Source organism: Pinus tabuliformis, chromosome X (assembly GCF_031772625.1).
Source record: "Pinus tabuliformis cultivar Carrire ecotype Pingquan chromosome X, CPIR1, whole genome shotgun sequence".
Taxonomy (NCBI): Eukaryota; Viridiplantae; Streptophyta; class Pinopsida; order Pinales; family Pinaceae; genus Pinus; species Pinus tabuliformis.
The window spans coordinates 601660896-601732984 of NC_142308.1; positions in this window are offsets into that span (position 1 = coordinate 601660896).

A 72089-nucleotide genomic window follows, 5' to 3' on the forward strand; every position below is an offset into this window, starting at 1 on the left:
TTGTCAATGAGGATTGCGTGGTTCAGCCAAGGGAAATACGAGTTTGGATCAGCCATTCATCATCTATTCTCATGCAGGATTGCGCAGTGGAGGCAGGCAAACAGTGGAGGAGATTTGAGGCATCAGATCTGAGCTAGTTTGTGTGTAACATGTGGAGATAGTACTGAGTACTTGTGAGGAGTATTGTACTATGTATTGTTACATGTTCTCAATCATTATAATATACAGATAGTGTGGGGTTTTCAGCGGTATGTTTTCCCCGGGTTACACACTGTGTTAATGTGTGCATGCGATTGATGTTTCATTGTTTTTAGTGCTGCTAAATTGATGATCAACGTAGAGGAGGTTATGTATTATGCATGTATTCCGCAATAGTGTATAATCGGGATAATCTCTGTGAATAAGTGTCAAATTATTCAAAATTTCTACACATTGGATGGGATTGACACCACTGTTTGATGGAGGGTTGAGGCCAAGAGGCCTATCATGGAATTGGCCCCTGATTGGTTAGAGGAGGAGGTAGTAGGCGCAACTGCAAGGAAGGAGACGGAGGAGGAGGTGACACCACCTACCATGGTCGCTAGTAGAGGACGTGGTCTACCTCCTCCAGCTCCTAGTACTTAAGCTTCTAGGGGTGATGGTATTTATTTGGGCAAATTTGTTATAAAGCTCTTTTGTATGCAGATGACCTTATTCTGATTGCTAAATTGGCTCTTGGTTTGCAAGAGCACTTACTATCCCTTGAGCATTTTTGTAGAAGTGTGGGGATGCAAGTCAATATCAGCAAAACAAAAGTAGTGGTTTTCTCTAAGAAAAGAAAACATAACCAGCATAAGTTCTACTTTGAAGGCAACATTCTAGAAGAATTTGCGGATTACAAATACCTCGGAATTGACTTCAACAAAAATTTAAGCTGGAATCATTGTAGAAAGAAAATAACTTTAGGGGGTTGGGAAGCATTTTATGTTTTTCATAATAGGTGTAGAGTGGTAGAGTTATGGGACTGGGAAACCACTCAAACTCTTTTTGGGCTTTTAGTGATTCTGGTGATTCTCTATGGTTGTGAACTATGGGCCAGCAGTACATCCGACATGCAGTGAAGACAAATTGAGAAAATTCAGAAGCGTTTGATTGCAAACAAATTTAAGATTAAAAGCGCAGTTCATTATGCTATCTTGTTAAGTGAAACAGGGACTACTCCTATTGAAGCAATTGCTATGGTGCAAGTCATAAGGTATTTAAAAAAATTGAGCAAATGGAAGAGGGTAGATGGCCTAAGGTTGTCTTTAATGATAGATTGTGCAAGAGCAAAAAAACTTGGATGCAGCAAAATAACAAATGGTTTAGTAAATGGGGTATTTGCTTGAACGCGTGTCCCATAAACAGCAAAGAGATAAAAGCTTTTGTTATGGAAAAGTTCCATAAGCGTACTTGGGATAAGGAGCTAGGAAGAAAGAAAAGGTATTATATTGAAGTGTTTAATCCCACTCATAGTCATCAACCAAAAGCATACATAGAGGCCAATATCTCTTGGAGAGCCAAAATTCTTGTTGCTCAGTTAAGGACTAATTCTCATCAACTCCATTGTGAAACAAGGCGCTGGAAAAGGCCAAAGGAAGTGTGGGAGGAAAGAGTATGCATTTTTTGTTCTTCCGGCAAAGTGGAAACAGAAAAACATTTCATTTAGAATGCGAAGTCTTCAAAGACAACAGGGAAAGTTAAGTAGATATGCTGACAGCTAGCTCTTGGGATAATCTATTTAGCGAAGGGTTTGTTGAGAAACTGGGAGCATTATTTTGAAACTTCATAGAAAAATGGCCGAATACATCAAGCAGCTGAAGAAGCAATCTGTCCCATAGGCTATCTTTAGCCTCGTGAACGTTAAAATAATTTCTTTCTTTCTTGCACAAGTTTAAATAAGATGAAATGCATAAATCATATTAATTTGGATTTATCTTAATTTTCGATATATTAAGAGTCAAGAAGGATATTTATTTTATTTTATTTTTATTTTATTTCTTTTACTTTTTTTAAGGTTTGGATTTCATGAAATTTGATATTTCTTGGTGCTTGATAGATCTAGAGTTAAGATGGATTTAGATCAATGTTGTGAAAATCGTGATTTTGTCACCGAATCTTTGGTCGATTTTATTGGCGTGATTTAATTGTTGTTATCGCCAAAAAATCGTTGGGCCACCCAAAAGTGACTTATCAAAGTTTTTAACTTGGTTTTTCATTTCATTTTGCAATAAGAGGACAAGTGAGAGAGCTAAAGAGAAGGAGAACGATTCTACAAGGTAAAAAGAGGAGAAAATTGAGGTTATTGAGGATCCCAAGCAAAATAAATGGATTTTGGGCTGAGTTTCTTTGGCAGGTCACATATTCCAAGTATGGGCATCAGATTTTGCCCTATTTTTTTGTCATCAAATTCCCCCCTTTTTTTTGTTTTCTTCTTGTTTTGCCTTGGGTTTGAGCTACCCATCTTTTTTTTCATGATTTTTGCTTGGGTTTGAGTGTGTTTTTTTTGCCATTATTGTTTCATTGAGTGGAGAGGGTTTTTATTGTCAAAAATTGAAAATGTTAATTGCTAATTTATTTTTTTTTTAATTCTTCTTGTGTCCTAGGTTCAATCTTACATTAAGAGTTCAACAAACATGCCAAGACATTTGGACCTATGTGGGAATTTGGTGAACCCGATGGGGGGTTTGATAGATCAAATTTGAGTTGCAAATTGTGTGGGAAGCATATGACAGGGGGAGTATTCCGATTGAAATTCCACCTTGCACAAATTTCGAGACATGAAGTAGGACTTTGCCCAGATGCAACTCCATAAATCATCCGTAGAGCCCTCAAATCATTATAAGATATGGACTCAGCCAAACTGAACAAGGAAGTTGTGAAGACTCAAATGGCAAGGGGTGGAGTGGCTACAGGTGACCATGAGAGTGGTTCTTCTTCAATATCAACTTCTACAATCAACCCCATAGTTGCCTCATCATTTTTTGTTCCTAGAACCACACCTAGTGCACAACCATCTATCAGGTTGACTCGTCAAAAAATAATAAGGAAGAAGCTAACAAGTTGGTGGGTAGGTGTTTTCTATGGAGTGACATTCCCTTCAGCATTGCCAGGAACAATCCATTTTACCAGCCCATGTTTGATGATATTGCTATTGTTTACCCGGGGTAAAAAGCCCCATTACTATGATGACTTGAGAGGGAATATTCTTCAAAATGAAAAGGTTGACTGCACTACGAGATTGGAGCAAGTTAGGGCATCTTGGGCACAGACAGGATGCACTATGATATCAGATGGTTGGATTGGTCAAAAGGGTAGAACCTTTATTAGCTTCTCAGTTAATTGTCATCGAGAGACAACGTTTATGAAATATGTTGATGCATCTGCACATATCAAAGATGCACGATTATTATGTCATTTGTTGGATGTGTTCATTCAAGAGGTAGGTCCACAACATGGTGTACAGGTCATAGTGGAAAATGCTACAAATTTTGTTTTGGATGGCAGGATGTGTGTGGAGAGGCATCCTAACCTATCGTGGACACCTTGTTTTGCACATTGTATTGACTTGATGTTGGAGGACATTGGAAGATTTCCTTTTGCCAGGGATATTATTGAATCATCAAAAAAAATTGCAAAAGTTATATATAATCATGCATTGGTGCTTCATTTGATGAGAACATTCACTAATATCAAGGAGTTGGTGTGCCCTGCCATTACATGGTTTGCCACTAGCTTCATATCTCTTCAATCTCTCTTGAATCCTATGTTGGATGTGAAGAGATTGTTTCGTTCAGAGGAGTGGTGTGCTTTATCATTTAGTCGTAAACCAAAGGGGTAGGCCATGTGCATTCTAGTCTCATACCAAGAAATCTTTTGGGCAGGAGTGTAGGAGGTGTGTACCATTACAAAACCTTTGGTAAAGGTTATTTGATTAGTTAATGGAGACAAGCCCGCAATGGGCTACTTATATAAGACCATGGATAAGGCCAAAGAATCCATTCACAACTATTATGTTGATAAGGCAAATGAGGAATATGAGAAACAAAAACTCATATGGAGAGTGATATATGAGCGATGGAACAATGCACTCCATCGCCTCATTCATGTTGCAGGGATATACGTGAGCCCCACATTTTCTTACTCCTTTGGTTTCATATTTGATGTTGAGGTCATGGATGGGTTCTTTACTTGTGTTCAGAAATGGTGTCATCTCCAGCGAAACGTGTAGAAATTTTGAAAGAAATGGAGATATACATGATGGTGGGTGACACATTTTGCTTTGACATGGTTATCCAGGATAGGACAACCAAAATGTCAGGTAAGCTTTAGTTTGTTTCAAATTTCGTTGTCTTTTCATACTTTGCGTCAACTTTCAAATTTCAATTTTTTTCTTATGTTTCACTTATTTGTTGTAGATGTGTGGTGGAGAAGTTATGGTCGTAGAGTACTTAATCTCCAAAAGCTTGACATTCGAGTACTCAACCAAACATGTAGCTCCTTCAGATGCAAGCGCAACTAGAGTGTATTTGAAAAAATACACACCAAGAAGTGCATCAGGTTAAAAAAAATCAAATTAATTTTTTGAATTCATTAAATAATAAAAATATATATTTTTTATTTTTTATAATTATTAATTTATAATTTATGACCCTCATACAAGTTGGAGTCCCAATGCCTTAATAACATGGTATACGTCTACTACAATCTCTGATTCTGGGTGAGGCAAATTCAGAAGGCATCTGACGTGATGGTTATCTCATTGTGTTGAAAATGCAACAAGATGATGGAGCTTAGTGAAAAGGAGTCGCCTTCACTAAGTGGACCCGCAGGCTATTTTTGGCGCAAAGTCTATTTTTAGACTATGTCTATTTTTAGACATATGGATCATGGTCTATGAGTTGCAGGATGCTATTTGTGGATGATTGGTCATGTTGGTAAAAATAGATGGACTTCTATTTTTAGACATATGGGCGGAGTCTATTTTTAGACTGCCAGGCTAAAAATAGAACAGTGGAATATTATTAGCTCTTAATAATATTTGGACTATAAACATTATCTTATCCTCTTGGAGCACTTCAGTTCGAGCTACAGATGTGGCACATGCAACTGCCAGAAGGAAATACGCTTTTCTTATGGGTTAGTTGAGCTATTGCATGATGGACTTCAGTTAGAACTCAAGTGATTGAGTTTGGTGGAGTTGATTGAGGAGTTGATGGAGTTGTGTTCAGTTTGACTTGGTTGAACTAGTTGTATTTAGTCTAACTGCAGAATACACTAGTGATGAGTGATGTGAATTAATTATTAATTAATTCACTAATTATTAACTCATAAAGCAACTAAAGAATACATCAATTAACTCAGTGCATGGACAGTTCAGTGGAGACAGGTGTTAGAAGTTGAGATTGCTATTAGTTGTGACTATAGTTGTGCATGAGATCTTGCACAATCAATGGATTGAGTATTGTCAATGAGGATTGCGTGGTTCAGCCAAGGGAAATACGAGTTTGGATCAGCCATTCATCATCTATTCTCATGCAGGATTGCGCAGTGGAGGCAGGCAAACAGTGGAGGAGATTTGAGGCATCAGATCTGAGCTAGTTTGTGTGTAACATGTGGAGATAGTACTGAGTACTTGTGAGGAGTATTGTACTATGTATTGTTACATGTTCTCAATCATTATAATATACAGATAGTGTGGGGTTTTCAGCGGTATGTTTTCCCCGGGTTACACACTGTGTTAATGTGTGCATGCGATTGATGTTTCATTGTTTTTAGTGCTGCTAAATTGATGATCAACGTAGAGGAGGTTATGTATTATGCATGTATTCCGCAATAGTGTATAATCGGGATAATCTCTGTGAATAAGTGTCAAATTATTCAAAATTTCTACACATTGGATGGGATTGACACCACTGTTTGATGGAGGGTTGAGGCCAAGAGGCCTATCATGGAATTGGCCCCTGATTGGTTAGAGGAGGAGGTAGTAGGCGCAACTGCAAGGAAGGAGACGGAGGAGGAGGTGACACCACCTACCATGGTCGCTAGTAGAGGACGTGGTCTACCTCCTCCAGCTCCTAGTACTTAAGCTTCTAGGGGTGATGGTATTTATTTGGGCAAATTTGTTATAAAGCTCTTTTGTATGCAGATGACCTTATTCTGATTGCTAAATTGGCTCTTGGTTTGCAAGAGCACTTACTATCCCTTGAGCATTTTTGTAGAAGTGTGGGGATGCAAGTCAATATCAGCAAAACAAAAGTAGTGGTTTTCTCTAAGAAAAGAAAACATAACCAGCATAAGTTCTACTTTGAAGGCAACATTCTAGAAGAATTTGCGGATTACAAATACCTCGGAATTGACTTCAACAAAAATTTAAGCTGGAATCATTGTAGAAAGAAAATAACTTTAGGGGGTTGGGAAGCATTTTATGTTTTTCATAATAGGTGTAGAGTGGTAGAGTTATGGGACTGGGAAACCACTCAAACTCTTTTTGGGCTTTTAGTGATTCTGGTGATTCTCTATGGTTGTGAACTATGGGCCAGCAGTACATCCGACATGCAGTGAAGACAAATTGAGAAAATTCAGAAGCGTTTGATTGCAAACAAATTTAAGATTAAAAGCGCAGTTCATTATGCTATCTTGTTAAGTGAAACAGGGACTACTCCTATTGAAGCAATTGCTATGGTGCAAGTCATAAGGTATTTAAAAAAATTGAGCAAATGGAAGAGGGTAGATGGCCTAAGGTTGTCTTTAATGATAGATTGTGCAAGAGCAAAAAAACTTGGATGCAGCAAAATAACAAATGGTTTAGTAAATGGGGTATTTGCTTGAACGCGTGTCCCATAAACAGCAAAGAGATAAAAGCTTTTGTTATGGAAAAGTTCCATAAGCGTACTTGGGATAAGGAGCTAGGAAGAAAGAAAAGGTATTATATTGAAGTGTTTAATCCCACTCATAGTCATCAACCAAAAGCATACATAGAGGCCAATATCTCTTGGAGAGCCAAAATTCTTGTTGCTCAGTTAAGGACTAATTCTCATCAACTCCATTGTGAAACAAGGCGCTGGAAAAGGCCAAAGGAAGTGTGGGAGGAAAGAGTATGCATTTTTTGTTCTTCCGGCAAAGTGGAAACAGAAAAACATTTCATTTAGAATGCGAAGTCTTCAAAGACAACAGGGAAAGTTAAGTAGATATGCTGACAGCTAGCTCTTGGGATAATCTATTTAGCGAAGGGTTTGTTGAGAAACTGGGAGCATTATTTTGAAACTTCATAGAAAAATGGCCGAATACATCAAGCAGCTGAAGAAGCAATCTGTCCCATAGGCTATCTTTAGCCTCGTGAACGTTAAAATAATTTCTTTCTTTCTTGCACAAGTTTAAATAAGATGAAATGCATAAATCATATTAATTTGGATTTATCTTAATTTTCGATATATTAAGAGTCAAGAAGGATATTTATTTTATTTTTATTTTTATTTTATTTCTTTTACTTTTTTTAAGGTTTGGATTTCATGAAATTTGATATTTCTTGGTGCTTGATAGATCTAGAGTTAAGATGGATTTAGATCAATGTTGTGAAAATCGTGATTTTGTCACCGAATCTTTGGTCGATTTTATTGGCGTGATTTAATTGTTGTTATCGCCAAAAAATCGTTGGGCCACCCAAAAGTGACTTATCAAAGTTTTTAACTTGGTTTTTCATTTCATTTTGCAATAAGAGGACAAGTGAGAGAGCTAAAGAGAAGGAGAACGATTCTACAAGGTAAAAAGAGGAGAAAATTGAGGTTATTGAGGATCCCAAGCAAAATAAATGGATTTTGGGCTGAGTTTCTTTGGCAGGTCACATATTCCAAGTATGGGCATCAGATTTTGCCCTATTTTTTTGTCATCAAATTCCCCCCTATTTTTTTGTTTTCTTCTTGTTTTGCCTTGGGTTTGAGCTACCCATCTTTTTTTTCATGACTTTTGCTTGGGTTTGAGTGTGTTTTTTTTGCCATTATTGTTTCATTGAGTGGAGAGGGTTTTTAATTATCAAAAATTGAAAATGTTAATTGCTAATTTTATTTTTTTTAATTCTTCTTGTGTCCCAGGTTCTATCTTACATTAAGAGTTCAACAAACGTGCCAAGACATTTGGACCTATGTGGGAATTTGGTGAACCCGATGGGGAGTTTAATAGATCAAATTTGAGTTGCAAATTGTGTGGGAAGCATATGACAGGAGGGGTATTTCGATTGAAATTCCACCTTGCACAAATTTCGAGACATGAAGTAGGAGTTTGCCCAGATGCAACTCCGTAAATCATCCGTAGAGCCCTCAAATCATTATAAGATATGGACTCAGACAAACTGAACAAGGAAGTTTGAAGACTCAAATAGCAAGGGATGGAGTGGCTACAGGTGACCATGAGAGTGGTTCTTATTCAATGACAACTTCTACAATCAACCCCATAGTTACCTCATCATTTTTTGTTTCTGGAACTACACCTAGTGCACAACCATCTATCAGGTTGACTCGTCAAAAAATAATAAGGAAGAAGCTAACAAGTTGGTGGCTAGGTGTTTTCTATGGAGTGGCATTCCCTTCAGCATTGCCAGGAACAATCCATTTTACCAGTCCATGTTTGATGATATTGCTATTGTTTACCCGGGGTAAAAAGCCCCATTACTATGATGACTTGAGAGGGAATATTCTTCAAAATGAAAAGGTTGACTGCACTACGAGATTGGAGCAAGTTAGGGCATCTTGGGCACAGACAGGATGCACTATGATATCAGATGGTTGGATTGGTCAAAAGGGTAGAACCTTTATTAGCTTCTCAGTTAATTGTCATCGAGAGACAACGTTTATGAAATATGTTGATGCATCTGCACATATCAAAGATGCACGATTATTATGTCATTTGTTGGATGTGTTCATTCAAGAGGTAGGTCCACAACATGGTGTACAGGTCATAGTGGAAAATGCTACAAATTTTGTTTTGGATGGCAGGATGTGTGTGGAGAGGCATCCTAACCTATCGTGGACACCTTGTTTTGCACATTGTATTGACTTGATGTTGGAGGACATTGGAAGATTTCCTTTTGCCAGGGATATTATTGAATCATCAAAAAAAATTGCAAAAGTTATATATAATCATGCATTGGTGCTTCATTTGATGAGAACATTCACTAATATCAAGGAGTTGGTGTGCCCTGCCATTACATGGTTTGCCACTAGCTTCATATCTCTTCAATCTCTCTTGAATCCTATGTTGGATGTGAAGAGATTGTTTCGTTCAGAGGAGTGGTGTGCTTTATCATTTAGTCGTAAACCAAAGGGGTAGGCCATGTGCATTCTAGTCTCATACCAAGAAATCTTTTGGGCAGGAGTGTAGGAGGTGTGTACCATTACAAAACCTTTGGTAAAGGTTATTTGATTAGTTAATGGAGACAAGCCCGCAATGGGCTACTTATATAAGACCATGGATAAGGCCAAAGAATCCATTCACAACTATTATGTTGATAAGGCAAATGAGGAATATGAGAAACAAAAACTCATATGGAGAGTGATATATGAGCGATGGAACAATGCACTCCATCGCCTCATTCATGTTGCAGGGATATACGTGAGCCCCAATTTCTTACTTTTCTTACTCCTTTGGTTTCATATTTGATGTTGAGGTCATGGATGGGTTCTTTACTTGTGTTCAGAAATGGTGTCATCTCCAGCGAAACGTGTAGAAATTTTGAAAGAAATGGAGATATACATGATGGTGGGTGACACATTTTGCTTTGACATGGTTATCCAGGATAGGACAACCAAAATGTCAGGTAAGCTTTAGTTTGTTTCAAATTTCGTTGTCTTTTCATACTTTGCGTCAACTTTCAAATTTCAATTTTTTTCTTATGTTTCACTTATTTGTTGTAGATGTGTGGTGGAGAAGTTATGGTCGTAGAGTACTTAATCTCCAAAAGCTTGACATTCGAGTACTCAACCAAACATGTAGCTCCTTCAGATGCAAGCGCAACTAGAGTGTATTTGAAAAAATACACACCAAGAAGTGCATCAGGTTAAAAAAAATCAAATTAATTTTTTGAATTCATTAAATAATAAAAATATATATTTTATTATTTTTATAATTATTAATTTATAATTTATGACCCTCATACAAGTTGGAGTCCCAATGCCTTAATAACATGGTATACGTCTACTACAATCTCTGATTCTGGGTGAGGCAAATTCAGAAGGCATCTGACGTGATGGTTATCTCATTGTGTTGAAAATGCAACAAGATGATGGAGCTTAGTGAAAAGGAGTCGCCTTCACTAAGTGGACCCGCAGGCTATTTTTGGCGCAAAGTCTATTTTTAGACTATGTCTATTTTTAGACATATGGATCATGGTCTATGAGTTGCAGGATGCTATTTGTGGATGATTGGTCATGTTGGTAAAAATAGATGGACTTCTATTTTTAGACATATGGGCGGAGTCTATTTTTAGACTGCCAGGCTAAAAATAGAACAGTGGAATATTATTAGCTCTTAATAATATTTGGACTATAAACATTATCTTATCCTCTTGGAGCACTTCAGTTCGAGCTACAGATGTGGCACATGCAACTGCCAGAAGGAAATACGCTTTTCTTATGGGTTAGTTGAGCTATTGCATGATGGACTTCAGTTAGAACTCAAGTGATTGAGTTTGGTGGAGTTGATTGAGGAGTTGATGGAGTTGTGTTCAGTTTGACTTGGTTGAACTAGTTGTATTTAGTCTAACTGCAGAATACACTAGTGATGAGTGATGTGAATTAATTATTAATTAATTCACTAATTATTAACTCATAAAGCAACTAAAGAATACATCAATTAACTCAGTGCATGGACAGTTCAGTGGAGACAGGTGTTAGAAGTTGAGATTGCTATTAGTTGTGACTATAGTTGTGCATGAGATCTTGCACAATCAATGGATTGAGTATTGTCAATGAGGATTGCGTGGTTCAGCCAAGGGAAATACGAGTTTGGATCAGCCATTCATCATCTATTCTCATGCAGGATTGCGCAGTGGAGGCAGGCAAACAGTGGAGGAGATTTGAGGCATCAGATCTGAGCTAGTTTGTGTGTAACATGTGGAGATAGTACTGAGTACTTGTGAGGAGTATTGTACTATGTATTGTTACATGTTCTCAATCATTATAATATACAGATAGTGTGGGGTTTTCAGCGGTATGTTTTCCCCGGGTTACACACTGTGTTAATGTGTGCATGCGATTGATGTTTCATTGTTTTTAGTGCTGCTAAATTGATGATCAACGTAGAGGAGGTTATGTATTATGCATGTATTCCGCAATAGTGTATAATCGGGATAATCTCTGTGAATAAGTGTCAAATTATTCAAAATTTCTACACATTGGATGGGATTGACACCACTGTTTGATGGAGCGTTGAGGCCAAGAGGCCTATCATGGAATTGGCCCCTGATTGGTTAGAGGAGGAGGTAGTAGGCGCAACTGCAAGGAAGGAGAAGGAGGAGGAGGTGACACCACCTACCATGGTCGCTAGTAGAGGACGTGGTCTACCTCCTCCAGCTCCTAGTACTTAAGCTTCTAGGGGTGATGGTATTTATTTGGGCAAATTTGTTATAAAGCTCTTTTGTATGCAGATGACCTTATTCTGATTGCTAAATTGGCTCTTGGTTTGCAAGAGCACTTACTATCCCTTGAGCATTTTTGTAGAAGTGTGGGGATGCAAGTCAATATCAGCAAAACAAAAGTAGTGGTTTTCTCTAAGAAAAGAAAACATAACCAGCATAAGTTCTACTTTGAAGGCAACATTCTAGAAGAATTTGCGGATTACAAATACCTCGGAATTGACTTCAACAAAAATTTAAGCTGGAATCATTGTAGAAAGAAAATAACTTTAGGGGGTTGGGAAGCATTTTATGTTTTTCATAATAGGTGTAGAGTGGTAGAGTTATGGGACTGGGAAACCACTCAAACTCTTTTTGGGCTTTTAGTGATTCTGGTGATTCTCTATGGTTGTGAACTATGGGCCAGCAGTACATCCGACATGCAGTGAAGACAAATTGAGAAAATTCAGAAGCGTTTGATTGCAAACAAATTTAAGATTAAAAGCGCAGTTCATTATGCTATCTTGTTAAGTGAAACAGGGACTACTCCTATTGAAGCAATTGCTATGGTGCAAGTCATAAGGTATTTAAAAAAATTGAGCAAATGGAAGAGGGTAGATGGCCTAAGGTTGTCTTTAATGATAGATTGTGCAAGAGCAAAAAAACTTGGATGCAGCAAAATAACAAATGGTTTAGTAAATGGGGTATTTGCTTGAACGCGTGTCCCATAAACAGCAAAGAGATAAAAGCTTTTGTTATGGAAAAGTTCCATAAGCGTACTTGGGATAAGGAGCTAGGAAGAAAGAAAAGGTATTATATTGAAGTGTTTAATCCCACTCATAGTCATCAACCAAAAGCATACATAGAGGCCAATATCTCTTGGAGAGCCAAAATTCTTGTTGCTCAGTTAAGGACTAATTCTCATCAACTCCATTGTGAAACAAGGCGCTGGAAAAGGCCAAAGGAAGTGTGGGAGGAAAGAGTATGCATTTTTTGTTCTTCCGGCAAAGTGGAAACAGAAAAACATTTCATTTAGAATGCGAAGTCTTCAAAGACAACAGGGAAAGTTAAGTAGATATGCTGACAGCTAGCTCTTGGGATAATCTATTTAGCGAAGGGTTTGTTGAGAAACTGGGAGCATTATTTTGAAACTTCATAGAAAAATGGCCGAATACATCAAGCAGCTGAAGAAGCAATCTGTCCCATAGGCTATCTTTAGCCTCGTGAACGTTAAAATAATTTCTTTCTTTCTTGCACAAGTTTAAATAAGATGAAATGCATAAATCATATTAATTTGGATTTATCTTAATTTTCGATATATTAAGAGTCAAGAAGGATATTTATTTTATTTTTATTTTTATTTTATTTCTTTTACTTTTTTTAAGGTTTGGATTTCATGAAATTTGATATTTCTTGGTGCTTGATAGATCTAGAGTTAAGATGGATTTAGATCAATGTTGTGAAAATCGTGATTTTGTCACCGAATCTTTGGTCGATTTTATTGGCGTGATTTAATTGTTGTTATCGCCAAAAAATCGTTGGGCCACCCAAAAGTGACTTATCAAAGTTTTTAACTTGGTTTTTCATTTCATTTTGCAATAAGAGGACAAGTGAGAGAGCTAAAGAGAAGGAGAACGATTCTACAAGGTAAAAAGAGGAGAAAATTGAGGTTATTGAGGATCCCAAGCAAAATAAATGGATTTTGGGCTGAGTTTCTTTGGCAGGTCACATATTCCAAGTATGGGCATCAGATTTTGCCCTATTTTTTTGTCATCAAATTCCCCCCTATTTTTTTGTTTTCTTCTTGTTTTGCCTTGGGTTTGAGCTACCCATCTTTTTTTTCATGACTTTTGCTTGGGTTTGAGTGTGTTTTTTTTGCCATTATTGTTTCATTGAGTGGAGAGGGTTTTTAATTATCAAAAATTGAAAATGTTAATTGCTAATTTTATTTTTTTTAATTCTTCTTGTGTCCCAGGTTCTATCTTACATTAAGAGTTCAACAAACGTGCCAAGACATTTGGACCTATGTGGGAATTTGGTGAACCCGATGGGGAGTTTAATAGATCAAATTTGAGTTGCAAATTGTGTGGGAAGCATATGACAGGAGGGGTATTTCGATTGAAATTCCACCTTGCACAAATTTCGAGACATGAAGTAGGAGTTTGCCCAGATGCAACTCCGTAAATCATCCGTAGAGCCCTCAAATCATTATAAGATATGGACTCAGACAAACTGAACAAGGAAGTTTGAAGACTCAAATAGCAAGGGATGGAGTGGCTACAGGTGACCATGAGAGTGGTTCTTATTCAATGACAACTTCTACAATCAACCCCATAGTTACCTCATCATTTTTTGTTTCTGGAACTACACCTAGTGCACAACCATCTATCAGGTTGACTCGTCAAAAAATAATAAGGAAGAAGCTAACAAGTTGGTGGCTAGGTGTTTTCTATGGAGTGGCATTCCCTTCAGCATTGCCAGGAACAATCCATTTTACCAGTCCATGTTTGATGATATTGCTATTGTTTACCCGGGGTAAAAAGCCCCATTACTATGATGACTTGAGAGGGAATATTCTTCAAAATGAAAAGGTTGACTGCACTACGAGATTGGAGCAAGTTAGGGCATCTTGGGCACAGACAGGATGCACTATGATATCAGATGGTTGGATTGGTCAAAAGGGTAGAACCTTTATTAGCTTCTCAGTTAATTGTCATCGAGAGACAACGTTTATGAAATATGTTGATGCATCTGCACATATCAAAGATGCACGATTATTATGTCATTTGTTGGATGTGTTCATTCAAGAGGTAGGTCCACAACATGGTGTACAGGTCATAGTGGAAAATGCTACAAATTTTGTTTTGGATGGCAGGATGTGTGTGGAGAGGCATCCTAACCTATCGTGGACACCTTGTTTTGCACATTGTATTGACTTGATGTTGGAGGACATTGGAAGATTTCCTTTTGCCAGGGATATTATTGAATCATCAAAAAAAATTGCAAAAGTTATATATAATCATGCATTGGTGCTTCATTTGATGAGAACATTCACTAATATCAAGGAGTTGGTGTGCCCTGCCATTACATGGTTTGCCACTAGCTTCATATCTCTTCAATCTCTCTTGAATCCTATGTTGGATGTGAAGAGATTGTTTCGTTCAGAGGAGTGGTGTGCTTTATCATTTAGTCGTAAACCAAAGGGGTAGGCCATGTGCATTCTAGTCTCATACCAAGAAATCTTTTGGGCAGGAGTGTAGGAGGTGTGTACCATTACAAAACCTTTGGTAAAGGTTATTTGATTAGTTAATGGAGACAAGCCCGCAATGGGCTACTTATATAAGACCATGGATAAGGCCAAAGAATCCATTCACAACTATTATGTTGATAAGGCAAATGAGGAATATGAGAAACAAAAACTCATATGGAGAGTGATATATGAGCGATGGAACAATGCACTCCATCGCCTCATTCATGTTGCAGGGATATACGTGAGCCCCACATTTTCTTACTCCTTTGGTTTCATATTTGATGTTGAGGTCATGGATGGGTTCTTTACTTGTGTTCAGAAATGGTGTCATCTCCAGCGAAACGTGTAGAAATTTTGAAAGAAATGGAGATATACATGATGGTGGGTGACACATTTTGCTTTGACATGGTTATCCAGGATAGGACAACCAAAATGTCAGGTAAGCTTTAGTTTGTTTCAAATTTCGTTGTCTTTTCATACTTTGCGTCAACTTTCAAATTTCAATTTTTTTCTTATGTTTCACTTATTTGTTGTAGATGTGTGGTGGAGAAGTTATGGTCGTAGAGTACTTAATCTCCAAAAGCTTGACATTCGAGTACTCAACCAAACATGTAGCTCCTTCAGATGCAAGCGCAACTAGAGTGTATTTGAAAAAATACACACCAAGAAGTGCATCAGGTTAAAAAAAATCAAATTAATTTTTTGAATTCATTAAATAATAAAAATATATATTTTATTATTTTTATAATTATTAATTTATAATTTATGACCCTCATACAAGTTGGAGTCCCAATGCCTTAATAACATGGTATACGTCTACTACAATCTCTGATTCTGGGTGAGGCAAATTCAGAAGGCATCTGACGTGATGGTTATCTCATTGTGTTGAAAATGCAACAAGATGATGGAGCTTAGTGAAAAGGAGTCGCCTTCACTAAGTGGACCCGCAGGCTATTTTTGGCGCAAAGTCTATTTTTAGACTATGTCTATTTTTAGACATATGGATCATGGTCTATGAGTTGCAGGATGCTATTTGTGGATGATTGGTCATGTTGGTAAAAATAGATGGACTTCTATTTTTAGACATATGGGCGGAGTCTATTTTTAGACTGCCAGGCTAAAAATAGAACAGTGGAATATTATTAGCTCTTAATAATATTTGGACTATAAACATTATCTTATCCTCTTGGAGCACTTCAGTTCGAGCTACAGATGTGGCACATGCAACTGCCAGAAGGAAATACGCTTTTCTTATGGGTTAGTTGAGCTATTGCATGATGGACTTCAGTTAGAACTCAAGTGATTGAGTTTGGTGGAGTTGATTGAGGAGTTGATGGAGTTGTGTTCAGTTTGACTTGGTTGAACTAGTTGTATTTAGTCTAACTGCAGAATACACTAGTGATGAGTGATGTGAATTAATTATTAATTAATTCACTAATTATTAACTCATAAAGCAACTAAAGAATACATCAATTAACTCAGTGCATGGACAGTTCAGTGGAGACAGGTGTTAGAAGTTGAGATTGCTATTAGTTGTGACTATAGTTGTGCATGAGATCTTGCACAATCAATGGATTGAGTATTGTCAATGAGGATTGCGTGGTTCAGCCAAGGGAAATACGAGTTTGGATCAGCCATTCATCATCTATTCTCATGCAGGATTGCGCAGTGGAGGCAGGCAAACAGTGGAGGAGATTTGAGGCATCAGATCTGAGCTAGTTTGTGTGTAACATGTGGAGATAGTACTGAGTACTTGTGAGGAGTATTGTACTATGTATTGTTACATGTTCTCAATCATTATAATATACAGATAGTGTGGGGTTTTCAGCGGTATGTTTTCCCCGGGTTACACACTGTGTTAATGTGTGCATGCGATTGATGTTTCATTGTTTTTAGTGCTGCTAAATTGATGATCAACGTAGAGGAGGTTATGTATTATGCATGTATTCCGCAATAGTGTATAATCGGGATAATCTCTGTGAATAAGTGTCAAATTATTCAAAATTTCTACACATTGGATGGGATTGACACCACTGTTTGATGGAGCGTTGAGGCCAAGAGGCCTATCATGGAATTGGCCCCTGATTGGTTAGAGGAGGAGGTAGTAGGCGCAACTGCAAGGAAGGAGAAGGAGGAGGAGGTGACACCACCTACCATGGTCGCTAGTAGAGGACGTGGTCTACCTCCTCCAGCTCCTAGTACTTAAGCTTCTAGGGGTGATGGTATTTATTTGGGCAAATTTGTTATAAAGCTCTTTTGTATGCAGATGACCTTATTCTGATTGCTAAATTGGCTCTTGGTTTGCAAGAGCACTTACTATCCCTTGAGCATTTTTGTAGAAGTGTGGGGATGCAAGTCAATATCAGCAAAACAAAAGTAGTGGTTTTCTCTAAGAAAAGAAAACATAACCAGCATAAGTTCTACTTTGAAGGCAACATTCTAGAAGAATTTGCGGATTACAAATACCTCGGAATTGACTTCAACAAAAATTTAAGCTGGAATCATTGTAGAAAGAAAATAACTTTAGGGGGTTGGGAAGCATTTTATGTTTTTCATAATAGGTGTAGAGTGGTAGAGTTATGGGACTGGGAAACCACTCAAACTCTTTTTGGGCTTTTAGTGATTCTGGTGATTCTCTATGGTTGTGAACTATGGGCCAGCAGTACATCCGACATGCAGTGAAGACAAATTGAGAAAATTCAGAAGCGTTTGATTGCAAACAAATTTAAGATTAAAAGCGCAGTTCATTATGCTATCTTGTTAAGTGAAACAGGGACTACTCCTATTGAAGCAATTGCTATGGTGCAAGTCATAAGGTATTTAAAAAAATTGAGCAAATGGAAGAGGGTAGATGGCCTAAGGTTGTCTTTAATGATAGATTGTGCAAGAGCAAAAAAACTTGGATGCAGCAAAATAACAAATGGTTTAGTAAATGGGGTATTTGCTTGAACGCGTGTCCCATAAACAGCAAAGAGATAAAAGCTTTTGTTATGGAAAAGTTCCATAAGCGTACTTGGGATAAGGAGCTAGGAAGAAAGAAAAGGTATTATATTGAAGTGTTTAATCCCACTCATAGTCATCAACCAAAAGCATACATAGAGGCCAATATCTCTTGGAGAGCCAAAATTCTTGTTGCTCAGTTAAGGACTAATTCTCATCAACTCCATTGTGAAACAAGGCGCTGGAAAAGGCCAAAGGAAGTGTGGGAGGAAAGAGTATGCATTTTTTGTTCTTCCGGCAAAGTGGAAACAGAAAAACATTTCATTTAGAATGCGAAGTCTTCAAAGACAACAGGGAAAGTTAAGTAGATATGCTGACAGCTAGCTCTTGGGATAATCTATTTAGCGAAGGGTTTGTTGAGAAACTGGGAGCATTATTTTGAAACTTCATAGAAAAATGGCCGAATACATCAAGCAGCTGAAGAAGCAATCTGTCCCATAGGCTATCTTTAGCCTCGTGAACGTTAAAATAATTTCTTTCTTTCTTGCACAAGTTTAAATAAGATGAAATGCATAAATCATATTAATTTGGATTTATCTTAATTTTCGATATATTAAGAGTCAAGAAGGATATTTATTTTATTTTTATTTTTATTTTATTTCTTTTACTTTTTTTAAGGTTTGGATTTCATGAAATTTGATATTTCTTGGTGCTTGATAGATCTAGAGTTAAGATGGATTTAGATCAATGTTGTGAAAATCGTGATTTTGTCACCGAATCTTTGGTCGATTTTATTGGCGTGATTTAATTGTTGTTATCGCCAAAAAATCGTTGGGCCACCCAAAAGTGACTTATCAAAGTTTTTAACTTGGTTTTTCATTTCATTTTGCAATAAGAGGACAAGTGAGAGAGCTAAAGAGAAGGAGAACGATTCTACAAGGTAAAAAGAGGAGAAAATTGAGGTTATTGAGGATCCCAAGCAAAATAAATGGATTTTGGGCTGAGTTTCTTTGGCAGGTCACATATTCCAAGTATGGGCATCAGATTTTGCCCTATTTTTTTGTCATCAAATTCCCCCCTATTTTTTTGTTTTCTTCTTGTTTTGCCTTGGGTTTGAGCTACCCATCTTTTTTTTCATGACTTTTGCTTGGGTTTGAGTGTGTTTTTTTTGCCATTATTGTTTCATTGAGTGGAGAGGGTTTTTAATTATCAAAAATTGAAAATGTTAATTGCTAATTTTATTTTTTTTAATTCTTCTTGTGTCCCAGGTTCTATCTTACATTAAGAGTTCAACAAACGTGCCAAGACATTTGGACCTATGTGGGAATTTGGTGAACCCGATGGGGAGTTTAATAGATCAAATTTGAGTTGCAAATTGTGTGGGAAGCATATGACAGGAGGGGTATTTCGATTGAAATTCCACCTTGCACAAATTTCGAGACATGAAGTAGGAGTTTGCCCAGATGCAACTCCGTAAATCATCCGTAGAGCCCTCAAATCATTATAAGATATGGACTCAGACAAACTGAACAAGGAAGTTTGAAGACTCAAATAGCAAGGGATGGAGTGGCTACAGGTGACCATGAGAGTGGTTCTTATTCAATGACAACTTCTACAATCAACCCCATAGTTACCTCATCATTTTTTGTTTCTGGAACTACACCTAGTGCACAACCATCTATCAGGTTGACTCGTCAAAAAATAATAAGGAAGAAGCTAACAAGTTGGTGGCTAGGTGTTTTCTATGGAGTGGCATTCCCTTCAGCATTGCCAGGAACAATCCATTTTACCAGTCCATGTTTGATGATATTGCTATTGTTTACCCGGGGTAAAAAGCCCCATTACTATGATGACTTGAGAGGGAATATTCTTCAAAATGAAAAGGTTGACTGCACTACGAGATTGGAGCAAGTTAGGGCATCTTGGGCACAGACAGGATGCACTATGATATCAGATGGTTGGATTGGTCAAAAGGGTAGAACCTTTATTAGCTTCTCAGTTAATTGTCATCGAGAGACAACGTTTATGAAATATGTTGATGCATCTGCACATATCAAAGATGCACGATTATTATGTCATTTGTTGGATGTGTTCATTCAAGAGGTAGGTCCACAACATGGTGTACAGGTCATAGTGGAAAATGCTACAAATTTTGTTTTGGATGGCAGGATGTGTGTGGAGAGGCATCCTAACCTATCGTGGACACCTTGTTTTGCACATTGTATTGACTTGATGTTGGAGGACATTGGAAGATTTCCTTTTGCCAGGGATATTATTGAATCATCAAAAAAAATTGCAAAAGTTATATATAATCATGCATTGGTGCTTCATTTGATGAGAACATTCACTAATATCAAGGAGTTGGTGTGCCCTGCCATTACATGGTTTGCCACTAGCTTCATATCTCTTCAATCTCTCTTGAATCCTATGTTGGATGTGAAGAGATTGTTTCGTTCAGAGGAGTGGTGTGCTTTATCATTTAGTCGTAAACCAAAGGGGTAGGCCATGTGCATTCTAGTCTCATACCAAGAAATCTTTTGGGCAGGAGTGTAGGAGGTGTGTACCATTACAAAACCTTTGGTAAAGGTTATTTGATTAGTTAATGGAGACAAGCCCGCAATGGGCTACTTATATAAGACCATGGATAAGGCCAAAGAATCCATTCACAACTATTATGTTGATAAGGCAAATGAGGAATATGAGAAACAAAAACTCATATGGAGAGTGATATATGAGCGATGGAACAATGCACTCCATCGCCTCATTCATGTTGCAGGGATATACGTGAGCCCCACATTTTCTTACTCCTTTGGTTTCATATTTGATGTTGAGGTCATGGATGGGTTCTTTACTTGTGTTCAGAAATGGTGTCATCTCCAGCGAAACGTGTAGAAATTTTGAAAGAAATGGAGATATACATGATGGTGGGTGACACATTTTGCTTTGACATGGTTATCCAGGATAGGACAACCAAAATGTCAGGTAAGCTTTAGTTTGTTTCAAATTTCGTTGTCTTTTCATACTTTGCGTCAACTTTCAAATTTCAATTTTTTTCTTATGTTTCACTTATTTGTTGTAGATGTGTGGTGGAGAAGTTATGGTCGTAGAGTACTTAATCTCCAAAAGCTTGACATTCGAGTACTCAACCAAACATGTAGCTCCTTCAGATGCAAGCGCAACTAGAGTGTATTTGAAAAAATACACACCAAGAAGTGCATCAGGTTAAAAAAAATCAAATTAATTTTTTGAATTCATTAAATAATAAAAATATATATTTTATTATTTTTATAATTATTAATTTATAATTTATGACCCTCATACAAGTTGGAGTCCCAATGCCTTAATAACATGGTATACGTCTACTACAATCTCTGATTCTGGGTGAGGCAAATTCAGAAGGCATCTGACGTGATGGTTATCTCATTGTGTTGAAAATGCAACAAGATGATGGAGCTTAGTGAAAAGGAGTCGCCTTCACTAAGTGGACCCGCAGGCTATTTTTGGCGCAAAGTCTATTTTTAGACTATGTCTATTTTTAGACATATGGATCATGGTCTATGAGTTGCAGGATGCTATTTGTGGATGATTGGTCATGTTGGTAAAAATAGATGGACTTCTATTTTTAGACATATGGGCGGAGTCTATTTTTAGACTGCCAGGCTAAAAATAGAACAGTGGAATATTATTAGCTCTTAATAATATTTGGACTATAAACATTATCTTATCCTCTTGGAGCACTTCAGTTCGAGCTACAGATGTGGCACATGCAACTGCCAGAAGGAAATACGCTTTTCTTATGGGTTAGTTGAGCTATTGCATGATGGACTTCAGTTAGAACTCAAGTGATTGAGTTTGGTGGAGTTGATTGAGGAGTTGATGGAGTTGTGTTCAGTTTGACTTGGTTGAACTAGTTGTATTTAGTCTAACTGCAGAATACACTAGTGATGAGTGATGTGAATTAATTATTAATTAATTCACTAATTATTAACTCATAAAGCAACTAAAGAATACATCAATTAACTCAGTGCATGGACAGTTCAGTGGAGACAGGTGTTAGAAGTTGAGATTGCTATTAGTTGTGACTATAGTTGTGCATGAGATCTTGCACAATCAATGGATTGAGTATTGTCAATGAGGATTGCGTGGTTCAGCCAAGGGAAATACGAGTTTGGATCAGCCATTCATCATCTATTCTCATGCAGGATTGCGCAGTGGAGGCAGGCAAACAGTGGAGGAGATTTGAGGCATCAGATCTGAGCTAGTTTGTGTGTAACATGTGGAGATAGTACTGAGTACTTGTGAGGAGTATTGTACTATGTATTGTTACATGTTCTCAATCATTATAATATACAGATAGTGTGGGGTTTTCAGCGGTATGTTTTCCCCGGGTTACACACTGTGTTAATGTGTGCATGCGATTGATGTTTCATTGTTTTTAGTGCTGCTAAATTGATGATCAACGTAGAGGAGGTTATGTATTATGCATGTATTCCGCAATAGTGTATAATCGGGATAATCTCTGTGAATAAGTGTCAAATTATTCAAAATTTCTACACATTGGATGGGATTGACACCACTGTTTGATGGAGCGTTGAGGCCAAGAGGCCTATCATGGAATTGGCCCCTGATTGGTTAGAGGAGGAGGTAGTAGGCGCAACTGCAAGGAAGGAGAAGGAGGAGGAGGTGACACCACCTACCATGGTCGCTAGTAGAGGACGTGGTCTACCTCCTCCAGCTCCTAGTACTTAAGCTTCTAGGGGTGATGGTATTTATTTGGGCAAATTTGTTATAAAGCTCTTTTGTATGCAGATGACCTTATTCTGATTGCTAAATTGGCTCTTGGTTTGCAAGAGCACTTACTATCCCTTGAGCATTTTTGTAGAAGTGTGGGGATGCAAGTCAATATCAGCAAAACAAAAGTAGTGGTTTTCTCTAAGAAAAGAAAACATAACCAGCATAAGTTCTACTTTGAAGGCAACATTCTAGAAGAATTTGCGGATTACAAATACCTCGGAATTGACTTCAACAAAAATTTAAGCTGGAATCATTGTAGAAAGAAAATAACTTTAGGGGGTTGGGAAGCATTTTATGTTTTTCATAATAGGTGTAGAGTGGTAGAGTTATGGGACTGGGAAACCACTCAAACTCTTTTTGGGCTTTTAGTGATTCTGGTGATTCTCTATGGTTGTGAACTATGGGCCAGCAGTACATCCGACATGCAGTGAAGACAAATTGAGAAAATTCAGAAGCGTTTGATTGCAAACAAATTTAAGATTAAAAGCGCAGTTCATTATGCTATCTTGTTAAGTGAAACAGGGACTACTCCTATTGAAGCAATTGCTATGGTGCAAGTCATAAGGTATTTAAAAAAATTGAGCAAATGGAAGAGGGTAGATGGCCTAAGGTTGTCTTTAATGATAGATTGTGCAAGAGCAAAAAAACTTGGATGCAGCAAAATAACAAATGGTTTAGTAAATGGGGTATTTGCTTGAACGCGTGTCCCATAAACAGCAAAGAGATAAAAGCTTTTGTTATGGAAAAGTTCCATAAGCGTACTTGGGATAAGGAGCTAGGAAGAAAGAAAAGGTATTATATTGAAGTGTTTAATCCCACTCATAGTCATCAACCAAAAGCATACATAGAGGCCAATATCTCTTGGAGAGCCAAAATTCTTGTTGCTCAGTTAAGGACTAATTCTCATCAACTCCATTGTGAAACAAGGCGCTGGAAAAGGCCAAAGGAAGTGTGGGAGGAAAGAGTATGCATTTTTTGTTCTTCCGGCAAAGTGGAAACAGAAAAACATTTCATTTAGAATGCGAAGTCTTCAAAGACAACAGGGAAAGTTAAGTAGATATGCTGACAGCTAGCTCTTGGGATAATCTATTTAGCGAAGGGTTTGTTGAGAAACTGGGAGCATTATTTTGAAACTTCATAGAAAAATGGCCGAATACATCAAGCAGCTGAAGAAGCAATCTGTCCCATAGGCTATCTTTAGCCTCGTGAACGTTAAAATAATTTCTTTCTTTCTTGCACAAGTTTAAATAAGATGAAATGCATAAATCATATTAATTTGGATTTATCTTAATTTTCGATATATTAAGAGTCAAGAAGGATATTTATTTTATTTTTATTTTTATTTTATTTCTTTTACTTTTTTTAAGGTTTGGATTTCATGAAATTTGATATTTCTTGGTGCTTGATAGATCTAGAGTTAAGATGGATTTAGATCAATGTTGTGAAAATCGTGATTTTGTCACCGAATCTTTGGTCGATTTTATTGGCGTGATTTAATTGTTGTTATCGCCAAAAAATCGTTGGGCCACCCAAAAGTGACTTATCAAAGTTTTTAACTTGGTTTTTCATTTCATTTTGCAATAAGAGGACAAGTGAGAGAGCTAAAGAGAAGGAGAACGATTCTACAAGGTAAAAAGAGGAGAAAATTGAGGTTATTGAGGATCCCAAGCAAAATAAATGGATTTTGGGCTGAGTTTCTTTGGCAGGTCACATATTCCAAGTATGGGCATCAGATTTTGCCCTATTTTTTTGTCATCAAATTCCCCCCTATTTTTTTGTTTTCTTCTTGTTTTGCCTTGGGTTTGAGCTACCCATCTTTTTTTTCATGACTTTTGCTTGGGTTTGAGTGTGTTTTTTTTGCCATTATTGTTTCATTGAGTGGAGAGGGTTTTTAATTATCAAAAATTGAAAATGTTAATTGCTAATTTTATTTTTTTTAATTCTTCTTGTGTCCCAGGTTCTATCTTACATTAAGAGTTCAACAAACGTGCCAAGACATTTGGACCTATGTGGGAATTTGGTGAACCCGATGGGGAGTTTAATAGATCAAATTTGAGTTGCAAATTGTGTGGGAAGCATATGACAGGAGGGGTATTTCGATTGAAATTCCACCTTGCACAAATTTCGAGACATGAAGTAGGAGTTTGCCCAGATGCAACTCCGTAAATCATCCGTAGAGCCCTCAAATCATTATAAGATATGGACTCAGACAAACTGAACAAGGAAGTTTGAAGACTCAAATAGCAAGGGATGGAGTGGCTACAGGTGACCATGAGAGTGGTTCTTATTCAATGACAACTTCTACAATCAACCCCATAGTTACCTCATCATTTTTTGTTTCTGGAACTACACCTAGTGCACAACCATCTATCAGGTTGACTCGTCAAAAAATAATAAGGAAGAAGCTAACAAGTTGGTGGCTAGGTGTTTTCTATGGAGTGGCATTCCCTTCAGCATTGCCAGGAACAATCCATTTTACCAGTCCATGTTTGATGATATTGCTATTGTTTACCCGGGGTAAAAAGCCCCATTACTATGATGACTTGAGAGGGAATATTCTTCAAAATGAAAAGGTTGACTGCACTACGAGATTGGAGCAAGTTAGGGCATCTTGGGCACAGACAGGATGCACTATGATATCAGATGGTTGGATTGGTCAAAAGGGTAGAACCTTTATTAGCTTCTCAGTTAATTGTCATCGAGAGACAACGTTTATGAAATATGTTGATGCATCTGCACATATCAAAGATGCACGATTATTATGTCATTTGTTGGATGTGTTCATTCAAGAGGTAGGTCCACAACATGGTGTACAGGTCATAGTGGAAAATGCTACAAATTTTGTTTTGGATGGCAGGATGTGTGTGGAGAGGCATCCTAACCTATCGTGGACACCTTGTTTTGCACATTGTATTGACTTGATGTTGGAGGACATTGGAAGATTTCCTTTTGCCAGGGATATTATTGAATCATCAAAAAAAATTGCAAAAGTTATATATAATCATGCATTGGTGCTTCATTTGATGAGAACATTCACTAATATCAAGGAGTTGGTGTGCCCTGCCATTACATGGTTTGCCACTAGCTTCATATCTCTTCAATCTCTCTTGAATCCTATGTTGGATGTGAAGAGATTGTTTCGTTCAGAGGAGTGGTGTGCTTTATCATTTAGTCGTAAACCAAAGGGGTAGGCCATGTGCATTCTAGTCTCATACCAAGAAATCTTTTGGGCAGGAGTGTAGGAGGTGTGTACCATTACAAAACCTTTGGTAAAGGTTATTTGATTAGTTAATGGAGACAAGCCCGCAATGGGCTACTTATATAAGACCATGGATAAGGCCAAAGAATCCATTCACAACTATTATGTTGATAAGGCAAATGAGGAATATGAGAAACAAAAACTCATATGGAGAGTGATATATGAGCGATGGAACAATGCACTCCATCGCCTCATTCATGTTGCAGGGATATACGTGAGCCCCACATTTTCTTACTCCTTTGGTTTCATATTTGATGTTGAGGTCATGGATGGGTTCTTTACTTGTGTTCAGAAATGGTGTCATCTCCAGCGAAACGTGTAGAAATTTTGAAAGAAATGGAGATATACATGATGGTGGGTGACACATTTTGCTTTGACATGGTTATCCAGGATAGGACAACCAAAATGTCAGGTAAGCTTTAGTTTGTTTCAAATTTCGTTGTCTTTTCATACTTTGCGTCAACTTTCAAATTTCAATTTTTTTCTTATGTTTCACTTATTTGTTGTAGATGTGTGGTGGAGAAGTTATGGTCGTAGAGTACTTAATCTCCAAAAGCTTGACATTCGAGTACTCAACCAAACATGTAGCTCCTTCAGATGCAAGCGCAACTAGAGTGTATTTGAAAAAATACACACCAAGAAGTGCATCAGGTTAAAAAAAATCAAATTAATTTTTTGAATTCATTAAATAATAAAAATATATATTTTATTATTTTTATAATTATTAATTTATAATTTATGACCCTCATACAAGTTGGAGTCCCAATGCCTTAATAACATGGTATACGTCTACTACAATCTCTGATTCTGGGTGAGGCAAATTCAGAAGGCATCTGACGTGATGGTTATCTCATTGTGTTGAAAATGCAACAAGATGATGGAGCTTAGTGAAAAGGAGTCGCCTTCACTAAGTGGACCCGCAGGCTATTTTTGGCGCAAAGTCTATTTTTAGACTATGTCTATTTTTAGACATATGGATCATGGTCTATGAGTTGCAGGATGCTATTTGTGGATGATTGGTCATGTTGGTAAAAATAGATGGACTTCTATTTTTAGACATATGGGCGGAGTCTATTTTTAGACTGCCAGGCTAAAAATAGAACAGTGGAATATTATTAGCTCTTAATAATATTTGGACTATAAACATTATCTTATCCTCTTGGAGCACTTCAGTTCGAGCTACAGATGTGGCACATGCAACTGCCAGAAGGAAATACGCTTTTCTTATGGGTTAGTTGAGCTATTGCATGATGGACTTCAGTTAGAACTCAAGTGATTGAGTTTGGTGGAGTTGATTGAGGAGTTGATGGAGTTGTGTTCAGTTTGACTTGGTTGAACTAGTTGTATTTAGTCTAACTGCAGAATACACTAGTGATGAGTGATGTGAATTAATTATTAATTAATTCACTAATTATTAACTCATAAAGCAACTAAAGAATACATCAATTAACTCAGTGCATGGACAGTTCAGTGGAGACAGGTGTTAGAAGTTGAGATTGCTATTAGTTGTGACTATAGTTGTGCATGAGATCTTGCACAATCAATGGATTGAGTATTGTCAATGAGGATTGCGTGGTTCAGCCAAGGGAAATACGAGTTTGGATCAGCCATTCATCATCTATTCTCATGCAGGATTGCGCAGTGGAGGCAGGCAAACAGTGGAGGAGATTTGAGGCATCAGATCTGAGCTAGTTTGTGTGTAACATGTGGAGATAGTACTGAGTACTTGTGAGGAGTATTGTACTATGTATTGTTACATGTTCTCAATCATTATAATATACAGATAGTGTGGGGTTTTCAGTGGTATGTTTTCCCCGGGTTACACACTGTGTTAATGTGTGCATGCGATTGATGTTTCATTGTTTTTAGTGCTGCTAAATTGATGATCAATGTAGAGGAGGTTATGTATTATGCATGTATTCCGCAATAGTGTATAATCGGGATAATCTCTGTGAATAAGTGTCAAATTATTCAAAATTTCTACACATTGGATGGGATTGACACCACTGTTTGATGGAGGGTTGAGGCCAAGAGGCCTATCATGGAATTGGCCCCTGATTGGTTAGAGGAGGAGGTAGTAGGCGCAACTGCAAGGAAGGAGAAGGAGGAGGAGGTGACACCACCTACCATGGTCGCTAGTAGAGGACGTGGTCTACCTCCTCCAGCTCCTAGTACTTAAGCTTCTAGAAGACATCAGAGTTCAATGCTAACCCCAAGGCCTTCTTCATCTAAACAGAAAGTTGTAACATTTTCTTGCAAGAGGGGCAGAGGAAATCATTAGTTACTTAGTGGTTCATTTCATTGTATATGACTCATGATATGAGATACATTATTATATCTTTTGTTGATATTTTGAGGCTCAGTCACGAGTAAGGATTTAGGGCATTATTCATTGTTATGTGTCATGCAGCACTAAACATATTACACATCTTATATATTAGTTTTCTTTTCATATTTATGTGTCAATGCATTTATTTTATGTTGTGGATGCTTTAGATACTAAAAAAATTGTATTTTTGTGGATTTTTTTTTATTGATTTTTACCGATTTTATCTTGATTTTTATATTATTTTTTCTTTTTTTAGACCCTTGGTAAAATCTTGTGATGTTCACGACATCGATCTAGATTGGTTTAATTATTAATTTTAATTATAATTTTATTATTATGTAATTTTACTAAATCAAAATGTTTTGTTAATAATTGTAATTATTAATTATTTTATTTCCATTTTTTAAAATTTTATTTATTTTTATGTTGTTTGTCTGAGTTAAAATGTTTAACATGACACGACAAGACATTACAACATATCTTCCATATTGGGCAGGAGAGTGCCTCTCAACGCACTTAAGTTACAATTTTGATGGAATTTTTGGAGTGTTTTTGATGCAGTTAAGTGATGATCACTAGAGGGTTTTATAAATTACAACTTGATGGTACCATACAGAGGAAGCTTCAACAAAATTGTTGGGGCCAAGACTAATGCTATTGATGTTGTATTTCTTGAGACAAATCTAAGTTTTGTTTGATTTGGTTATCATACTTTTTATTAATTTTCAATTGTTTGTTTAAACTTGTAATTTTGCGTTGCACACATGGGTAGCTCAATTAGCAATGGCCCTATTATGAAGTATGATGTAAACCAATAGATTTGATGTTCAAATCCCCTGTGGGTGAAGCCAAAACGAAAAACTTGCAATTTTGCATTATAAGGACAATTTTGTGTTTAATGTTTTTTGGTTGTTGTGGATTATGGGTTCAGCTTTGAGGAGCTTGTAGAGTCATTAAGGGTTCATTGGTTGAATGTACAAGGTGGATTAAATTGTAGGATTTTGTCTTCCAATTTTTAATACAAGGTGTTTTTCGTTTTCGTAAATTTATGAAAGAACTCCTTTGCAATATGTTGAATGCAAATTGTGTTTGTGTGTGACATATAATATAGCTCCGAATGTTTGTTTCGCATTGTGGCAACATTTCTAATCAGGTGCTCAATATTTAGCTCAAAATTCAAAGTTCTCATATTGGCTCGAAACTTGTACGACTACGTCCGTATCGTCAAGACGATCGCAACGCAATTTGTTTCACTGAAAACCGAGTCCGAATGAAGGAGAAAAGGCCTATTGTTGATTTTCCTAAACAACTAAAAAAATTGCAGAATGAGACAGAATGATGACATGGCAGTACAGTCAGCATGATGGGAATCTTCTTCAGTTTTTGCCCAATGAGGCTGTGACAAGTGTCACTTCAAGATTCATCAGTTTGGTTGTGTGAAGGTGAAATTGCCCAATGTCCTCCAAGGTGGAATTATGGTTCATGGTGAATATTATGTGGAAATTGTTTATATATATATATATATATATATGATTTTATTATCATATATTATATTATATATTAAATATTAAATATCAAACATTATCCAAATCTGCATATAATATTATACCATGGTGTATTTAAATGTTTTATGAAATATATCAAAGGCTTTGAATTATATCCCAAAGGCTTCGCATATATTTATTTGGTGACAAAATGTGTGAAGGGATGGGCAGAGGCGGGTCAAACCCGTGACCTCCCCCTCCCAACTCCATTACTTAATCGTTGGGCCAAGCAGCGGGTCTTGTTAAACCGTAACCACAAACATATATTTATGCCGATAGCGGAGCCGACGGTAGGAGCGGAGGGAGCCAGCCCCCTCTCCATACAACTGCGCTATAAAACCTTGGGCCAATGCCAAACGGTTAAGCACGATTAGCTAATCTGAATTATTATGTTGGTGGCAGTTTCAGAGGCGTACCAAATTCGGCAGAAATGGCAACTTTGGCGGTGCTAACTAGAGTCTTCTCCAATTTTAGCAGAGTTTTTTAGGGAAACATTGAATGAAGCATATATTGAGCAATTTTCAACCAAATTGAGCTCAGAAAGAGGTGTTATTGGCTGATTTTGACATTCTAAACACATTGGTGCATGTATCAGGAGCCATAGATTTTTGTAAGCAATTTTTTTTCTACATTGAGCTAATACAAAGGCCCAAGCCATGGAAGCTAGACTGAGGAGATGTAGCCCACGAGGGGTGAACTCCTTCATCAAAACACTGTGTTAATGTGTCTCTTTGGTGGTTTGCTGCACTATACATGTTTGTTGTTCAATATTTGTTTATGAAGCTATTTTGCTCATGAATGTCTTTTAAAACTTAAGGAAATTTACCTGATTGTATGCAAAAACAGCTAATGAAACCTCAGTACAAAGAGCAATAAGCATGCACATATTTATAAATTTGTAATTGTTATTAGCATAACAAAACTAATCATACAAAAACATAGTTTGTGCAATTAGGGTTTTAATGGTTGCAAAATTGTGATGCTTACAAGGTTAAAGTTGCAGAAAGGAGAAGTGAAGCTATTGGTTTCAACTCCTGAGGTAATGCCCAGAGGAAGGAGAGCCACAAGGGCACAATCTACACCACCCAAAGTTCCAATTCCAGTTGGACTTGAAACTCCTCAAGTTTTGCCTTCCACTGAGATTGAAGAGGTACCAGCAGTACCAATTTCTGAGCCCGAATCCATAGCCATTATGTCTGGAGAAAGAGAGCCTGAAGGTCCCTCTTCAGAAGAGGAAGAATTCAAGAAAGCTTTCTATACTTTGATTGAGATAGTTAAAGTCCTCTATGAAGAGAGGAACACTAGAATGGTTGGAAAGTGTTCTAAACCACCACATGGAGAAGGAAGCTTAGAGGAAAAAAAAGATGAGAAGAAGGATTCCAAAGGGAATGGTAGAAATCCACCTCCACCTCCACCATCCTCGTCATCTTCCTCATCATCTCCATCATCTCACATAGCATCATCTTCCACTACCACCATTGAAACTGCCCATACTCATTCTAAAACCCCAAAAGGAAAGACTCCATTACTTAAATTGGACATACAATTCGAACTTCCCATGTACAATGGAGAGGTTAATGCAGAAAAGTTGGACAATTAGATTCGACAAATGGAGGTATACTGCGGAATTGAGAACCTTCAAGAAGAAGACATAAAGATCCAGTTGGCTTCATTTGTTAGGATATTCCGACACATAGGATATAGTTAAGTTCAACTTGGTCTAGTGTAGAGTTAGGTATAGAGTTAGGTAAAGTGTGTTTCTTTACCGTTGTACATTTTGTAACTTACAATCCGACGGTCACGATATGTAGTGATCCGACGGTTCACTCTCTCCTCGGTATTACCGACACTTGATCCGTGGCTTGACACCTGATTGGTCCATGAGTTCTATTTAAAGCGCATGGAGGGTCATTGTTCGGGTAATCCGTGCATGAGAGAAGCTTATGTAAATTTTCATTCTTTGATTAATAAATTGCCTGTAGTAGCCACGTTGGCGCAGGCCGTGGACTGTTTCCCTCTTTGAGGGTTTTAACCACGTCAAAAATACTGGTGTATTGATCTGTGATCTAGTTGTGAGCGGTGTCCTTTTGGTGTTCTTTCTGAGGAACTTACCCTGTAAATTCCTACATGGTATCAGAGAAATTTGAGGGCCGCGTCTGTTGGTGATCCAAATCTGAAGCCGGTAGAACTGCATCCGACTGTTGTTTCCTAGATCTGTTGTTTCTGACTGCTTTTGGGCCGAGAGGACTACTCTATTGTGTTCGGAGCATCTGTTCCAGTGAGGAACCCCTTTCGTTTCACGCGAAAAGGTTTCCGGTAGCCCTAGCTGCGTCTTTTTTAAGATCGGGAGGTATACAGTGTTTATTTGCAGTTTACTGTTATTTTCTCTCTGCTTATTTCGGTTTCGGTTTATTTAGCTTTTTTTTAACCCGATCTATACCTTTCATTTCTGCGTATGCTCTTTGCCCTGCGACTCTGTGCGATCTGGGCAAATCAGAAACAGAAAGGAAGGATTTTTCTCATGCGTATGCTCTTTTCCCTGCACCTTAGTGTGATCTCGGAAAATCAGAAACATTGAGAAAAATATTTAGTTTTTTGGCTAAAGCTAACTTTGAGCCGCAAGGTTCATTTTTGAAAATATCTAGTTTTTTGGCTAAAGCTAACTTCGAGCCATAAGGTTCGTTTTCTTTGCATGTCCGTGTTGGGTTTTGTGTTTTGTGTTTGTAGGGAAAAAGAGCTTTCTCAAGGCAAGCACGCAAACCAAGGCCCCCCCCCCCTCTCTCTCTCTCTCTCTCTCAAATTTTTTGTATAGATCAATTGGTTCAAAGCTATTTTAAGAGAGTAGAGGTCTTGGGTTCAAGTCTCCATTTTTGTGGGGGCGGATTATTTCATTTCCGCACATTCGCGCACTTTTCCGGCCACTTCAACAATTTTTTTTCAAAAAGCCATAACTTCTTCATCCGGAAGCCTTTTTCAGAGCCGTTTTTTTTAAAACCGCCTAATTTTTCGAGATCTATCCATTGGAACACTTACTTTCAACATCTTCAGCTTCAGTTTTTTTTTTAAATGGAAAGTCCATGCCAAGTCATTCTTGACAGCACTAACTACTTCCAATGGATATCCTACATCGAAGATTTACTTAGAAGTAAAGGTCTCTACAGAATAGCCACAGACCAAGAGAAGAAACCAAAAGATGAAGACAAGGCTGCAAAATGGGAAAATAGACAAGATCAAGCACGTGGTTTGATAGGGATGTCTATTTCTCCTGATCTTAGATTCCATATTGCAGAACTTGAGACTCCTCATGAAGCATTGGAACAACTCACTAAAGTTTTTGGGATTAAAAATGAAATTAGAGCCCATCAACTTGAAAATGAGTTGCTTACATTGGATCCTAATAATTTTTCTTGCATTGAAGATTTCTTGTCCAAATTCAAGACCCTTAGATATCTCTTGGAAGGTGTTAAGGTTAAGAAAGAAGATAGTAACCTTATTTATTCCATCCTTACTAAGTTGGGACCAGCCTACTCTGTATTTGTTTCCACCTTCCATTCTACAAGGGAAGCTTTCATTTGTCAGGGAAAAGACTACAAGGCCCCTTCCTTTGACTCTTTTTGTGATTCTTTAATAAGAGAACAAGAAAAACTCTTACACCTTGGTCTTCTTAATCTTGGAAACTCTTCCAAGAAAGCATTAGCCGCCCAGCAGCAACCAAATTCAAAGAATCCTAAGAAGTCATTTCCTAAAAAGAAAGGTCCTAAACCAAACAAGGGTCCTAAGCAAACTCAGCCTCAAAATGAAAGATCATTTCAGCAAAATGATAGGACCAATAAAAACAAATGGAAGAAGACTGATAGACATTGTAACTTTTGTAATCGAGATGGCCACTTAGAATCTAAATGCTTTAAGAATATGGAAGCCTTGGAAGCCGCAATGAAGAAACATAACATCCATGTGCAGCATTCTTCAACTTCAACTTCAACTTCATCTTCGGGAATGACACTTTCTGCATGTCGTTGTCAATCATCTCAGTATGGTTATGCATTAAATGTATCTTCTTCTTCTCATTCTCATGAGTGGCTCATTGATTCTGGAGCCTCTTATCACATGGCCAAAAACCAAGCCATGTTTTCTTCTTTAAATGATTGTAACACCAAAAATATATATGTTGGTGATGATAGATCTTTTAATGTTGTAGGGACTGGAACTGTTCATCTAGACAATGGTCAGTTTAATGATGTATTATGTGTTCCAACCTTATCCTGCAACCTTCTATCTGTATATCAGATAACTCATTCAGGTGAAGGTAAAATTGTTGAATTTTCACCTCATGATGTTGTAATCAAGGATCTAAAAGATCCTAAACAGATTCTAGCTACTGGTCTTGCTGATGATTCCACAAGGTTGTATAAGTTTCACAACTTTGGGTCATCAAATCTTCCGTCAGTATTTGTTGCTCATAATGATGAAGTGAGCAAACTTTGGCATGAGCGATTTGGTCACTTAAACTATCGCTCCCTTCAGCATCTATGTAAAGAAAATATGGTGACAGGTCTTCCTATGGTATCTTGCAGAGATGGTGTTTGTTCCGAATGTGTACTCGGAAAACATCATCGGGACAGTTTTGAAAAACGTGCCTCTTGGCACGCCTCAGCCCCTTTACAGCTTGTGCACAGTGATTTATGTGGTCCACTTCCTATTGCTTCATTCTCTGGCTGCAAGTATTTCTTAAATTTCATTGATGATTTCTCCAGACGCACTTGGGTATACTTCTTAAAACTCAAGAGCGAAGTATTTAACACATTTTTGGCCTTCAAAGCCTTTGTTGAAAAACAATCTGGACATCAAATTCTTAAGTTAAGAACTGATAATGGTGGAGAATATGTTAAAAACACATTCATCAACTTTTGCACCGAAAATGGAATTCAAATGCAACATACTGTTCCATACACTCCACAACAAAATGGTGTAGCTGAAAGGAAAAATCGCACCTTAAAGGAAATGGCTAATTGTATGCTGCAATCTAAAGGACTCAGTCTTAGTTTTTGGGCCGAAGCAATTAATTGTGCAAATTATATAATCAATCGCACTCCTACTAAGGTTCTAAAGAATATCACTCCAGAAGAAGCTTGGAGTTCCATTAAACCAGATGTAAGTCACTTTCGTGTTTTTGGAAGTGAAGCATGGGCCCATATTCCAGATGAAAAGCATAAAGCTTTAGAACCTAAGAGTGAGAAATGTACTTTTGTTGGATATTCTGAAGATGTAAAAGGTTATAGACTTATTCCATTTAAGTCCAAAAATGTTATCATTAGAAGAGATGTAAAATTTGATGAAAATAAATCGGCCTGCGAGCCTAGTCCGGCGGATGTGCCACCTCTTCCTATCTCTTCTACTTTTGAAAACATTTCTTCTTTAGATGATGAAAGTGAGGATGACAATCCTCCCCCACCTTCTCAGGATCCTCAACTTCCAAGATGGGTCCGTGCTACTTGGGATGCAGCAGGTGATCTTGCCGGTGATCCTACAGATCAGCGACATACACGTTCTCAGTTTGAAAGAGCCTCTTCTTTACTGGCTCAAGCTCCAGTAAATCATGATCCTGACACTTTTGTAGAAGCTTCAGGCCATCCACATTGGGAAGCAGCTATGAATGAAGAATATCATTCGTTGTTGGCAAATGATACATGGGATCTTGTTCCTCTACCAAAGGGACGCAAACTTGTTAGATGTAAATGGGTTTACAGAACCAAGTATGGACCAGATGGGAAAGTTGATAAACATAAAGCTCGTCTTGTTGCTAAGGGCTTTTCACAGGTTGAAGGTATTGACTACACTGAAACCTTCTCCCCTGTTGCCAAAATGAACTCTATCTACCTTGTTCTTTCCCTTGCTGCCTCTTTAAAATGGGAAGTCCATCAGATGGATGTTAAATCTGCCTTCTTGCATGGGGACTTGCATGAAGAAATCTATATGGAACAACCCATTGGCTTCATCCAAACAGACTCTAGCCTTGTATGTCGACTTAAGAAATCTCTTTATGGTCTCAAGCAAGCTCCTCGGGCTTGGTATGCCAAAATGGATAGCTTTCTTTTAGAATCTGGCTTTTCTAGGTGTCATTCTGACAATACTGTCTACACCAAGAAAGTGGGCAACTCCCTTATCATCCTTGTTCTTTATGTTGATGATCTTATTCTTACTGGTAGTGATCCAAACCTTATAAACCATGTGAAGTCCAGCCTTAAAAAGAAATTTGAAATGACAGACTTAGGACACTTACACTATTTTCTCGGTCTTCAAGTCTTGCAATCCAAGGAGGGTATTTCCCTTTCCCAGTCCAAGTATGCTTGTGATATTCTTCGTCATTTTCACATGGAAGACTGTAAGCCAGCCCCTTCTCCCTTTCAGTCTGGAGTCAAACTTTCAGTCTCTTGTACTTCTCCTGAAGTTGATGCTACCTTATACCGTCAACTTGTAGGAAAACTCTTGTATTTAACCCATACTCGTCCTGACCTTTCCTTTGTTGTTGGCCTTGTTGCTCGTTTTATGCAAAACCCCCGTGAAATTCATTGGAAAGCAGCTAAAAGAATACTTCATTTTGTTCGAGGTACAGTACAGTTTGGGATTCATTACAGTGCCAAAGCAGCTCCTCTATTAGTTGGTTTCACTGATTCTGATTGGGCTGGTGACCCTGATGATCGGAAGTCTACTGTCGGTTATGTCTTCACTCTTGGTTCAGGACCTATTACATGGGCTTGTAAGAAACAGGCTGCCATTTCTCTTTCGTCAGCAGAAGCAGAGTATCGCGGTGCCGTGGAAGCTAGTAAGGAAGCCTTGTGGCTTCGTCAGATCCTATCAGAGTTTGGCTTTGAGTAGCAGCATCCAACCACACTTTGGTGTGATAATCAAAGTGCCATTCAGCTATGCAAAGATCCAGTCCAGCATCAGCGCAGCAAACACATTGAACTACACATGCACTTCATCAGAAAGCTCATTCATGACCATGTTCTTGAAGTGCAATATTGTTCAACAGATGATCAGGTTGCAGACATCTTCACAAAGGCTCTCACAGAGGCGAAGTTCACTAAACTTCGATATATGCTTGGAGTTCAGGAAGTTGTCACTAAGGGGGGATAGGCTCTAGTGCCTCCTTCCTTCTCCTATTGTGTCATATTTGTAAATCCTTCAATCCTATCCCAAGTTGTTCTTAAGGGGGGATGTTAGGATATTCCGACACATAGGATATAGTTAAGTTCAACTTGGTCTAGTGTAGAGTTAGGTATAGAGTTAGGTAAAGTGTGTTTCTTTACCATTGTACATTTTGTAACTTACAATCCGACGGTCACGATATGTAGTGATCCGACGGTTCACTCTCTCCTCGGTATTACCGACACTTGATCCGTGGCTTGACACCTGATTGGTCCATGAGTTCTATTTAAAGCGCATGGAGGGCCATTGTTCGGGTAATCCGTGCATGAGAGAAGCTTATGTAAATTTTCATTCTTTGATTAATAAATTGCCTGTAGTAGCCACGTTGGCGCAGGCCGTGGACTGTTTCCCTCTTTGAGGGTTTTAACCACGTCAAAAATACTGGTGTATTGATCTGTGATCTGGTTGTGAGCGGTGTCCTTTTGGTGTTCTTTCTGAGGAACTTACCCTGTAAATTCCTACATCATTGAGGCTAGAAGGAGCTGCACTAGTTTGGTGGGAAGAAAAGACTCAAGAGGAAATGAGAATCCATGGTAATATATCCATCACTTGGGTTGAATTTGTTTCTACAATTAAAAGACAGTTTTATCATTTAGCCTATATGCAAAAATTCATTATGAGTTGGCAGAATTTTAAGCAGCTTAAAGGCCAAACAGTCCAAGATTATACACAAGAGTTTAGGAAAAGGGCTTTGTTATTAGGAGTGAATTTGAATTCCCAAGATACACTGCTGAAATATATTAGGGGTTTACATTCCTATCTGAAACATACTATCCTTATGTTTAATCCAAACAATTTAGTTGAGGTATGTGTGCAAGCCACACACCTTGAATCTAGAGGAAATACATTCAGGAAGAGGGTAGTAAGAGGAAACCATTTAAGAGTAAGGAGAAAGAAAAGGGTGGAAAATGGAAAGGGAAGAAAAATGCAAGTGTGAAGAAAGAAGGGGAGAAAGTTATCTGTAAACACTGTTCAAAAGAGGGACATAATGAGGATCATTGTTGGAAACTCCATCCAGAAATGAGACCAAATAAGTTCAACAATAAAGGGAAACAGAAAACCACTGCTATCACTCAAGAAGATTTAGGTTCTGAATCAGGTGATGAAAACAAAATCATTGTCATGGGAATCAAAGGAAAACAAGATATTGCAAGCACTAGTTCACAAAACTGTAACACTACTACTCCAGATGAAAAGAGACGAATTGAGTTATTTCATGTTAGGGTCATATCTAAACACACCAAGATTGACACACTCTTCGATAGTGGGTCACAAGTGAATCTAATCTCTGAAGACTTAGTCAACAGATTGAATCTTGAAACTGTACCTCACCATAAACCATACCCTTTGGGATGGATAACAAGAGACACCAATTTACAAGTTACAAGAAAATGTTTGTTTAAGTTTGTAATCACTGCAAATTTTTTTGACGAAGTAGAGTTAGATGTGGTACCGCTTGATATTTCAGGTGTGGTGTTGGGTAGTCCATATTTGTATGACCGGAAAGCAATCTTTTACCACCATGAAAACAAGTATCACTTGTTCAAGGATGGTGTGGAGTATATAGTGAGAACCCATCACAAAAATTTAAACATATTAGTTGTTAATTCAGGGCAGGCAAAAAGACTAGTGAATTCAAGTAAAAGTTTAGTACTTCTCATGTTCAAGCCAAATGATGATATTGTTTATGAAAATGTTGTTGCATGTAATGCAAGTTTCAATTTTGATTTGGTTGGTTCAATTCATCAGAGTGATGGAGTATTTCAGGTTGTGAAAGAATCGTCCTTCAAGGAGAAAGAAACTTCACATGAAATATCTTTGCAGCAAGAGGTTTCTCTTTGTGATGTTAGCATGCAAGGGTTGACAAAACTATAAAGTGTAGAGACACCAATGCAATGCAAAAGTTTGTTGAACAATGGGCTCATTAAATCACCCCTTACACCATGTTGTGCACCGATGGTTACGGTGCCAAAGAGGAATGGTAAGCATTTCAAAAAAGAGGACCAAAGGAGTAGTTTTTGCCAAAGCAAAGTTGTAAAAATAGGTCAGCGCAAGAATATACATATCACCAAACAAGAATGTTTGTATGGCTTTTAATGTTGCATGTTATTTGTAGCACTTCTATTACATACATGTATTTGAATTATGGCAAAAAAGAGTCATTTCTTGAATAAATTGTCCACTTGGGTGACATAAACATGTTTAGAAAGTTTTCTTATGCACATGTCATCTATGAAGGAAAATTGTTTGATGTTTTGAAGATAGCAAAGTACAAGTTGGGTTTCACTTCTTTGATGTATTTGGGCCATGATATTGGAGGAGGTAAGCTGAAGGCAAGCCTCTCCAAGTTGAATGCAATTGTTGATTGGTCAATGCCCAAGATCATCATTTTGATAAGAGGTTTGTTGGGAGCAGCCCAATGTTGGAGGAGAGTGGTTATTGACATTTCTTCTTTCGAAGCTCCTTGGCATGCATTATCATGTGTGTGCAAAGTCTTCCAGTGGGGAGGCAAACAACAAGAGTTTTATGCAAGCAACTTCACCATCTTATTCCATTCAGAGGATTTTCATGGTGTAAAGATTAAGTTGTAGTGATCCATGCACTTTCATTGGATGGATACTTGTCAAAATTTTCACTTGGTTCGAAGTTAAAAAAGAGGTATAAGAAGCAAGTCCATTGTTATGCCTTTTAGGCCTATTGTTTATGTAATTGTTGTATTCAGGTGTCATTATGTTTTACATGAAATTTATGTTCAGAAAATTTCATACTTTCAAGATGTACAATTGGGCTTGAGTCAAGAAAACCAAGTAGTGAAATTTGTCATCCATTTGTATTATATTTTATTATGTCGTCAAAGTAAGAAGGATGTTTCTTTTGATGGCGACATGGACAAAACCATGAGTTTCTATGAACGACTGAAAATGGTGCAACAAACAGTGCAAAATCAGCTTGAAAAGGGAAAATACAAGTACATGTATTATGTCAATCACAAGTTTCAAGTCGACGGTGCAAGCTGGTGTCAGTTTTGCAAAAATAGGCTTCAAGTTGTTGAACAAGGAGATAAGGTTCAAATTTCACATTCTAAATGCATTCCTACAGAATTTCTGAATCAATTTCAACAAGATGCCATCCGTGACAGAAGAACGGGGTCCTCAAGGAAAGTGAGTGTTGATTTCCTTAGAGGGGAGCGCAAGGAAACAAATTCGTCAAAATCCAATCGGATCGAGCTTGGAAAGGTGAGGGGATTGTACCATTGTTTACTTGTCATAAAATAATGATCTTTTGGGGTCCAAAAGGCTTCTAGTGGGGAGGAATGATCAGGTGCTCAATATTTAGCTCAAAATTCAAAGTTCTCATATTGGCTTGAAACCTGTACGACTGCGTCCATTTTGTCAAGACGATTGCAACGCAATTCGTTTCACTGAAAACCGAGTCCGGATGAAGGAGAAAAGGACTGTTGTTCGTTTTCCTAAACAACGAAAAAAATTCAGAACAGGACAAAATGATGACATGGCAGTACAGCCAGCATGATGGGAATCTTCTTTAGTTTTTTCTCAATGAGGCTGTGACAAGTGTCGTTTCAAGATTTGCCAGTTTGGTTGTGTGAAGGTGAAATTGCCTAATGTCCTCCAATGTGGAATTATGGTTCATGGTGAATATTATGTGGAAATTGTTTATATATATATATATATATATTAAATATCAAACATTATCCAAATCTGCATATAATATTATACCATGGTGTATTTAAAAGTTTTATGAAATATATGAAAGGCTCTGGATTATGTCCCAAAGGTTTCGCATATATTTATTTGATGAAAAAATGTGTGAAGAGATGGGTGGAGGGCGGGTCAAACTCGTGACCTCCCCCTCCCAACTCCATTGCTTAACCGTCGAGCCAAGCGGCGGGTCTTGCTAAACCATAACCACAAACATATATTTATGCCGATAGCAGAGCCGAAAGCGAGAGCGGAGGGAGCCAGCCCCCTCTCCATACGACTGCGCTATAAAACCTTCGGCCAATTGATCCAGATGGATATTAGTGGCCACCCGCCAATTCCACTTAGACCCCCACCATTGCTTCTTTTAGTTTTTCAGTTTCCTTAATTGTAGCAAAGTTTACTATTTTTAGCAGTTTTTTCGGGTCCTAAACTTCCAAAGCCATTTTGAGGCCCTAAACGACGTTTTTTGGGAAATCTAAAGGGCTCCTCGCTACAATTCACTGTCGATAGCGGGACCCAAAATAACCTCATTTTGGTGGAGGTCGTGAAGCAGCTGGGCTTACCGACCACAACACATCCACAACCGTACACCATCGGGTGGCTTCACCAAGGACGGGATCTTCGCACGAGCCAGCAGTGTTGCCTTCCATACAACATCAAGCCCTTCACAGATGAGGTATTGTGTGACATTGCTCCCCTTGAAGTTTGTGATGTATTATTAGGACAACCATACTTGTGGAAGCGACATGTTGTGTATGAATCAAGGCCCCGTGCTGTTATTGTTACTTTGGGAAATAAGTTGTACAGGATACAGAGGTAGCACCGCCTATCGCCATCTCTTTGGTTACTGCAAAACAATGTAGTAAGCTCATTTCCAAAACCGGGAAATTTGTTTTCCTAATGATATGCCCTCAAGGAAAGAAGACAGTGGCCACGACCTCCAGACAAGGCCCCTCCGCACGACAACTACAGATGGACAAGGTCGTGGAGGAGTACGAGGACATCTTCACCTCCCCCGCAGGGGTTCCTCTACACTGTCAGGTCAAGCACTCCATCGATCTGACCCCAGGTGCACCGCTGCCCAATGGACCAATCTATCGGCGCTCCGTTCTGGAGAACGATGAAATCAAGAGGCAGATTTAGGAGCTGTGACAGAGAGGTCACATCCGTCCAAGTTCATCGCCCTGTGGGAGCCCGATCGTGTTGGTACAGAAGAAGGATGGGACTTGGAGACTTTGTATTGACTATCGGGCGCTGAACAAGATCACTATCCTTAATAGGTACATGATCCCACGGATTGATGACCTCCTGGACCCACTGAAGGGGGAAAAATACTTCAGCAAGATCAATTTGAAGTCAGGATATCACCAAGTACTAATCGAACCCTCCAATGTGTGGAAGACTGCCTTTAAAGCCAAGGAGGACCTTTTCGAATGGTTGGTTATGCCTTTCGGATTGACGAATGCTCCTACAACCTTCATGAGGCTAATGGATGACATCTTGTTGTGGGGAAAAATGCCTATGCAGGACGATCCTATCCACCTAAGGTGTGACAGTGCCTTAGCAACAAACAGAGACAGCTATCCTAGTATTCTTCCTTTATGAATTAAGAATGAAGAGAGATAGATGGACTAACCGGTGTCTTCCATTTGTCCCTCGATCTGGTCTCTCTTCTCTTTGTGAGTTCCCAGCTACTTGCCTTCTCGCTCGCCCAGCTTCAAGAGGTTTCTGCAAGATCACAAGAAGAGAACACTACACAAGACATGGATTCATATTCATAACTAGTTCAGGATTAGAAATGAACTAAACATACTAATGCAATCATACATCAAAAATACATCAGTATATAGGAGAAACCAAGATAGCTTTATTGATGAATAACAAGGTTCAGGAAGAGATACAACCCAGAGGGCTCCAATCCAGCATCTCCTTCCCAGCAAATGGAATTCCTATCTTCACCCCCTTCAAAGCATTAAGCACCCAATGATTCCAATCTCAAACCAACAGCAATTCTTTGCAATAACAAAATTCTAGCCCCTAACCTCATGGAGGAGAGATCCATATATAGATGTTTGGAGAGAGGATGAGTCCGCTTGAGATCTGAGTAGTGTCCTCTCCCTCTGTCAGTTCTTGATTCCACTTGGAGGTTCTTGCTTCCACTTGGAGATTGGGAACCTCTTACTCATCACCAGTCAAATTCACTGAGGCAAGTGTCATTGAGGAAGATTCTGGAAGCTTCCTGGGTCTTGACACCTCTTGGAATGAACTTGCCATTTGTCAACTCTCGCTCAGCGCACCCTGGTAGTGCTTCTACCTGCGTTGCAGTGCAGGTAGCCAGTGTTGACTTTGACATTCAGCGCAGACAACTAGTGGAGCCACTGAATTGATCCTGAATTGACTTGTTTTTGAGCAGTTTCTGGTGGAGAACTTCTGTGAATTGCTGTGGTTTGTTAGCCTTGTTCCTCTAGGGGTAGGAACAACATGTTTAGGGACTTTGGATCCCTTAGATTATGGACATTTCATGCTCAATGCTGTACGGCACAAAAATGTCTATAACAGTTGCCCCCTAAAGTATGAGGTCGTTTATCGGGTGAAATGCTTTATCAGGAGGATCCGAAGTTCATCCAATGCTAGGAGGAGACCTGTAATAAGATACAATACAATACATTGTTTTTCATACTGCTTTCATGATCTAGCTGAGGCGAGCATTCCCATGCTCAACTTTATAAATTCATTTTTCTGTACATAGAACAGACAATCTTCTGATGGTAGACTGATAATTTTGATGAAATTATCATCCTTTGGGTAGGATGATCATCTGCTGCAATGATGTACATGTCAATGTCTTTATCTTTTCTGAATATATATCGCAGCCTGGATGGATGAAACTAGATCCGGGGTCTTCAAACTCGTTCGATCTTCACTCTAAGTACAAGTCGATCCATGTGAGAAATGTTCTGAAGTCGAACATGGAAAGACATCGCTTGATTACAGGTCAATGAGGTAAACTGTTAACAAGCGCGAGAGGAATCACCGATAATGATAATGACCCTCAAGGTACTGCAGTACAATTCACGTGGTGTGAATAAAGGACTTGGCGTCGAACACCACGCAAAATCTTTCGGTCGAAGTTCATTGATGTATACCTGTCGCCGGAAGTGAGAAAGTTGCCATTGAGGCATGCAAGCTTCAAAGTACTGAAGGGGTTGTTCCTAGATCAACTTCTTGGATAATGAGCTGATGTCGACAAGAAGCGATCCGTCAAAGGAGGGCCTTAATGAATCCCACATCAGTGACACGGAACGGAGCTAATGATTTTGATGGAGGTGAAAACGATCTGTGACATATGATTCAGGGTGGCGGTCATGAAAGGATGAAGGATAATGTACGACAGTGGACGGGACACGGTTGACTTTTCTGAACGACTTCTCTTGAACATATGGCGACACTGATGCGATGGATAGGTAGCATTACCCCAAATATGGATGGTATGGTGAGACCATGGTGATGTGACTGGTGAATGAAACAACCCAACCCGATTGTGGTACGGAGGAAAAGTGTCATGTTCAAGAGCGACTTGCTACCATCAAAGTTTTCTTGAGTTTCTCCCAATTTTTCCCCAGTCATTGCTGACCAGTACCTCTTTATTTTTGTCAAGCTTGAGGAGGATAACATATGCTTGTTCTATAACCTGCCCTTCGGGCAAGCCCATCGCTATGTTTTAACGAGCCTAGCGATAGTGAAACTCGTTCTCGTCTAAAGACAAGTTTGTCGCTATTTAATGATTTTAACGAGTCTAACGACAAAGATAACTCGGTCCTTTTCATTTTTAGAGAGTCTGAAAAGGTACATAAAGTTAACTCCAAAAGTCCTTTTTCGTCATCTAATCCCTTAAGTCCGAAAAAGTATAAAACAATACAGAAGGGATGAGTTTTCGATAGCTTTAACGAGCCGAACAAAACAAGCGCTCGATCTTTTTGTGCAATAATCCCTCAGGTCCAAAAAGATTAAAATCTAGAGGAGGGATAGCTCTTCCGGTCGCTTTAACGAGCTGGAAGGCCAAAACTCGGCAATCTTTTCATATTTTACGAGTCAGATGAAAAGAGCTTACAGAAGACTCGTCTTTTGAGGAACGAGTGATAAAACGGGTTAGCAGCTGATTCCAGGTACAGGTTGGAATTTTCCAATCACGGCAGTGTCACAAGGATGGCTAGTGAAATCACTCTTCGCAGCTGTTCCTCAAAATGGGTAAACAAACATATGGCGGTGAACGATCGAGCAATGGAAAAGTGGAGGTGACGGTGCAAACACGACCAAGGATTTAATGGCTGATAATATTACATTCACTGTGGTTATTTACCGGGATAGTTCATTTTTTAACGAGCTTAAACGCGGGTGGAAACATTTGCTCGATCTTATGTTTATTTTTTAACGAGCATGAACTATGCGCTAAAACTGCTCGGATCTTGCGTTTATTTTTTAACGAGCATGAACTATGTGCTAAAACTGCTCGATATAAGTTTGCATGCCCCCAGCATAATAACGCAAATCGAGGTGCATGCCCCCCAAGCTTCATTGCATTCAACTTGGTGGTTGGAATGAAGGTTTACCTTCGAGACTTAAAAAGGGGATTTGTTTCATTTTTTAATGAGGTTGACACAGTAAAAGAACTATCCTCATGGCTCCTTGTTTCATTTTTTAACGAGGTTGACACGAGATTAGAACTGTCCTCGGAGCCCACTGTATTTACAGTATTTCTATTAGGGCGATGATCCACGCTGACAAAATGTTTAGGAATCTTCCGAATCCATTAGATATAGAAGATTTCATATTGTAGGTTTCCACTGTGGCCACTTCCACCAGATTACTTGCAGGCGGTAGGGAAAAAGTACCCATTAAGGCAGGGTCTTTTAGGAGACCTACTCCAATATTTTGAAGCGAATGATTGCTTCCATGGATCATTGGAATGCTTCCCGTAACTTGTGAACTGTCGGGGAGGAAAGTTTGTTGGTCGACGACTGTAATTCCTCCTTGAAAGGGAAATGCAATCTTCCTGAAGTAGGTCGACACAACTGCGGCCATGGCATATATCCAGGGCCTTCCCAGTAGGATGTTGTAATCGAGGTTTCCATCAATTACTTCAACATCAATTCCTACTGTTTTGCCCCCTAGTTCAACTTGCAAGTTACTTAAAATCCCGTATGGAGTGTATGATCGTCCATCAAATGCTTTTAACGTCGTTGACGATCTCGACAAGGGTGGTGAGCCTAAATTCTTCCAGCAACTCATCGACATAATACACGTAGATGCCCCCTCATCAATAATTGTTCGATGAACAGTTTTGTTGAGGGCTTTCACTTGAATAAGGAAAGCTAGTTGAGCTGGTAACTGAGGGTCATATCCTTTATGATCAAAGGACAAGATTGGAGTCCATTGGGTCAATTTCACCTATTGCTGATAATAAAGCTTGCTCTTGGGAGAGGCAATTTTGCGGTACCTCAAGCGTCAACATAGCGGACGGCGATTGGGCCAGGTCCTCTATTATATTATAATTCTGTGCTATTTTTGCACGAGGATTAAATGTCGACTTGTACACTACTCCCTTTGGCGACTTTATCATTTGTTCAGGAATGGTGGGTGGCACAACTTTGGTCAAAGTTGTTATCGAACTACTAAGTTGTTCATTAGCCTTGTTATTCGACAGCTGTGGATTCCCGTAATCTTTATTCCTTGTCAAAGCATCATTTTGCTGCTTTGAGACAGACAACATAAGCACTTGGGATCGGGAAGTATTTTGATTAGCAACCAGTTTGGTACCTGGGCTTGGAAACGGATCAGTCAATACTGCTGAGGTTTTTGAACTCTTAAAGAGTTTCTTAACTTCAGCTATATGTGGACAATCTCTCGTCCAATGATCCTCATCGCATATATGACACCCCGCAGGGGGTTTCCTTTTTCTTCTTGCCCCCTGGTTGCTTCAGTTGTTTGCCCTTGTCGGTCGACGCGGCATTTACTTCCGAGGCAAGAAGTTCCTCATTTGCATTTTGACTGGAAATCTTACGGGCCCTTTTAGATGTAGCCTTTGTCGATTTCGTGTCTGTTGTGCCAATCACGCCATCGATGGCATGAGAGTCATTGTTTGATTTAGGAGGAGGAGGAATTGAGAATTACGGTCTAGGGACGTCAGGTATTTTGTCGTAGAGCGTGCCAGACTGAGTATAGACCAAGTCCAGATATTGCGCACGAGCGATGACTTGCTCTTCCATTACGACTCCCCCCTTTGCCACATCTTCCGTGATTGTAGGAAGTAAGGATTTGATAAACCATTCAGCTAATAGCTAATCGGGAACGTACGTTTTTACCATCCTACGACAACGTAGCCACTCATGTATATGATCAGATATGTGAGTGGCCGTTGTCTGTTTGAAGTTGGTTAGGAGTTCCGTTCCCGTTTCATACCTTATCGGTAATTGAAAATGGGTTAAGAAAGTCGTGGCTAAGGTACTGAAGTTGTTGAACGAAGCTCTAGGCAATTCAATATACCATTTTGCCGCTGGACCAGTTAACGTCCTCTGAAAAAGGCGAAGCCTAATCGAATCATCGTTTAGGGTGTTTGATGAACACCACAGATGAAATGTCATCACATGATTCGACGGATCTTCACCCGGATTTCCATTAAATTTAGGAATATCTGACGGAAGTTTATGCGAAATCGCTGGCCACAAAGGGGCATAAGCAATTGGATCATTCGTCAGCCGGTTTAGATCTGGTAATTCTAGAGTTGCTACAAAGGGCAACTGTTGATTCAGGTTAGGCGAAGCATACCCAGGATAAGATGGAATCGCCTGAGCAGTGGGTCTTTGCATACCAGCATAATGTATTTGATGCTGGCAACTTTGACAAGGTTGATGGGCATAACCATTATACTATGGTTGTTGATTACCGCTTTGGAAATGCGATTGCCCATTACTTACAAAGACTTGTTGCTCAGGTCCTGGATATGATTGCTGGAATGGGGGTTGTTGAGTTTGAACCAGCTCTGGTTGTTGAACCATTTGCTGTTGACTAATACTGGATGATTGACCAAGATGAGGAGTCACAGTACTTGTTTGATACTGAGTCGCTCCAGATAAGGAGGCACTAACCTGAGGTTGTGATTGAGTCGTTGAGACAAGAGGCTGTTGTATTGCAACCTGAGGCTGTTGGGGTTGACATACAACAGGTAGTGCTTGTACTTGTGACGCAGTAACCATAGCAGGTATAGTGGGAATATTCGACACAGGGTGGATTGGTTGCATTGAATATACAACCCTTGGTTGCTGAGGCAGTATTGGTACCCAACCGCTGGATGTAATTCCAGTTTGACCTGAACTTTGTTGTAAACTCCCATATGGTTGTTCTCCGGGAGGGAACAATGAAAAGGCATACTGCCCTCCATATGGTGGCAATCCAGTACTTAAAGGGCAGATTGGCCTTTGAAGACACATTGGATCAATTTGTTGAGTTTCAACATAAGAAATACCAGATGATAATCCGGCTGAAGAAATAGGAACTAACCATGTCGTCGAAACAGTCTCTGATTGGACTCCAGCTTGTTGTTGAAAATTTGCCGGGACAGATGGTATACTAGCGAACATCGTTGGAGTAGCACCAGGAGGCTCTGCCGCTGCTGCGACGGATGACACAGTCTTGGATGTCGACGGTTGTTCAGACATATTTAGTCTATCCAAAAGAATTTCTAGCGATTCTACAAGAACTTACGATGCAAAGAGACTAACTTCGAAGATCAACGAGGGAATGGTGATGATTATTCTGTTTAAAATAAATTTTAACGACGCTTAGACACAACCTGCTTTTTCAATTTTAAAGAGTCGAGAAAAAGCAAAAGATGACTCTAGTCTCCTTCGATGTTTTAACGAGCCCGAAGTGACAAATGCTCGGATGGACTTTTTCCGTTATAGAGTCTGAAAAAGGCCAAAAGGAACTGCTCTGGAGTTCTAGGTAGAGGGTGTGCCAAACTTTTCACAAAACCGCAGAATACTTTTTAAGGTACGGGCGGTCGATCTTCCTGAATGCTGTGTTCAGTGCATTGCGATCAGTAGGGCGGCCCACATGGCTTCCTAAGGATAAAGGTTTTATGCCTATAGGGGTCTCCCAATATATACTCGACGGTACGTGGGAGCACAATCCGTACTGGCGCTATCGTCCCTCAGGAGGAATCACCCACCATCAGCGAGATCGACAGTCACCGGGCTTTACGACGCCGGAACACGTCTCTAGCCTAGACCTCTATGTTGTGCGTTAAGTTACAAAGCGTTGTTAAGTTCATTCAATTTATTTTAGGTTGATCTTTTTAGAAGTTTGCCTTTTGAGGTTCACCACGAGATGTATGATACAATTCCTAAATGCAGTCTAAAGATGATAAGCAAGCTTTTATATCTTTTCAACGATGAAAATCCTAGCTACAAAGGGAAAAGAAAGACACCATCTTTTCTCAAAGAGAAATCAGCACACTCTAAATGCACTTTTCCTAAATCAAACATGCAAACTATCAAGATGCAAATGCACAATGCAGGTGTTTGTTTTCCGCTTTCTTAATATTGATGCCTAAAAAGAAAGCTTTTTGTACAACTTTGAATTTGCTTTTAAATGACAAATACAAACAAGTTTATTTTTTCGAAATCAGAAGGGGTAGAAGAGAATACAACACTTTACGACTTTCGAAATGAACACTTGTTTCGACACTTAAAAGAGACAAACTCAAACCAAAAGCAAAAGTAAATGTATAATCAACTGTAAACAGCCAATGAACTCTCTCCTAAGATCACAATCAACAGATCTGAATCAAGGGCTACATGATGACTATTTCACTCTTGCAAAGGAAAACTGTAAATGACGCCACAAACACATAAAAACACTCACAGTCTTTTTGTACAAAAGGAGGCGGAATTTAAGCAGAGAAAAGGAGTTATTAGACAGGTACCTATGCTGGTTACAGGCTGCAAAAATTAGAGATCAAAACAAGGCAAAACAAAGCAGAGAGCCCCAGCTGCACAAGGCCTAACTGGATCAACGCACCCTCAACACAGAGGTTTTGACATTCAGCGCAGGTAGCCTTCACGGGACCTGCGTTGAAATGCAGAACCTCTTCACAGGGTCTGCGCTGAAGGAGAAACGAGAGTTTCTCACTGGGTTCTGGGTCACAGTTTGCTGATTAATCTACGGTTTCAGGCCAAATAAAAGCAACAAGCAAGGTGCAATCAAAGGGATGCTTTGAGGGAGTACTAAGATCTATCACAAAGGATCATCAAATCATTTGTGAGTCCATTGTTCAGATCATAGACAAGTCCAGTGATTGGATCAAAGCAGCAACTGTCTACTTTGAATCTGGGAATAGCAGATGCAGTTCGATTGTTGTTGTTGAGTCTATGAAACAAACAATGATGGAAACACAAATAAAATGACTAAACAGATCTCCCCAGTGGAGTCACCAATTTTTTGTGGGGAAAAATGCCTATGCAGGACGATCCTATCCACCTAAGGTGTGACAGTGCCTTAGCAACAAACAGAGACAGCTATCCTAGTATTCTTCCTTTATGAATTAAGAATGAAGAGAGATAGATGGACTAACCGGTGTCTTCCATTTGTCCCTCGATCTGGTCTCTCTTCTCTTTGTGAGTTCCCATCTACTTGCCTTCTCGCTCGCCCAGCTTCAAGAGGTTTCTGCAAGATCACAAGAAGAGAACACTACACAAGACATGGATTCATATTCATAACTAGTTCAGGATTAGAAATGAACTAAACATACTAATGCAATCATACATCAAAAATACATCAGTATATAGGAGAAACCAAGATAGCTTTATTGATGAATAACAAGGTTCAGGAAGAGATACAACCCAGAGGGCTCCAATCCAGCATCTCCTTCCCAACAAATGGAATTCCTATCTTCACCCCCTTCAAAGCATTAAGCACCTAATGATTCCAATCTCAAACCAACAGCAATTCTTTGCAATAACAAAATTCCAACCCCTAACCTCATGGAGGATAGATCCATATATAGATGTTTGGAGAGAGGATGAGTCAGCTTGAGATCTGAGTAGTGTCCTCTCCCTCTGTCAGTTCTTGATTCCACTTGGAGGTTCTTGCTTCCACTTGGAGATTGGGAACCTCTTACTCATCACCAGTCGAATTCACTGAGGCAAGTGTCATTGAGGAAGATTCTGGAAGCTTCCTGGGTCTTGACACCTCTTGGAATGAACTTGCCATTTGTCAACTCTCGCTCAGCGCACCCTGGTAGTGCTTCTACCTGCGTTGCAGTGCAGGTAGCCAGTGTTGACTTTGACATTCAGCGCAGACAGCTAGTGGAGCCACTGAATTGATCCTGAATTTACTTGTTTTTGAGCAGTTTCTGGTGGAGAACTTCTGTGAATTGCTGTGGTTTGTTAGCCTTGTTCCTCTAGGGGTAGGAACAACATGTTTAGGGACTTTGGATCCCTTAGATTATGGACATTTCATGCTCAATGCTGTAAGGCACAAAAATGTCTATAACACATCTTATGACCATTCACCAACTCATTTGTAGTGGTATACTTGGATGACATCCTGATATTCAGCCAGAGTTGGGAAGAGCACCTCCACCACATCTGACAGGTTCTCCAAACACTGTGGCAACACAAGTTATGTGCCAATTTGGAGAAATGTACTTTTGGCATGACCCAGGTTCAGTATTTGGAATACATTATTGATGAACAAGGGGTGCATGTGGATCCAACCAAGATCCAAGTCATTCGGGATTGGCCATCTCCAACCACTCTGACAGAGCTCCGCAGCTTTCTAGGTCTTGCCAACTTCTACTGTAAGTTCATGTTGGGATTTTCTCATATCACTTGGCCCTTGAGTCAAGTCACCAAGGGAGGAGCGAAAGAAAAATTATTTTGGTCTGAATCTCAACAGAAGGCATTCAAAGAGTTGAAAGATCACCTTTGCTCGGCATCAGTGCTCGCATTACTAGACTTGTAACAACCATTTGAGGTCGAGACAGATGCCTCTGACTATGCTATTGGGCCAGTCCTTACTCAACACGGGCATCCAATGTCATATCACAGTGAGATACTTTCAGACACAGTCCGAAAGTATCCCACTTATGACAAAGAGATGTATTCCTTTGTGCAGGCCTGCTGACTATGGAAGCATTACATTTTGGGGAAGGAAACGATCATCCACACAGACCACCGGCCCCTGCAGTTCATACAAACCCAAGGGAAATTGCAAAATGATCACCATCAGAAGTGGTCCACATACCTACAACAGTTCCATTTGAATATCAAGTATAAGAAGGGCAGCACCAATAATGTTGCAGATTGCTTCAGTCGACCATCGATCATGGCGTTAACCACCATGCTCAACTTTTGTGGGCACGAGACCTCTGATTGGCCACTTCTCTACAAAAGCGACCCAAAATTTGGCCACACATACCAGACACTCTTGGAGGGTCAACATGTTCCATATTTTCACGTCCAGGATGCCTTGTTATGCCACCTGGGTCACCTTTATGTTCCTTCAAGTGAGCGTGCCAAGATGATTTGGGAAGCACACTACAGTTGGGTTGCTAGGCATTTTGGGGTCGAGAAAATGGTGGCAGTACTACAGAAGTATTTCTATTGGCTGAATCTTTGACAGGATGTTGGGAAGTACATTAGATCATGCATTGCCTACGCCATTGCCAAACCGACCATCAAGAAGCATGGCCTCTATACCCCGCTGCCTACCCCTAGTCAACCTTGGGAATCCATCTCCATGGATTACATGTCAGGACTTCCTTCCACTAAGCATGGAAATGACTGTGCTTTTGTGGTCGTCGACAGGTTCTCGAAGATGGCCATTATGGCGGCCTGCAACAAGAATATCACAACCGAAGCCACTGCTAAACTCTTCTTTGAACGAGTGTGGGTACACTTTGGGATCCCATAGTCTATCATCTCAGATCGGGACAACAAGTTCCTCAGTGCATTTTGGTCTAGTCTTTGGTCGATGCTGGACACCAAACTCACTAAGTCCACAGCCTTCCATCCTCAAACTGATGGGCAGATAGAGGTTGTCAATAGGATGATCGTACACATTCTGCGCATGTATAACTCAAAGCATCCACACACATGGGACGAGAGCCTCTCCTATGTTCAGCACAGCTACAACCGGGCTCTCCACATCTCGACTGGCCACAACCCTTTTCAGGTGGGCTTGGGATTCCAATCACTATGTCACATTGATGTCGCCATGCCATTTGCAGCTACTCACGTATCTTCGGCTCATGTCCAGTCCGAAATAGATAAGGAAAACAGCTTCATTGAGAACATCCAACATATTCGCTAGCAGGTCCATAACATTCTGGAGAAATCAAATGCCAAGTACAAGCAGTGACATGATCAACATCGGGTGCCACATAGGTTTCAGGTGGGCGACAAAGTCTGGTTGCATTTGCAAAAGGAACGCCTTATCAAAGCCTATCGGAAACTTAGACCACTCCGATATGGTCCTTACACCATTACCAAGGTTGTGGGAGATAATGCATTTGAGCTCAACATTCCCCCATTCCTTGGCCTGCACCCAGTGTTCAATGTGGACCGCCTTCGGCCATACTTTCCACCATTACTAGACACATCCGACACTGCAGAACAGCTCACACCCACAGAGTTAAATCCAAATTGCATGGAACAAGCTGCAACTGATCGGATCATGGACACACAGATCAAGCACACTCACTAGCAGAATATCCAACTGTATCGAGTTGTCAAAGCAGGGCAACACTCCTTCACCAGAGCAAGTGGCTCACAAGGGACCAAGTTCAGCAGAAATTTCCTCATCTCATGGAGGAACTCAACGCAATGGGGACCATTGCTTCCTAAGGGGGGAGGAATGATCCGGGTGGATATTGGTGGCAGCCCGCCAATTCCACTTGGACCTCTACCATTGCTTCTTTTATTTTTTCAGTTTCCTTAATTGTATCACAGTTTACTATTTTTAGCAGTTTTTCAGAGTCCTAAACTTCCAGAGCCGTTTTGAGGCCCTGAACGACGTTTTTTTGGAAATCTACTGCCAGCAATTTTTTGTTAAAAAGCATCTTTTCCGTCGTAGTCCTCGGAGAGATCTTTCCAATGGGCTATCATGCGCGTCAAATTGAGATAATATGACCAAGTCATGACCCTGGGAAGTTGGCTGTCCAACTCACCCCAACGGGGCCCATAAACCCTTGGTGTTACATCTCCTCGGGTTAGGGTTTTGGTTGTTTAGGATTTGCTCTTATTGTTCAATAATAAAAAGGCCCTTGAGCCTCATTGTAGTGCAGTTAAGAGGCATGTAGCTGCCACATCTCTTCTCAGAGATAAGCTACCATCGCCCTAGCTAGTGTATTTCCATTTTTGTTTGTAAGCATATTTCAGTATTTTACGTTAATGAAATGAAGTATTATTTCCGTTGCATCTCTGTGTTTATGGTTATCTCTATAATTTGTTGCATTCTTGTTTAAATCTGGATCACTAGTGCCAAACGGTTAAGCGTGATTAGCGCCGCTAATTTGGCTTAGCCTTAATTAATCCGAATTATTATGTTGGCAGAAGTTTCGGAGGCACGCCAAATTCGATGGAATTGCCAACTTCAGCGGTGCTAACTGGAGTCTTCTCCAGTTTTAGCGGAGTGTTTGACTATGTTTAATTATTGGTGATAATAATTAACATTAGTTTGTTATAGTTTGTAATGGTTAACTATGCCTGACTATAGAATGAGTATGGTTATCTTCATCTAATTGTGTTTGATTATAATTTATGATGGTTGATAATGTTTAACTATAGTTAAATTGTTTGATTGTAACAAAGATCAATTATTGTTAAGTAAAAGTGACTATGTGCTCCCCTTCACACCTTGAAATGATGTGAACAATTTTTTTTTGTTTCGAGTGTATCATATGGGGAAATGGTAATGCACCTTTATTTGATGTGTTCATTAAAAGTGTTTTGGTATTTTGAAAAATCGATACAATGTGTTAGAATGTTCGTCACTTTGAAAGCAACTTTGAAGGAATGCAATGTATCAAAGGGAAAAGAAACTTATATGGGATGAAATGTGTTTGGAAAGAAGAAAAAATTTTGAGTATGAGATGACACATCAGCATAGTTTTTTTTCCTAGCATGATAGGTTACATTAGAGTAAAAAAAAATGGTTTGGAAAGGTGTATTGTTGAAGACAACCTTTGGGTTTCCTTCATGCATTGGCTAAGGCTTCTAAGCCTTCAAAAGTCTTTGGGAAAGTTCTCTACCTTGTTACAAGCAAGTTTAGTCCTCTGAAACTAATATGAGAGCTTAGTGGAAGAGAAATTTGGGGATGTACCCTAGACATTTCGTGGATTGATCCCTTTTTTACATTGTGGTTGTATGTATGAAGTATGAAAATTCAAGGACATAAGCCTTTTTCCATAGCCACTTGTCACATGGTCATCAAGAGTTGTGACCTAAAGCTAGCAAACAAAGAAGATTATTGAGTTGTCTATAGGTTTTAACCTTGTACAAAAATTACCTGCAGACGAATTCTAAAAATAGAAAATAAACAATGACGATAATATAAAACAAATACACAGAGAATTCCCCTGGATCCCAAAACTGGGACTACCAGATTTACTTTTCATTATGTTCCTTTAAATGTTACAATACATATATATACATGTTGAAGCATTCATAAACCCCAATCCATTAGCCCTGGATTAGAACATAACTGTAGTTCCCTTGATCGGATCTACAAAATACCATGGGCAGAAAACCCCATTCCCAAAACCATGTGCAAAACCCATGCACAAAACCATAGGTAGGTACTCACACCTAATATAGGGTCCAAAAAAAATCAAATAAGAAAACATGAATAAGATGACAGATAAACTAGAGCATGATGATTTCGAAGCATCATACCGCAATAATCTCTATAATTCTAATTTGAATAACTTCAGCATCAATCATATTCATTAATAAAGATCACATCATGTGTCTACAACAGCTCAGAACAATGTTCAAACCAACAACAACCTATTATATTTGTATTTTTCAGTTTAAATAGACCTATGAAAATAAATAATAAGTGTCTAGATACATTACATCATTGATCCAAACATTGGATCGAACTGAACCCAAAAAGAGGAAAGCTTATGTTGTTTTATTCCTTTTCCTCAACAAAAAAAAACACAAAGTATTCTTGACTTTATCTTAATATAAAAAACTAAATCCCTATAAAAGCAAGCCTATCTTTGAAGAATATCTTCATGAAATGAAACAACAAAAAGAAGGACAGTTGGTTGTTGACTGTGCAATGACTACGTAGCAGTTGCACAACAACTATGATGGCACTTTTTGCTTCCAAAGGTTGCACGTGGCTAGCAATTGATGGTTTTAGTTGGTTGCCACCTCTGTTCCATGTTCACACCTTTAAACTCTAACAGTTGGATTCTTCCCAATGCTTGCACAAGTCTGTAGGCAGAGCCTACGCAACAGCTGCGTAGCAAACTTTCTAGACTACCTCTTATATGCCCTCCAGTCTTAACAAAACACAACCATACTACTATAGGCCACTCCAAACATCAGAATCATTCCAACACACTGATCAAAACAACATCTGCAACTTGAACCCAAAAAATAAGTACCCCTATTGTGCAATGTAAATATTTTGAGACAAAAGCTAAAATTTCAAAACTTCAAGCAATGACCTGTTACCTCCTCTTCCTTTTGTTGGAGGTCTTGTTGGTGGAAGCTTGGGTCTTTGAAGCTTGAGGTGTGGGATCTTTGTTCTCAGTGGGCACTGGCAGAGTGAGCTTTGTTTCAGACAGAGCCTTAGATCTCAGCCTTGGCACTCTTCCAGGTGAAGGTGCTTTGGCTGCCTCCTTGTACTTCTTAACCAATCCCCATGCCTTGTCTAAACTCTTCTTCATACTCCTCAGCTTTGCATTCAATACCAGGTTCCTGACATAGAGGTTTTTGCATTGTTTTCTCACATGAATTAACCATTTAACAAAATGTTTACCTTTGTTGAGAGCTTTGGATGCCTCACGTACTTCCTTGTCACAATTCTCCAGTAGATGCTGCACAGATTTCTTGTAATTCTGATTCTCTTGCCTGAACCTCTTAACTTGCTCCTGACTCTCCTCGAGCTCTTCTAGACATCTCTAATACTCTTTCCATTGGTCAAAATGTGGCTTACTAAGTGCTTGAGCCACCTTTTTCATTTGTTGCACCCATCCTTGTTTCAACTTTGTTGCTCTTGTAGTAGGCCCGGTAGACTCCATCTCAAGCTTCTTGGGTTGTTCTTCAACTACGACCTGCTTACCTTTGTCTTGTTGTGTGATGTCATAAAATGCCTTATTTTGCAAAACATAATAACTTGATTTATCATAGGATTTGGAGTGATGAGAGGATGATATGGGTAATGTCATTTTAAATGCGTAATCATAGCTCTTGAATATAAAAATGGAAAAGGGAGTTGTGACGATTTCTTGTTTGGGAGTGAAGAATGATTAGATATATAGGGGAGTAGGGTAGGGGATTTAAAACATAGGGAATGGGAAAAAGGGAATGTAGAATGTAGGCTATAATGCTTATGGAAAAAGAATAGAGTAGGGGAAGAAAAGAAAGGTGGAATTTCAACAGCCTTCTTGCTTTGGAACAAGGATATTTTCAAATGTCTCATGTAAATCTCATGACAGGCCCACTATTTACACTCATGATTTGGTTATCTCAGACTTTGACAATTTTTCCAATAATTCAAAACAGCTTCATGTTTTTGACCAAACCTCTTGATGACCACACCCATGGCGATATTCTGGATAATGACACTCGAACTTATGACAACATCTATGGCATTAACTTCAACTTTATTCAACTAACCATTAAGTAATTTGTAGACACTCGACAAATGAAAACCTACTGACCCTAACACATTCCACATCAACAAACATATATGTTTGCAATTTTGTTCTATATAATAAAATTGTTTGACTCTTTTTCCCATTGAAAAAACTTGAGAAAATGTTTGTGCATCTAAAGATTTAATTCCTTTTAACACATGATAAATCTAGAGTTAAAATAAATTAATATTAATTTATATTCATACATAGAGAAAAACATGGGTATATACAAGTTATTAATGTATGTGTTCCTTTTAAAATGGGTCAATAGATTAATTGACAAGTTCATATGGTAGTGTCAATTGTATGATGATAATGTGAGAGGAATACCATTTTTTTTAGTCACCAACTTAGTGCATGGTCTTTGGAACATATAAATTACATAAATTTGAAGTTAAAATGAATTTATAATTAAATTATTCGAGGGAGAATGAATTATCTAAAGAAAAAAATAATCCTCTTTTAACATAAATAACATTAATTTTATAATTATAAGGTGTTACACACTGATATCTTTCTCGTGAAATACATTTGTTGTGTCATGGAAAACAATAGCATTATTATGGATTGCACAACAAGGTGTGGATGCTCACATGGGAAAGCCATTAAAATTAGATGGAACACTTTTTGTATAATTAAAACATAGCAAATAGTGAATACATGTCGTAAAGTTAGAGTTAAAATGTGACTCTAAACGTATGATAGGAGAACACAACTATGTATGTCAATCTATAAGAAATCACAAGGTGCACGATTACAGGAGTTACCCACCTAATCTTGTAGTTTTCATGGGAGGATTTAACTAAATTGTCTCGATAGATTAGAGGGTGATAATACTACATTTGATTCACTCAAATTGATGGAAAATACATGAGTATGTCAACTATGATGTAAGGCTAGGATTCATTACTTAACCCATTTGTACAATACAAAGAATCCTCTTTCCTCTAAAACCTCTTTTAGCACCATGAATTTTCACATATTTCAACATCTATAATCATCAATGCTTGATCTATGTTGAATGACCATGGTCATTGGGAGCTATGACCCAGATCTCGCAAATGAAGGTGGTTGTTGGGCCATCGATATTGGACCATCAAGCTATTGGGGCCCAAGGCATCCATAGTTTATTAAACGACATACTATTGCAGCCCCCCGTACTAACAAAACCCCACATGTCTATCGGCTAATGGATTCAATAATATCATTGACATTCATCATTAGTTGGTTGGGTATGTGGTAGTGAGCATGAGTGTTGGAAATTTGGGGCTTAAGGCCTTTGGACTTTGCCCCAAGTTGTATGACTCGTAACGGGTCTATGACCAAAAGCTTATCTAGGAGGGCCATATCCTGACAGGGTGGAAATCAAGATATGGGGGTATTGTGTGTGAAGAAGAGTCCCAAGCAAGACTGACTACAAACTCCCAATACTAACAGACTTGATATGTCCATCAATTATTGGAGAAACCTCCATCTATTATTTTTGTTATTGGATCAAGAGAAGGGGTGTGAAGTGGGGTTTCTATGCATATAATTCCTCCAAATGGGTCGATGACTTTAGAGTCCAAAGTGTTCGTAGACAGAAAGGGGATCCATGTCAATTAATGGTTGGTTGTTGATGTATCGGGTTGTTGGGTGTTGAGTGTCAGGAGCACACCCACTACCTTATTAATTTGGCAGCACAGGGACAAATTCCTTCCTCTGGACAACCTTCCTCATCAAGAAAGAGCCCTTCTAGCCCTTGGAAGAATTTAATTTGGTTAAGGAAAAATGTATTTTTAAGGAGGAAACCCACATGTGCACAAAAGTACAGGTCAACAAGACAAGTTAACCTCATTTGGTTATCATCGTCAAGCATCTTCTTCTTCTCTCTTCTTCAAATTGGTTCATATAGGTCTGAAATTGTAAGGTTCAATCTCACACGTGTGAGGAAAATATTTTTTGTTGGATTTGCAAGGTTGGTTCGAAGAAATCTTAGTTGCAACCACTTGGTTGATAGGGTGTAGGGTGTTCCTTGCGCCTGGAGAGATTCAAGCACACTGACTGTCACTGGCTCCCAGCGGCTGTGATCTTGACCTAAAATTCTGTGGACCATTGACTTAGACTTCAAATACTTTGACTTTGATCAAATTTGTCTATTGGGCTCATCTCTTGGATATTGTTTGGTTGGTTTTGAGATTGACTTTGACTTTTGATTGGTGAATTGGAACATTGTACTCTCTTTGTTGAACATTTTATGACAATCTAATAAGAAGAAGAATTTGAAATGGTTTTCCCTATTGTGGGTTTTTCCCTGGTCTTGTGTCTCTTATTTTTCTTGATTGTCTTCTATTGTATATTGCATTTATTGTTCTATCTACAATTGTTATTGATCATTGGAAGATTAAATTGTGTTGAAAGATTGCTAATTAAAGAAAAGAATTGGGCTAAAGTGATTGTAACAACATAGAATAGTGGAAAATTAACATGGAATCAAAGCTAAGGTGAAGATAAGCCCATGGAGGCAAGAGACAAGAGAAATTATTCTTGAAATAAGCTAAAGAAGCCTATTTGACTTAGACAAGATGTTTACCTCTTACTTCAAGGATAATGAGAAGTTGGGTGACTCATCAAACTTTGTTTCTCAGAAGATCAAATTGCAAGTAAAACTGGATGACAATGATGTTTTGGAATATGTACAAGGAAAAGTACTTGACCCTCCAGTGAATGCTTCTGCTGCATCAAATCCAAGTACAAGAAGGTTTCCTCAAAGCTAAGAAAATTATCATTGATGGTTTGCAAGATCATTTGCTTGTTTATGTTGGTATCTTAAAGAATTCTAAGGATATTTATGACAAGTTGGTCGGGATATATGAAGTCAACAACTTGAATCACATACTCTCTTTGAAAAATCAACTCAAAGAGATGAAGATGAACAAGGGGAAATCCCTACAATCTTATATCATGAAAGTATCCTGCCTAAGAGATCAATTGTAATCTGCTGGTGAACAAATATTTGACAAAGAGTTAATGATGGTGACTCTTCAAGTTTTTCCTCCTATTTGGGAATCCTTCATTACTACTCTAAGCAACAATAATGTGCTTTCGACATTTTATGAGCTCGTTGGTAAATACACTCAAGAGGAGGCCATAATGATTGTTAGAGGAATAATTCAAAAGCATGAAGAAGGAGAACCCTCTGCTTTTGTTTCTCAAGGCAAGAATATGAAAGGAAGAGGAAGATCATTTGGTTCAAGAAGGCACCCCCCCTGAAACAAAGGATTCCAAGAGAAGAGGAAGTAGAAATGAATGCTTTAACTTCCACAACATGGCCATTATGCTCAAGATTACCTGGCAACGATAAATAATTCAAGATCCAATTACAGTAACAATCGAGGTTTCAAAAATAACAGATTCAATGATCGAAGAAGAGGAGATGATAGAAGCAGAAGGGGTGATAAAATAAGAAGAGATACTTTGGATGATCAAGAATAATTCAATCGTCCTCAAAAGAGATCAAGGAACTCCAGGTATGAAAATAATATAGCTATTAGTGAATCTGAATTCTACTTATTTCCGCTCTTTCTAGTTCAACCCCTCCGATTCGTATGATAGTTGGTTGGTAGATAATGGGGCTTCTAGACATTTCTCTGGATGTCAGGAAGTCCTCTCAAACTTGGTTGAGAGAGAGAAAAAATTTAAAATAATTCTTGGAGACGATACTACTCATCCCGTGAAGGGTTTTGTTTCATCAAATTTCACTTGGAATCTGGTGAATATGTTCTTCTTCACGATGTTATGTATGTTCCAAGACTAAAGAAGAACTTGGTATCCATATTTGCCTTGGAAGACAAAGGGACGAGAATAACCTTCATAAGAGGAAAATTCCTCACCCGGCCTATGGAATTTCATACAAGGGATGCTTTCACTTTGGGATCTAGAATTGAAGGACTCTATAGAGTCAATGGAAGACCTATGCTAACAATGGCCCATGGCACAAATAATCAAAGTGATCTATGGCACCGAATATTGGCACATCTACATTATGAATCCCTACCGAAATTGTAGAAGTTAGTCTCTGGGATGCCTAATGTTCAATCTAGTCACGATGGAATACGTCTAGGGTGTGCCAATGGAAAAAAGACAAGGGGACAATTCACCTCGAGCAAGAACAAGACCGGTGATATTCTTCAACTCATTCACTCTGACCTATGCAGACCCATGCTAGTGCACTCTATTGGTGGACATATCTACTACATAATATTCATTGATGATTTCTCTAGGAAAATATGGATATACTACTTGAAGCATAAGGATGAGGCTTTCGATATGTTCAAGGACTTAAAGGCACTGATAGAAAATCAAACAGGGAAGAAGATCAAGGTCTTCAGGTCTGACAATGGTGGAGAATATATGTTAAATGAGTTTTTTGACTTTTGCAAGAAAGTTCAAATCAAGAAGGAAACTATTGTACCTTATAATCCCGAGCAGAATGGAGTGGTTGAAAGAAAGAGCACTTCCATCATGGAAGTTGCCTAAGCTATGTTGCATGACCAAAATTTGTTGAAATTCTTCTAAGGAGAAGCTACAAATACAATGGTCTATGTCTAAAACAAGGTTCCTCATCAAGCTTTGGATAACAAGAGTCCCTAAGAACTTTTCACAGGAATGAAGCTCGAAATTGGACATCTCAAGATATTTTGTTGCCTTGTATATTTCCATGTTCCAAAGGACAAGAGGAACATCCTAGAAGCCACCAGAAAGAAAGGTACATTTTTTGGATATTGTGAAAATTATAAATCATTTAGAATATATATATATATATATGGCAAAAGGTAGATCGAGTTTAGCAGGGATGTAACATTCAATGAAGATGCTACCCTTGGAAAAGCAAAGGACCTTCCTCCACCTCCTCCTGTTAAGAAGAAAGATGATGATATGGACCTACTAGAAGGTTTGTCTATGCTCGAGGTAGAGAAAGTGGTGAATCATGATCCCATGGAATTTATGGACCCCTTGGATCCTCCTATAAGTGATCCCCTTGCCAAGAAAAGACCATTATGGATTCATGATACATTGCATGATGCTGAGAGATATATTCCTACCAAAAGGTCCTTTAGGGAAAGCAAGAAGCCATGTCGATACGAGGGATACGTTGTAGCAATGAGCTCCATCATACAGGTTGAACCGTCTACTTTTGAAGATGCAGTGAAAGAGCAGGTTTGGAAGGATTTCATGGCCGAAGAATATGAATCAATTTTGAAGAATGATATGTGGGATGTTGTGCTGAGACCTAAGGGAAAGTTTATCGTAAATTCAAAATGGATATATAAGATCAAGCATGGAGCCGATAGAAGCATTGAGAAGTAAAAAGCAAGGTTCATGGGCCCTAAGTTTCTCCTAGAAAGAGGGAGAATAATGTGATGATATATTTTCCCTCATTGCTCACTACACTGCTATTAGCTCGATTGTTTCCCTTGCTGCTAGTCAATGATGGACTCTTCACCAGATGGATGTAAAGACAACATTTCTTCATGACATACTGTAGGAAGAAGTATATGTTCAGCATTGTCAAGGGTTTTGAAGTGAAGGACAAGCGTCTTATGTTTATAGGTTGAAAAAAACATTATATGGTTTGAAGCAAGCTCCCAGAGCCTAGTATTCCCGTTTTGAAAGTTACCTAGTGAATATTGGATTCACGAGAAGCAGTGTCAATCCAAACCTATACTTTAAAGTGGTCCAAGGTATGCCTTTGATTTTGGTTGTATATGTTGAGGATCTATTCTTGACGGGTAGTGAGCCCCTGATGCTTGAGTGTAAGAGGGAGTTGGCCTCTAAATTAGAAATGAAGGATCTTGGTATGATGCATTACTTTTTGGGAATAGAAGTGTGGTAGAGACCCAAAGATATTTTCCTTTCTCAAGGAAAATATGTTGTTAAGCTATTGGAAAGATTTGAAATGGTAGAATGCAAGTCCCTAGCCACACCGATGGAGATGAAATTCAAGAAGCTATACAGAGATGTTGTTGTATCTGATTTGGCGAATTCTTCTGAGTATGAACAGTTAATTAGGGCATTGATGTTCCTTATGAACACCCATATAGATATATGCTTTGTAGTGAACACTTTGAGTCAATTCATGACTGAGCTCCTTCATGCACACTGGATTGATACCAAGCAGGTATTGAGATATTTGCATGGGATGATTAATTTTGGTTTGAGATATATTTCCGGAGATGTACGACTTCATGGTTACACTGATGCTCACTATGCTAGAAATGTTATTGATAGGAAAAGCACATTAGGGTGTTGCTTTAGCTTGGTATCTACAATGATATCTTGTATGAGTAGGAAACAAAAGTCCATAGCTTTAAGCACGTTCGAGTTAGAGTACATTGTTGCTAGCATGGCTAACTGTGAGGTAGTTTGGTTGAGAAAGCTCTTTGGAGAGCTATTTGAGGAGGTTTTGGATACAACAATCATATATTGCAACAACAAGAGTGGGACTTGAATAAAAAATAATCTTGTATTTCATGACAAGTCCAAGTATATTGAGATCAGGTATCACTACATTCGAAACATGGTGCATAGAGGAGTCATAAGACTCCATTGCATTTTGACTAATGAACACATAACAGACATACTCGCCAAGGCTTTATCGAAAGGGAAGTTCTTGTTCTTCATAGAGTATATTAGACCGATGGATGTGATCCTCCTCGGTAAGGGTCTTGACTAATTGAAAACACTGAGCATGTTATTCCCCCTGTTGAGATCCCAAAATGGGAATACAACAAAAAAGCCTCCCGGGGTTGAGGGACCTCTGGACAATAGGATAGGGTGTGTACCCTTACCCCCATGGTAAGTTGATCTCACTTATTTTCTCTTTGACGGAGTATACCCTAGTTGGCATCCTACCCACAAGTTGGGCTTGTTGGGATTGGACCTCCCCATCTGACCAATGGGTTGAGGTGACTTGACATAGGGTGTGTATCCTTACCCATGTGGTAAGTTGATCTCGCTCAAGTCTTTGATGCAGGTGTTCTACCACTTGACTCTTGAGGGTCTCAATGGAGGGTTGACGGACAATAGGATAGAGTATGATCCTCAAGTCAATCTCGCCTGTTGTCACTAAATGATAGGATAAAGTGTGATCCTTGAGTAGATCTCAACAATTGTCCCAGGTCAATAGGAAAGAGTGTGATCCTTTCCCTTGTGGTAAGTCAAACTTGCCTATTGATAGAGGGTTGAGTTAGGCTCCTATGATGTGGGTTGAGTTGGAACTACCTTGTGACGATTCATTGGATAGAGGGTGGTGGCTTTGGCTCCCCTACGATGTCAAATTCTTCTTCTTTTAGATTCAAGAGTGTTCAACGAATATGAACAGAGATGAATAATGACGACATTTGATTTGATGATGACGATATATTTGAGATGGGTCATATGTTACAGTTAATAATTTCTCCCTAGCTGAGAGGGAATGTTAATTTGGAAGATCAAGGACAAATTCCCTCCTTTGGAAAATGTTCCTCATCAAGAAAGACCCTTCTAGCCCTTGGAAGAATTTAAGTTGGTTAAGGAAAAATGTGTTTTTAAGGAGGAAACCAATATGTGCACAAAATTACAGGTTGGATTTAAAGAAAAATTAGGCACCCTTGGAAGCATATAAATACAAGACAAGTTAACATCATTTGGTTATCATCATCGAGCATCTTCTTCTTATCTCTTCTTCGGATTGGTTCATACAGGTTTGAAATTGCAGGGAAAATATTTTTTGTTGGAGTTGCAGGGTTGGTTCATGGAAATCTCAGTTGTAGCCACTCGGTTAACAGGGTGTTCCTTATGGATGGAGAGCTTCAGCTGCACTGACTATGATTAGGTATCAACAACTGTGATTTTGACCTAAAATTCTTTTGAACGTTGATCGCAGACTTTAGGAACTTTGACTTTGATTAGATTTTTCTACTAGGGTCATCTCTTGGATATTGTTTGGTTGGTTTTTGGATTGACTTTGACTCTTTATTGGTGAATTGGAACATTATACTCTTTTTGTTGAACATTTTTTGACAATCTAATAAGAAGAATAATTTGAAAGGGTTTTCCCCATTGTGGGTTTTCCCCTAGTCTTCGACTAAATCCTTATGTCTCTTTTGATCTTTGATTGTCTTCTAATGTATATTGCATTTATTGTTTTATCTACAATTGTTATTGATCATTGGAAGATTAAATTGTGTTGAAATATTGCTAATTAAAGAAAGAATTGGGCTAAAGTGATTGTAATAACATAGAAAAGTGGAAAATTAACATACCTCCTCATTGTAATTCTCTTGATATCGATAAAAACTAACAAGCTTGTAAGGAAACATAAGTGCAAGTCTATTAGTCGATGAACCACTAACATATCATAGAGAAATATTGGGGAGGTGACATGGCCAAGGACAAGCATTGATGATGATGTGGCATATCGTCGTGGCTTGCGCACATGGAATTGACATGGAATGATGGCATGGCATGGAGATAGGCTTTAGTGACGTGGCATATCGATGTGGTGATGACGTGACATGTATACGTGGTTGACTATATATTGTCAATATTTTGAGAATGTTGAGCTTCCATATTAAGTCCATCCTCTATTACTAAGAGAACCTAAAATGCTTGTTAGTTAACATAAATCAGGTTCTATTAGTTGATAAAAACATGTTGAAATATTGAAACGACGGGGGTGGGATATTGGACATAACAAGAGTGAAGTTTGGAGACATCCTAGGGCCTTGGAGCCTGATAACCCAACAGTAATAGAATCTTATAAGTTTTTTGCATGATGGAAGTTGATGGAAAGGTTGATATATGTTAATTGATGACCCAATATTGGGTTAGGCGAAAATGGCATAAGGAACTTTACATAGGAAAATTTTGCTTGAGGTACAATAACCAATATTCAAGTCAAAGGGCCAAGCTGGTGGACATGGGACAATGAGTTAGTGCCACATGGTACAAAGGTGCTAATGTGGCCCCTAAAGGGTAAATCTTTAAATGGGAAAAACTTCTTGCTCAAACTCGAATTCAAGCAAAATTTATATTGTTGAAAAGTTATCGACGAGTAGAAGATGATGGTGGTCTCAGAAATAAGTTTTGAGGTGGTTAAAAGAAGAGGAATTTTAATAACATAAATCCCTTATGTTAACCTAGGAAGTTAGGTCTAGATACCTCACAACCTTAATCGGGGTGTAAGGGGTTGGGTATGTGTTATGCAAAATTTACGATTGCAGACAAAGGTGAATTCCCTAGACCTAGTGGAATGGTTTAGAACAACAGAAGACAAAAATCATAGAGTTTTCCTTAGAGAAGTTAGAGAATGAGAAAGAGGCCTACCTTGAATCTGCAACAAGCTTTCTTTTCCTCCTCGCTTGTATACTTCAATTGTAGCTCTAAGTGCTATAATTAGCGCCCGCACACACGACTAAAACAAGCAAAGGATCCACAACATCTATGTAGCATAATTAGATTACTCTATTCAACAAATCAGTAAGGCATTGAAATACATGAATGTAAATGTAACACAACACATATAGGAAAACAAGATACTCTTTGTATTAATAGAAATAGGAGAGAGTTTAAGACGATAAATAATAGTTGATCTTGTAGAATTATCCCCAAATTGACTTGTCCTTCCTTGCCACAAAGCACACCTCAATATCAACCCTAATGCATGAAGATGATGACTCCTTTAGGTTCAAGGTAGTAGCATAAGGGTATAATCAATCTCCAAAATCCAACCCTGATGCTATGGATGGCAGTAAATTTATAGGATAGGGATGGTAGTTTAGGATTTACCATAATGAGCTTAAGATCCATTTATGATGGGAGAATGATCTAAAGGCATAAGAGGTTGAGTCTCCAAGGTAGGATAAGATAGGATTTGAGATCCTATCCATGGTAAATAGTTAAAACAACCCTTGGAAGCTTCTGGAAGAGGAAGCTTTGGAATATTTTTTAATTTTCCTAAATTTCTAGAATCAGCGCACCTGCAAAAAGGAGCAAGAAGTGTCGATCAACGCTAGTGCAGAAGGGAGCAACCAATGCTGAACGTAGGTGGCTAAAGGGACATGATGTGCTGGGGCCAAAAACATCGATTTTGAGCTATTAATCCTAGAAACTTAGACTTTTTGGAAAGGTCATGCTTAAGGCTTTGTGATGGGATGATGACAACATGTTCATGTGTGCTAATTGATCTAGTTTGTAGGCCTATTGACCAGATGTGACAAAATGGCCTACAACAGATTCCCCCCTAAAGTACGAAGTGTGAAACGATAACTGATGACTAAGTTATTTACCTTGTGACAAGTCTAGATTAAGAACAAATGGTCATCATCTGTTACAATACACTTTTATGATGATATCTTTACTGAGGGATGGCATACCCATGCTCAACACATAAGCTAACATTACATGTACAATGATCAAAAATTCGCATCCACTGATGACAGAGAGTGGACCCATGCTTGGATGACTGTTAGTATGATTATGGCCACCATGCTTTGTAACCTTTCATTAATCCTAAAACCACAACCCGAATGGATGAAACTAGATCTAGTGTCTTCTATCTTGTTCACTTGATCATCCAATGTACGAGTCTAACCATGCGAATAAATGAGTTGGAGTTGAACATGGTAGATGGATGAGTATGAGAATTGCTAGTAGATTAAGCCATAACTGATAATCATAAATTGGTAAGACATAATGCATGTATTGGTGTTTTGTTAAATTGGTGGTGATCTCAACTTGCTTGCTAATCATTGTTATAATGAGTGTTCCGTAATTCAAACCAATGCAGGGGAAACATGTATACTTCCTCCTCGATTACACCATTTAGGAAAATTTTCTTCACATCCATCTGATGTTGTTTCCTCCCCATCACTGAAGCAATAAACACCATCTGATTATCGACCAATGTTGTAAGTCATTAACAAACGTGAGAGAAACCATGATAATGTTAATGGCTCTCAAGGTACCATAGTACAATCTGTATGGTGTGAAATAGGAGTTGAATTCGAACACCACACAAAATCTTTCAATCGAAGACCAATGATGAACACTTATCGTCGAGAGCGAGGAAACTTGCCATTGATGTATGCAAGCCCCAAGGTACTAAAAGGAGTTTTCTAAGTCAACTTCCTAGCTGATGAGCTGATGTCGATGGGAAGCGACCCACTGCAAGAGGGCCTTGATGTATCCACCATTAATGACATGAAATGGGTATCAAGATTTGAGACAGAATGATGTTGATGTGGAACTAGTTCAGAAATGACAGACATGAATGAAGGCTTAGGAGTATTGTAACAGACACTGACTGAATGAATTCTCTTGAACATATCAATGACACGGAATGGATTTGGTAGCATCGACCCAAAACTAAATACAAAGGCTTTGATATGGTGTGATGAACCAAAAAGGCAAGAAGAGTTCCCAACCCAACAACCACAGAGATGAAGTGGAAGAGTGTCATGTTCAAGAGCGACTTGCTACCATTAATAGGTAGAGTACATTGTTTTCCTAATTTCCCTAACTATTTATGGTCAATACCTCTTTATTTTTTAACAAGCATGAGGAGGATAACATATGCTTGATTTATAAATTCATCCTTCAGATGAATCCCTCCGAGTATTTTTAATGAACCTTGAGAAGGATAGGTTTGGTCCCGTAATGTTCGTTGAGTCCATCACAGTTTGATGCTTTTATGAGTCTAGTGAAGGTCTAACTCAACTCCTTTTCATGTTTAGAGAGTTTGAAAAAGAGGCGAAAAAGAAAACTCCAAAGGTTTCTTTTCGTAAATAGTCTCTTGAGTCCGAAAAGGCAGAAAATGATACATAGGAGAACCTCTTATCCATGTTCGAATAAGGTATTCCTTTTTCATAAATAGTATATCTCAGTTCGGAAAATGGTTGAACTTATACTAAGTAGACGTATTTTCATTTATTTTAATGAGTTCGAAAAGAAAAGTGCTCAATTATATTTTCATAATTAGGGACTCTGAAAAGAGCTACAAGAGGACTCCACTTGGAGGAATGAGTGGTGTAAAGGGTAGCAACTGCTTCTGGTCATGATGGAACTGCTCAAAACATGTAGAAGTTAAGAGGCTGGCTAATAAGACCACTCATTGCAATGGTTCCTTGGGAAAGGGTAAAACAACCAAGTGAGAGCATATGATAGACCAAACAAATGGTGACGATGGAATGAGAAAATCAAGGTTCATATGGCAGAAATAGATTGATAAAAATGGCAATCACAAGAATAGGTTTCATTTTTATACAAGCCTGAAACAAAGGAAAAACTATGCTTGAGATTGATTTCTTTTTTACACAAGCTTGAAATAGAGGAAAACTATGCTTGAAATTGGTTTGCATGCCCCCAACGTAATGACTCAATTCGAGGCACATGCCCCCCAAGCTTCATTTATGTGATCAAGTGAAAGAATCAACTGGAAATTTACAAGATCTAATCAAAGACTCGAATCAAAAGGGGATTTGTCTCATTTTTTAACAAGCTTGACACAGGAAAATAAATATGCTCATGACACCTTGTTTCACTTTTTAATGAGGTTGACACAAGGAAAGGAACTATGCTCTGGGACCTTGTTTCATTTTTTAATGAGGTTGACACAAGAAAAGGAACTTCGCTTGAAGAATCTTGATATTGAACTCCAAGAGGCAGTGGCTTCCAAGAGGTTACCATCAGATGGGAGGAAAACACTCTGGAAGGGATACATATCAAGGGATCTAATGGTAATATCAGGATCCAATGCCCCCAATACATGATGCACTACATCACCTACTAGATCATCAGTAGATGCATGCATAAAACAAGTTGCCACATAATTAATCCATGCCTGGGGAGATACCACTTGCATATAAGGACCATTTAGGGAAGCTGGTTGATTGGCAGTCAAATTAGGACCAACGAATGAAAGTTGGTCAATGGTCACGATTGTTCCTTCATGTGAGAAACACATCACACAAAAGAGTTAAGAGACAAGAGCTCCCATGCAATAAAAATAATCACGCCCAAGGAGTAAATTAAAATTCAAAGGGCCTTGCATTACCATCACATTGATATAGACAGTCTTTCCTCCCAAAGTAATAGGCACTTGAGGAAGGATCCCTAACGATTGACTGGTTCCTTTGTTAAAAGGCAACAAATTTTGGGTAACGGGCACAACTTGCGGAGAACCTAAAGCTTTCCACGTAGTTGCGGACATAATACTAACAAACGCAACTTCATCTATAACTGTGCTAGGTACGGGCATATTATAAGCCTGTACTATGATCTAGAAGGGCACGTAAGAAGGAAGACGATATCATGTTGGTCGAATCCAATCAAAGGAAGCGACCATACTACTTGGAGGGGGTGTTGTAGAAACGAGTGAACTTCCCCCTTGTGCTATGGGAACGAGAAAATTGATCTCCTATTCTATGGGCATGGGAGGATTTCCCCCTTGTACAATGGAAATGAGATAACTTCTCCCCGGTTCATTGGAACCTAAATAAATGAGAAAAACCTAAGTGGTATGAACTTCACTCTCTACGGGAAAGGTACGATCAATGAAAGGTGGAATCGATTCAACCATTTTCTTAACCGATGGTTGGTTTGGAATGAACTCATGGGATTCACGTTCAGAAAGAGTGGGATTGAATGGAGAAAATCATGATCAATCACTTCATCAAGTAGTGGAGGATTAGGGGAAATCTTTCGGTAGTGAGTCGAAAGTTGCGGTTGAGAAACAATAAGATTTCCCAACAATTTGGATGCTTCATCTATATAAGGGAAAAGGTTAATTGGATGATTCTCTCCACATAACTTATATGGAAACTTGACTTTACCCTTCTTTCCGTGAACCTTATAATCACTAGTCGATGGTTTGTCACCAACATCATCTCTAGAAGCTGATGAAAAAGGTTGATGTGAGCATGTGGACCACACTTCTAGTACCTTGGGAATACCAGGACAATCTCTAAGAAGGTGGTCACCCTTACATAACTTGCAAGGGAATTTAACTTTGTGGGGTTGATTGGAAGGTTTCTCCATACTAGTTGCATTGGTAGCAATGGTTGTTTGGTTTCCTCCTGCTTATTTGGCTTTTTCTTATTCATCATTTTCTTCTTCTTCTTAACTTCTCGATTACCAGAATCAAATATTTCACCAGTCGAGGAGGAAGAAAGGGATGAAGAAACAACAGGGGAAGAAGGCAAAGGGTCAACTTGAGGTTGACATATTTTATGTGGAGGAGAACTTGGTTGAGGAGCAGTTTCGACATTTAGAACCATAGGGGTTGAAAACAACCAAACTGGAAAACCAATGGTAAATCCGGGAAGGGACAACGTTGCCATATAAGGAGCACTAGCATTTCCAAAAGAAGGAAAATGATCAGGATTCCCGTCATAGGTGTTTCCTTGATTGGTAGACTTGGGAATTGTTTCCAATAGTCTCGACCTAAGATTTACTAAGGATTT